At 41.6% G+C, this 71,481-nt stretch overlaps 4 protein-coding genes across 6 annotated transcripts in view; 3 read left to right on the forward strand and 1 right to left on the reverse strand.

Moving 5' to 3' along the window:
* Positions 1 to 5,218: 5,218 nt before the first annotated feature.
* On the forward strand, positions 5,219 to 10,105 carry LOC142382851 (uncharacterized). Its single transcript, XM_075468974.1, has 9 exons — positions 5,219 to 5,265; positions 6,431 to 6,472; positions 6,548 to 6,697; positions 6,817 to 6,937; positions 7,049 to 7,261; positions 7,478 to 7,561; positions 7,795 to 7,936; positions 8,775 to 8,937; positions 9,068 to 10,105. Coding segments are annotated over exons 2-9 (1,110 nt in total). The 5' UTR covers positions 5,219 to 5,265; positions 6,431 to 6,470; the 3' UTR covers positions 9,303 to 10,105.
* Positions 10,106 to 10,997: 892 nt separating this feature from the next.
* cspg4ba (chondroitin sulfate proteoglycan 4ba) lies at positions 10,998 to 34,722 on the forward strand. 2 transcript variants are annotated; one of them, XM_075467531.1, is made up of 10 exons: positions 10,998 to 11,255; positions 14,978 to 15,141; positions 17,312 to 20,884; positions 21,263 to 21,736; positions 22,735 to 22,911; positions 27,332 to 27,530; positions 28,048 to 28,179; positions 29,983 to 30,155; positions 30,622 to 30,805; positions 30,906 to 34,722. In XM_075467531.1, exons 1-10 carry the CDS (start codon positions 11,159 to 11,161, stop codon positions 32,960 to 32,962), a joined length of 7,230 nt encoding a protein of 2,409 aa, XP_075323646.1. In that variant the 5' UTR covers positions 10,998 to 11,158; the 3' UTR covers positions 32,963 to 34,722. The 2 variants fall into 2 exon arrangements, with proteins under 2 accessions (XP_075323646.1, XP_075323647.1); XM_075467532.1 differs by lacking the exon at positions 22,735 to 22,911.
* A 14,975-nt stretch (positions 34,723 to 49,697) lies between these two features.
* Positions 49,698 to 64,053, reverse strand: snx18a (sorting nexin 18a). The gene is made up of 2 exons (XM_075467533.1): positions 62,160 to 64,053; positions 49,698 to 51,155 (listed from the first exon to the last, which is right to left on the reverse strand). Exons 1-2 carry the CDS (start codon positions 63,682 to 63,684, stop codon positions 50,902 to 50,904), a joined length of 1,779 nt encoding a protein of 592 aa, XP_075323648.1. The 5' UTR covers positions 63,685 to 64,053; the 3' UTR covers positions 49,698 to 50,901.
* A 2,944-nt stretch (positions 64,054 to 66,997) lies between these two features.
* LOC142382072 (ADP-ribosylation factor-like protein 15) overlaps positions 66,998 to 71,481 on the forward strand; it is a 104,416-nt gene continuing 99,932 nt past the window's right edge. Inside the window, exons 1-2 of one of the 2 annotated variants that reach the window (XM_075467536.1) lie at positions 66,998 to 67,117; positions 67,773 to 67,805. In XM_075467536.1, the coding sequence (XP_075323651.1) occupies positions 67,782 to 67,805 (24 nt within the window). In that variant the 5' untranslated portion in view covers positions 66,998 to 67,117; positions 67,773 to 67,781. Of the gene's footprint in view, positions 67,118 to 67,772; positions 67,806 to 70,277; positions 70,664 to 71,481 lie in introns of those variants that run through there. The other variant, XM_075467537.1, reaches the window with a different exon arrangement.

A 71,481-nucleotide genomic window follows, 5' to 3' on the forward strand; every position in this document is an offset into this window, starting at 1 on the left:
GTCGAGCATCTTCACAGACTTGTTAACATTCAGCCACTGCATCTGACAAGAATGGCTGCTCTGTTTCTCTCCAGTCAATCAGAGAACCCCCTGAAAAACCACTTTGCTTCCTTTGCAACAACACCTCCGTCTTCGTTGCTCTTCTGGCGTCTGTGTGACTCCCTATGTGATTCCGGGCACTTGGATACCTAGAAACTAGGCCTTGTGGTCATTGCCAGTTTCCATGGCTCTCCCTCTGTCAAAGGGATCTTCTTTCTAGGCCCCGTGTATTTGTGAAGTCCCTGTGAAAAGATGGCTTGTCCAGAGGTCCCAAGCAGAGCGAGAGCAGAATTCCTCTGTTACTGTGGAGTTGGGCTTGCGCAGTGCAGCGGACAGAAAGGAAAGTGGGGTAGAAAACACAGAAACAGCATGTTTGGGTGCTAGCTTGGTGCCGAGCATCAGTTTGGAGATCAGGGGACTAGGTCACAGGAGGAAGTAAACAGGCTTGTGTATAAACAATTACACCAGAAAACATGTTCAAACTGCAAAGATACAGACACTATAAGACATCTTTACAAGCTTAAACTAAAAAAAAAAAAAAATTTATTTATAAAGGATTATGCAGAATAATTTAGAAAATACCTCATTTACATGATCCAAAATGTAATTTCTGTCATTTTCACCCTTCAGGAATGCAAATTTAGATGCAGTGCCATATATGTTCAGTATTACTTACACATCAAAAGATTCAAAAGCGCATCACCCATCAATAATTGCATTATTTCTAAGTAATGACTGACCAGAAGATTGTCTGTCTTTATAAAGATAAAAAGAAATGTTTTTTTATAAAAAGATCAAAGCCAACTAATAATCAGTGGAAAAATGTGATGTCATTATATATATACTTTTTAAAGAAATGTGGCAGACAGAGCATGAGTCATGCAAGCTTAGGTTTGAGAACAACATAGGAAAAGGATTATCAAATAAAATCTGAGTTTCTGTGAGAGCTGAGTAGAATGTGAAGAACGCTGTGTGCAATCTAACGTCAAACTGTTTACTTCAAGACCTGTAATGGCTCTTTAGCACCAAACTTAAAGATAAAGCTTTGCTTTAGAGTTTAAAAGAATAAATTCATATCAAAGTTAATGGGAGAGTAGCTTAGGAGAGAAATATTCCTACAAAAAAGAAAGTGTATTATATATAAAAAGACCTGGCCAAATGTGTCACCTGACTGGAATCCAGTCAAACACCTGTGTGGTATTGTAGAGAGAGGTAACATAACATAACATATCATGACCTCCTCCAGTTAAGAATAACTCAAATTTGTCTGCAGAATGACACAATGTATTAGAAATGTGTGCAATGCAGGAGTCTGAGATTAAGTACCGTTAAGGTGTACTGACTTTAGTTGTACTAATATATTGAATTTAAATTTTGGATTGGGAGTTACACAGTTATTGTATTCTAAGTCATTTTTTTCATTATTTATGAGATTTTGAAGAGGCGTGTACCCACCTCAGTTACCTTGTGTTATTTGTTTTGGGCAGTTTACATATAACTCATATGTTCCTACTAAGAAACATCACACACATAACTTGCATACTCGAGTTTTCAATACTGTAATCAGATTAAGTAAATCCTCCAGGTGTGTCTTATGAGTAAGCATAAATCTGAAAATATTCATATGAAGAATTTAAAAAAACATCCACATCTTTTCACATGCCAGTTGTTGGTGGTTAACAATTTTTGCAATGACTTCTCCTGAACCGACTGTGAAAGTATTTGGCTGTTTATGTTATATATTCTTGATTCAGAGTTTTGAAAAGCCTACTAAAGCTCAATTGTCCAGAGGCCAAAGCGGTACGACCAGCCTTTCCAGCAAGCTTCGAGCCTATACTCCTCAGCCTTAGTCTCTTGGGTTCTCTGTAATATGCTCCTCACAGCCTTTGATTTTTCAAGAGTAATAACACCTCACTGATTTCCAGTCTCCTCCACTGTATTGATGCTGGATCTCAGTCGAAAGCAAAAAGCACGTTTTAGTTACTACGCAGGAAAAGTCTGTCATAAAAAAGGCATTTTCTCTCTGAGTTCTGAGTCATGCCGCTGTGATGACATGATGTCAGGTTTTGTGGTTGAGGGACATGTAGTGGCATGGTTCACTTGTGGGGGAAAAAATGACATGATTGTGACATCTTGTAACTCATTTTCAGCATTTACACAGTCTCCCTCAATTTAGGTGAACAGTTACTGACACCAGCTCTTTCGCAATCTACATAGTTAAGTTGTTTCATTAGAAAACATAATAACTAAAAGAAATGCATTTGTGTGTTTGCGGATGTCAAATGGTATTACTTTAATACCACAATGGCATAAAATCATTCCCTAAGGATAATACAGTCATGTAAAAAAAAAGAATATAAACCCCCTTTCAGCTCTAAAATGTCATGTATCAGGACATAATAAAAATCATCTGATCCATAAAAACAACCTTAGATAAATAACACATGACATGTTGCACAGTTACTTAACACGACAAAAAATATTCCGACCCTGACCCGAGGGCTCTCCTTATAGAGCCTAACAAAGAAGCATTGTGAGTGTAAACAACCAAGTAAAACTAAGTAATTAGGAAGGTAAGTAATAGCCAGTTGCTGCTAATCAAATGCACTCGGGTAACTGATCATCAGCAAGTACGACCACCTTTAATCATTTTGGCAGTTTGCTGGTCTGCAGTGTGTGTTAACACTCTGTCAAGAGATCATCAGCAATGATCTTGGAGAAGCTGTTGTTGCGCTCAGTCAATCTGGAAAGGATTGTGAAACCATTTCCAAAATATTTGGAATAAGTAAGAAAATGAGAGAATACATTGAAAGATTATTCACAAGTGTAAAACTTTCACTACAGGTTGAAATAATTCCAGAATCCTCCCATAATGTTGTGATAAATTGATCAAATCATACTGAAAATGATAGAAGATACTGAATCATGGGGTGTACTTAGTTTTTACACGTTGCCTCTGCATTTTGACTTAGTTTTTGCTCAAGGGATAATGACACTGTGTCATATGTCTTTTGTATTTGCCTCATTTTAAGACCTGGTAACGACCAGATGATTTTTAATTATGTCCTCATACATTAAAACCCAAGCACTGAAAGTGAGAGTACTTTCTTTCTTGACCGTATAATGTTCTGCAGGAACAGGAAAATGCTGTGAATTTTTACCACAGAGTTCGAAATGGGCTGACTGCTCATACTGCCAGCTGAATGCCTGACTTTCACGCTCAGTGGCCCCATTTCCACTGTGGCTTTTAAAGAAAAAAAAAAAACACCTGGGACTCCCCACAGCGTGGCAGATGGAGGAACAACCACACACCCACACGCGGCTAAAGGCTCCGCTCCACTGCGCCAAACATAACAATAACCCTCAGGATGGTCAGCAACCCATACGCTGCTCTGCTTTCCATGAGTGCGCAGTGCTGAATCCAAGGTTTCCATGGTCAGGGCCGAAGAAACCCATGTCTGCCTCCTTCGTTTACAGAGCTTTGTTTTGCTAGGTGGGCTTTGATAAAGCAAAGAGGTGTCAGAATTGAAAAAAAAGTCATATAGTTGTGCAGCTCAACCTGAATTACACTGCTCAAATTTGGCATGTTTAAGACCATTTGTTGTAGAAATACTGTGCTGCATTGACATCACATTGCTGCTGATTATCTTTAAGAGCACAAGGTAATATCTGAACTAAATCATCACCTTTTAGGCTCCCATTGTTTTAGTTTTCAGTCAGATAGGTGTGAAATTAAGTGAATAAATACACTAAATATCAATGCAATATCTCATGGTAAAATTAAAGGGATCAAAGGGATTTAAGATCACTCTTTTCTATCTTTAAAACAAGCATTGATTGTCGTCGTCTGCGTCTTAAACTGAGTCAACATGTTTTAGCATACGTCAGTATTCCACAGTGATAGTAAGTTATTATTTGTCATTTAACTGAATTCCAGCCAACAAGACACTGCAACTATGGAAACTACCGTTGTAGAGACAGATGATGGAATCCTTCCTCCACCTGCTGGACACGTGCTGGCTGTGCTACTTTCCTGTGCAGTTGCAGTCAGGTTTGGGAAAGTTTCTCAGTTTTCATGAATACCCTTTTCGTATTGCAATCATGAGAGGAATCACTGAAATTATTGAAGGACTACTTGCAGTGACATTTTTTTTTGTTGCTTTTTTAAGATACAGAGATCATATTTTGGTGCTGTGGCGATGTGGCATTATTTAGTATTTTTGAGAGAGTGAGCTTCTACAGCGGGTATTTTTTCTATTATATTTGATGTGAAAACATCTATCAAATGCTTATACATCTAATATATATATATATATATATATATATATATATATATATATATATATATATATATGTATAAAAAACAACACAAGCCTTCTAAAACTGTGACCTCTGCACTGGGATTTAACAAAAAAATATTCCACTGCAACATGGAAAATCTCCAAATAATTTACTCTGTTCTTGGTTGACCAAAACCCTATGGGAGCACATAACTGACCACATGCAGCTGTGTGTGGAGGAAGATGTTGGAAGTTGACTGATTTTGTCTTGGTTGCCTCTGGTAAAGTTATCATTATCTTTACTTTACTCTCTATGAAACTGAACAATAAAACAAACAAACAAACTTCTGATGTTTTTGCTTATCTTTGATAGCTTTCAAGTGCAGAACTGACATCCTAACTAAGCAATCTCTACAGAGGAAGACTGTGAATTTAAGATGGAAGTTCCAGGGGAAAGGAAACAAGTGTGCATAAAATATTTATTCATTTATTTATTTATCCATGAAATCTGTTGGTCTGATTATCTATTTTGTATTTTTATTTTTTTTTACAGGTGGAATTTGAAGGATTTCACAAACTCTGAATGACATTTATTCAAACAATTATGTTGTATGTATTTACAGGGATGTTAACGATACTGCAAAATAAAAATCGACTTTTATTGCATATCCGCCATACGAACATTTCTCTTATGTGGGAAACTCGCCGAGTAGCCAAATAATTGAATCAAAGTGATGCGTTATCATGTAAGGTGTTAATTGTGTTGTATTTGCTATCCACTGGCTTTCTAGTTAAAAGTACCCGATCCCTGTCAACCAATGACCAATCTGCCTGGCTCCCAACCACCAATCACAACAGAGCCTCTCCCACTTCCTGTTAGTAAAGCGGAAGTTGATGCTGGAGAGGGGCGTCTAGTCGACGTCAGGAAGAGACTTTTGGCTAACAGGTAGAGTACTCACGGGCCTCAGGACATCAGTTGAACTGGCACAGTGTTTTGAATAAAGAGTTTTATTGTCCTGGGTTATCGGGTTCAACAAGGGCTGTGATACATAATATTACTTTGTTATGTTTCAGTTTTCTCCTGGTGTTTTTGTCATCGTTTCCAGAAGCTAATAAGCTAACTTAAGCTGAACGTCACTCAACGGAGCAAAATTTAGCGTAAACTTGAAGCCGCTCCTTTGTTTGTCTGCTTCACTTAAACTGAGAGGTGTACTGCCAGGTTGACGATACACTGTTGCTGTTATACAGACTTTCTAGCATTTCCCTGGCCGAAACTGTCATGACCATAGACATAATTTTATCTCTATAGAGACGCACAATCCTAGAGGGTTACGATCATATACGATCATATATGATCGTAACCCTCTAGGATTGTGCGATGTGTGTGTTGTAGCATTGCCAGACCACTAGATGGCGCATTGACACGCCTGTAAAGAAAACCAGTTGCCCTCCGTTATGTGTTATTTTCATGAATCCATTCTAAACTAAAAACTCAATATTTATGAGCCGTGTTTTGCTTTATATAAGGATCATGTTTTCAAATATGTCCAGGTGTCTGATAAACACCTGATAAACAACAAGACCCAAGAGAAGGGCTTCATTAATTAGTGTTTTACAAATCTTTTTATTATTTAACTCACACAGTTGGCACCTTATGAACTCACGAGTTAAAAGGCAACAGTGGGCTAAAGACAATTGACAGTCTGCTGTTCCTCAAATTTAAACTGTCAAAAGCGTACATAACATCTGTCAAAATCTTCACCGAATAAGCCAATTAAGCCAGAGGGTGAATGACCGTTTCTTTCACTTGTCTTTGTGATGGACTGGCAACCTGTCCAAGGCATAGCCTGCCTCTCGCCCCGTGGTATCTGGGATAACCCTGAACAGCACAGAGGGGGTATGCAAAAGTGAGCGAGCAGCTGAAATCTTGCCAGTGGTCACAATTTAAACCATTTACAAAAGGTATCTTAGACTTTGATGTATAAAGGTGCAGCTGGAACTACAGTATGCATCTCACTCGGGAGGGATTATCGTCATAGCTTTTATGTGTCTGACAACAAGTGATGCATTTTCCTGTTGCTCACGTTGTTCTTAATCTTTTATGTTTGCAGGTGAGGCTGACGGAACAAAAACAAACAAAAAAAGATAATAATGTAAGAACTTTTTAAATAAGAGAATTTGAAGAATGAGCAACAAGAATATCCTAATAAATATTTTGCCTTTTTAAGGTCTTGGATAAAATACCACATGTTGCTGCCTGTGGCACTGGGCGTCCTGTTTGTGGGCCTACCATACTCTATCTGTATAGTTACCCAGTGGGTTTATGGCTGGCCCAACAAGCCTGGGTACAAAAAGTACACCGAAGCTCTAAAGCCAAGGTATTTTTGTGTGATAGTTTTGCCCAGTATTTGTTTGGGTTATGCATTTATTCATTTTTCTACGCATTGAAAATTGTACTTTTTTTAATCATCTTTGTCATGTTTGGCCTCTCAATCAGGCGGATTTATTGTCTGACCAAAGCTCTGCTGGATAATGTCAAATACCTGCAGTATTGGACCCTGTACCTTCAGCTGAAGTCCTGGTATAAGAATGATAAAAACTGGAAGCAGTGCAAACAGGTGTGTGTGAAGGATGTGTTGCTGAGCAAATTGCAGATTTACATTTTCAGTGACGTCAGAATGCTCAGAAATGTATCGATAATCGAGGCTTTGATTGTCTACCCTTTGAAGGGCATTGTTTTTGGCCGCAGAGGCAATAAGCTGGACTTGTACCGCCCTCCAAACGTGAACAAATCTGAAGATGTGCCAGCACCTCTGGTGGTTTTCATCTATGGTGGCGCGTGGGGTTCTGGAGAAAGATCCATTTACTGTTTACTGGCCAAGCAGATGGCTGAAGAGCTGAATGCCGCCGTCATTTGTCCAGATTACAGCACATATCCAAAGGCAAGAGCTTCACAGCAACATAGTAATCCAAATACATTTTAGACTGATATGTGCGGCACATTGTTTAGTTTGTGCTACTTTGACGTGAGCCGTTCTTCTTGTGACCGTGAGCTTCTTTTCATTTTACAGAGGTTAACCTGCAGGACAGAGAAGAAGTGTGATTCTAAATGTTAAACTGGTCCCTAAACTGAACGATGGGCTTTTTCTTTTTGTCAGGGGAATGTTTTAGGGATGGTCCAAGATATTGCGGACTGCTTGGTTTGGGCCCAAGAGAATGGACATAAGTTCGACTTTGACAAAGTAAGACATATTTTTCACTCTTGGAAAATGAAGAATCACCCAGTGATTACTAAAAATTGTCCATTTTACTAAGCAGCACTGAGCCTTTAATAAGGTTCTGATTCTTTAAACGTCTATATAAAAAAAAAACTATTTTGTTTAATAATAGCAGGACTTTGTATTGGGGCAAGTTGTTCATGCCAGATTCTTTGAAATGTCACAGGTGCTATTCTTTATTTCTTTTTCTTTTATAGGACAATATTGTGTTAACTGGCCACTCGGCAGGTGCACATTTGTGTGCGCTGACCTTATTATTTCTCATTGATACAAGAGAGGAGTTGTTCATCGAGACAAAGAAGCAACAGGATGTTGCACTTTCCATAAAAGGCGTTATCGGTAAGTATTTTCAATTAGTGTTTACCATAACGAATACTCGACTTTCAGGAGGTCGAAGTATGTGTGCAGCAAAGTTGAGCATTTTTCTCTGAATGGTTGTCAGTGTTGCTAGCTGCTCGCAGTGCACTTCTTTTGAGCTCTGGCAATTTGTCAAATAATACAAAGAGTGAAGATAATTTCCTTTTTCTCACTTTGTGATCTGGTCTGACTCATAAAAAAAGACACCGTGTGTGGAGAAAAACCTTCATATATATCAAATCACCGGGATTTCTCCTTTTATAATGGCAGCAGACATGAGGGATTCGTTTAGAAGTATTATCTTAATATAAACGCAGACATTGCGGCAGTACCGATCACAGTGATGAAAGAAGAGATGGAAGACGGGCAACATGAAATAAATGGCAAGATGACAGATTGAAGTGCGTCGCTGCTGCAGTGAACAAGGCTGGGCAGACAAAGTGAAGTGTTGCTGGTATTAAAAAGAGAAGGGGAAAGGAAGAAAAGCCATTAACAAAACCTCATGTGACGCAATGAATTCCTCACACTCTTGTAATGAAGCTTGTGCAAAAGTTACGATGGGCTTTGAGACGTGCGTCCTAAACTACAACACACTTTTCCAACTAAAATATCTTTTCGAGTCTAGACTTTGATGACTTTAAAGATCAGATTATTTCCACCTCACAGTAAGAATATAGAAATACCTGCTTGAATGTGGTTTTCTGCTGAAGTCTTCATACTTTCTTCATTGTTACTCTGTTTCATAAATGAGGCCCAGGTGTTTTTTTCGGTGGTCTGTCCTCTTCCTGAAGTTAGGTCAGTTGTTTTATTCCCTGAAAAGGTCTGAGTGGCGTCTACAACATCGCGGACCATTACGAGCACGAGCAGAAGCGAGCGGTTGAATACGTCTCCACCATGCACAAAGCCATGAATGGAGTGGAAAACTTTCCATACTACTCCCCGACGCACATACTAAAGCAGGTCACCCAGGACAAGCTCAGTAGGTAGGTGAGAAGCAAAGACGAGAAGTACACTGAGATCTGCTGCAGCTGGTGTTTAAATTGAAATACAGTTACGAGCCAAAAAACGCCTTTTTGTTCTTGTCCTTTTCTTTTCATTCGCTGCTTCTTCCAGAATGCCTCCGTTTGCTTTGCTCCACGGGACCAGTGACTTTATTGTTCCGGTTGAATCCTCGACAAAGTTCTCTGAGCTCCTCACCTCGTCGTCTGTAAAGGCGACGCTCTACCTGCTTCCTGGAGTCAACCACGTTGAGATTGTGACGGACCTCATGCTGTCAAACAGACACTTTTACCATCCCCTCTTCAGTTGTATCAAACAGGAGTTCGGGAAACTTCTGGGTGCCTCCTGACATCGTGTCGGTTTTTCATTCAACAGTACTTTCTGACATATCCTCTTTTTTTTTCAGCGTCTGCTCTAATGCCTAAAGCTGAATCCTATTTAACCTTGAAATGAACTGTGAATTCATAAATCCGACATAGCGCACTGTTTCCAACAGATTTGTGACTGAATGAATCGAGGATCTACAAATCAGTATTTATAATGAAAAAGGCTTTTCTGAATCGTCTGCAGTCTAGATATGATCATCCTTAAAATGTCTTAGAGGGATGGTAAATGCAAATGATAAATATTTGGACTTCTGTGTTGCGTTTCTTATTCACCCATTCCCACCCAGTGGCAGCAGCCTGCCATTGTGACCAACTCGGGGGTTCACCGCTGGCACTGCGGACTGAACCGTGAACCCTAAGATTAGTGGGACACATGTTTCACCATGTAGGCCAAAGCTGCCTATTATGTAGTCAAGATTGCAGTAAAGTTGATTAGATAGACAAAATGTGAAATCAACCTTTTATTAAGCAGCACATGTGTTCACTGTGAAATGGGACTCCAAAACTATCTATCTGAATGTAGGATAGCAGTTTCTTTTGTTGTAATGAACATCGTTACATTTCTTTGTTTCATCACGTCAAACATTTCTTGAGTTACTGTAACATCATCCTGAAATTATTTCTGAATGCCCGAGTGGAGACATGCTGTATTAAACCTGTGTAAAGTAACTTTATTTAGCTGTGTAGTCCAGTCATTCTCTCAGTTCTGTCAGACAGCCAAGCAGCAACGACGGACACAAAAGCAATTAAAGGAAAATATCTCCTATTTCAAACCTGTACAAAACTTTTTTAAAAGGCATAATACACAACATTGCATCTTCAAATACTTAGACTAAGAGTATAACTACGTTTTACAACTTTCCTGAAAAAGATTTGTCTTGGATAGAGTCTGCAGTAGGATTATGAAACATTTGGCCCCTGGGCACAGACATGTAAAAGACCTCCCACATTAAAGTTACTTACAGACTGAAAGAGACACAACCCCAAACCATGCGAATAGAATTATTTTAGTATCCTACAGTGAATGCTGCTGATGTTTCGGCATCATTTTGTGGTAATTCTGTATCTGTATGGTTTCTGTTTGTCTAATTTCAGTAGATTTGCATTCGTTATTTTATGAACCTTTTATTTTTAGTTGTTTTGCTGCTCACTTAGTTTCACGTTTTTTGTTTCACATCTCTTTTGCAACGCTCATTTGTTACATCCCTTTGTGATAGTTTGTTTTGTGTCTCGTGATTTATTTGTGGTTTTTCACATATGGGCTGAAAAGGTTCTCTTTTTGGTTGTTTTGTATCTTGTCATTTTAATTCCACAATTCATTGATTGTTGGTCTCATTTATGGGATAAGAGCAGGGGCCCAAATGGCCCCTTTGGACTGTGCCTGGCTGACAGGTGTCGGTTAAGACAGAGTTGAAAGTCCTCTTATCCTATATTTCATGAGGCCTATGGGTGTAATATAGAAGGACATTTTATCGAGCCAATGTAATTAAACTGAGTAGATGCAGTTGCAGTTTCTAATTAAATACTTTATTTGTACATGGTGTATTGAACAACCCGAACAATCCTGCTGTATCCCCCACAACTCTGCAGCAGCTTTTATTCTGAAACTTTGCATTTCAGCGCACGCTCTCGCACGCACGAGGCGGAGTTTGGCCACGGTCCGCCGCAGAGCTTCATGCGTTCACATTCCTTTTCTCACCATTTGGGCTGTTTGCTGAGCCGCTGAACGTCACCGAAGCGTGAAGAAGTAAAGAATTGCTCTGTAAAAATGTAACTGAGTAGTCCGCTAAATGTAACCTTTCCCACCGACACGAGAAAGATGGAGTCTGTTGTGAAGAACACCGAGAAGAAGAAGAAGAAGTTGTGGCTCCGCGCTCTGCTTTGGTGGTCGCTCCTGGTCGACCTGGCGTCGGGAGGTAACGATTCCCACTTTTCTGGACCTTTGTTTTGGTCAATGAAAACTAAGCTTAGATTAGTTTATTTATTGGAGCATTTGTGTCGGCGTGCATATATTTGGTTTATGCCCTTAAAAGGATGAACTTTGACGAGTTTTTTCCTCACTTAATAGGTTCATTTGAGATTGCCAGTTAAACTGTCACGAATGATTGGAACAAACGAAAAGGAAACCCAAACGTGATCATGTACCCTACTTTTAGTCTTATTTTTATTGTTTTGAGTGCAGGCTGCACAACTGTTTCTGTAACATCTTGACTGGGTCACCAACAACGGCCTCATGATCACTTTACAGAAGGCTATTAAACGATTTCTGCGCGCGCTGTTGAGGGTTGTGGGTCTTTAAATGCTGACCTGAACAGGATTGAAGGAAATGTGCGTGGGGGACACGCAGGTGGATGTCACGACTCCTTCCAGCAGCGGCTGACAGCTGTTTTATCCTGCAAAACATCACGATTCTGTATGATTTTGCGTGCTTACAAAGATGATAACCTCGGTATTCATCTCGTATTAGTGCTGCAGAGCATGCAGGCATGAGCACAGTGTTCTCACCTTAAGCAGCAGCAGCAGAAATGAGGCTGTAATGCCCACCCAGCTGGAAGAGATGTCTGACATTAGTTCAGTTAAATGACTTAACAGAAAAATGGACAGTTGTTGTCTTGAGAGGTCTAGTAGGGAATCTTTTTATTCTTTTCTCACAAATGAACATTAGTTACATTTTGATAGGTCTTCCTGATCTCGTCTGCTTGATTTGAGCCTGACCAGTGTCACCTAAAGCATCGCCCCTGAGGATGATAGGGAATTATGTGAATTAGCTTTACTTCGAGGCCTTTCGGATTGGGTCAGTCCTCTGGATTCCCTTCATGTTATGAAACAAGCGTTTGCTTTAAAGCATCCACATCTCAGGCTTGTGACAGTGTGTCAGCAGCAGATAGGCAAGAGAAGAAAAAACAACAGGCACTTCAGTCAAGTTGTATCTCTGGTTCGTAGTATGAACTGAACTTACAGGCAGTGACAAGGACTGGTCTCGCTCCTCAAATTAACTGTAAGCCGGTGTTCACTAAAAAGCTCGCAGGCTTTGTTGTTAAAGGAAATAACTTGCTCCTGTTGACATGCAGATTACAGGACAAGGTTGAAAACACCTCCTATTTTTCTGCTTTTGAAGAAAGGATATTCAGGTGGGTATTGTTTTCGGACTGATCTGCCGTGCTCTTTCATTTACATACTCCCAAAATGCTCATGTTCAACCCACAGTGGTGTCAAAAAGCTGAAGCAACAGCTTTCCTCTCCATATATTTGCATTTTTTTTCTGTCTCCAAAGTCAAGTAATCGAAAAGGAAGCTTTGAGGGAAAGAACCATCCCTTTATACCGGAACGCTTTTGGTCATATGAGTTGAACGTCATTGTGATCATGACGCAAAAATACAATTAAGCACGCATGTCCGCCTTTGTGAATTTCAGGCAACAAAAAAAAAAAAAAGCATTTCATTCCTCTTAACCATTTTATTTATTTTTTTTTTCCAAAACGGCCAATCTTCGATGCATACAACAAACCGGTCAAATGAGTGAGCGTGGTGTACAACTGAGGAAGGACACTCACCCGGCGTTACTAATGTTGGATTTTGCATGCCTGTGGGCCGGTCAGTTGTGTTTATACCCAGATATGTTTAACGGTCACAACATCTGGATGAGAATTCCAGCTGAACATAGTGAAAATCCCGCATTGTTGCAAGTTTTTGTCCTTGTTAGGGGCGGTGGGACCCAGAGTTGCCTCGCAGCAGGAAGGCTGTAGCTTTTGAACGTGCTGCTCAGCTGGGATCTTTTTCCGTGTCAAGTTCACATTTTCTGCTTTCTCTGGCTTACTCGCAGTCAAAAGACTAAATTAACTATTTCTGATGAATGTTGGGATTCTGGTGTGGTTGTCTCTGTGTTGTCCTTGGCGGTCTGTCCCAGGGGCACCCTGACACTGGCAGCCCCCTCCCCCCCAAAAGACTCAACAGGAGAAAGGTGAACTTAGAATATTGATATGTAACCTTGAAATATAAAGGATAAAAGTCACATATGAAATATATGTTTGCTATTCAGAATGATCTAGCCCAAAAGGTGTATTTATTAACCATATTTGGGACTTATTTAAGCTTGTATTTATACATATTTTAGTATACAACTTGGCACTAGGAAGTTAGAAGTATTTGCTCTAATTTCTGCAGTAAAGCTGGATTAGATGAGGTTTTGGAAGGAAACGACATAAGACATTTATTTCTGTTAAATGACTGCGTCAAACATACAAACATACTTTTTAATGGCTGTGAGATTAAAGCACATTTCAAGAAGGCGACTGACGGATTAGTGGCCGCGAGGGTTGTCAATTGTCATAATATTTCAAGTGTGAATTTAAAAAAAAGAAAAAGATTTGTCGGACCAGTGCTTTTTTACATCCGTTGTAACAGATAGATGTAGAGATTGAGGTGATGTCAATGTCTGACAGGGATGTTTTAGGCAAATATCTTAATGTTACCTGTTGAAATATCTTTTATTTAAAGATCACTTCCCCACAAATTAGTGCATTTAACCCCTTTAAGAGTTAAAGCAGCACATGAACTCACATTAACTTCATCTAGCCTCCCCTGTGAGTCACTCTGACCATTAGAAGCTTGCCCCCTGGCTTATGAACTACAAAAAAATAAAAAATAAATGTGGAAGGGGCGCGTTTCCTCATAGAGGCAAAGATGTTTGTTGACCTTTTGATGATGTGTGGGGCTCTGGAGCTCGTTAAAAACTGGTGGTGAGAACGCTTCGGAGCACGTTTGTGCAGATTACAGGGTGATGTGAAATGGCGGGGAGGTGAGGTAGAAGAAACAGCTGGGTTCGTCCGCCACTGTGTTTCTGGAACACGAAGCCACAGACAATGTGGGGACGTCAGAGCCTTTCATGTTCAGGTTGACGGTTCCTGTCAGGGCGGGGCGGGCCCAAACATGTCTTTCTTCCTCCGAGCCACCTCCACATCCACTGCCTAACTTTGTGTACTGCTATTATGGAATTAAAGGGAGATGCCTTTAAATGCCACATCATTGTTACAACTTTGGACAGTCCAAGAGCAACTTTCTCTTAGAGCGGAGAACAGAGTGGAGGCTTGAACCTGCAACTCTGTCGTACCATACTGGCTCGAGTTTTGTTTCATCCCGAAGGTGCTTATTGTTCTATAGGTAAAGCTCTAATAACCGTACTCTTGTTAAACTTGAATAGATGTGAATCATTATGGTTGAAAATGTAAACACAACCGGCCCACCTGGAAGGCTCCTCTGAGCAGATCCAAAGACTCTTAGAAGCAATCTTTTACATCGTGTGAGGTATAATTTTTGTTTGTTATGAAGCTTCCTGGGTATCTGTGTGCTCCCCACTCACATTTATTACTGTTTTACTTGTAGAGAGCAACCGGATGATGATAATTAGCCTGGTTTTCATATCTAAATGTCACATGTCGGCTATATTAAGACCACAATGCTTGACTTGACTTGCTCTGTGTTTGCTGTTTTTACTGCTTCTCAACTTAGCGTTCCAATTCTCTCTTGAATGTGAAGTAGGCTGAAAAAAAAGTCAGTGAAGAGCTCATTTGAAGACCCTTTTCACTCTAGTCCATTGCTATTTACTTTAAATCTCTCCCTCTTTAATGTCTCTCATACAGCTTCCTTCTATGGTGATGGCTTTGTGCAGCTCAAGGCAGCAGAGTCGTCCGACCATAATGTGCTCCGCATCCGCTTCCGAACCTCCAGCTCCAACAGCCTGCTTTTTCTCGCCGCTGGCCAGCCCAACTTCCTCCTATTAGAGCTCTCTGCTGGTCGCCTGCAGGTGGGTGCATCCATATCTGCTCTGCGTTAGCATATGTGTTCATGCATATACGAGGGCAGAAATGCATGCACGCATGCACACACTCTAAACACATGTCTTTGTGCTGAACTACATGCACATGCACAGCAGTGCAAGCTGTGGCTCAGACTCTGTTGACAGTGTCAGTCTGTCAACACAAGCAGACACGTGTGGCGTGAGTGTTAACTCAACGCTAGTCTCTACTCGTTATGTCCACTAAAGGATCATGGTCAGATTTTGAAATTTTTTTTGTTTTCTCAAATGAGGATTTGATCAACAAGAGATTATTCATTCCAATGAAATGATTAGTATTAGATCTGTTTTCTACCCTCAGATTTAATGATAAACTGCATTTACTTTGGGCAGCATTATAAAATGTAGGATATAAGATGAAGTCTTAGCAAGCCTTGCTTGGTAGGATTGAAGGGTAAAAATATTCGCAGCTTGGATTCTGCCTCATGAAAGTAGCCCAGGAGGTCCTGATTTATACTTGATGCTTGAGAAAATCCTACGCTGATATTTATGGTAGATTTTCACTGCTGGGTAAAAATGTATCACACTGACAAATGTGTTGAATTGTTGCACTTCAGTGAACACAAGACGTGATCTGTGCTTCCCTGCTCTTTAAAGTGACTCTGGTCACAGTTTTTTTTTTTTTTTTTTTTTTTCTAACTATGGGTCTCATTCGGCGTGAGTCAGACATTAGCTTTGCTCCCTGAAAATCCATGCATGTTCAGCTCAGCAGCAAGCCTTGACAAGCACGCCATCTAAATACAGCATTAGCCTGAGCTATGCTCTGTGGACGTAGCCAAAGGCAAAGAGATAACAGTGCTCTTCCTGCTCTAAATCGCAGACAAAGCTCATTATTATGACAACAGGTGACATCATAAGCAGTCTGAATCTTGTGTTTCTTTTCCCAGGTGCACATTATCTTTATCTTTATAATTATAATTTTTTTTCCCATTTAGTGTAATTTATTTCTTTATACAAACAATTATATGTTTGACACAAAGAAAATAGTTCATGTCATTTTGCCTTTCCCATATAGAGCATTTTGTATGATAAAAGGATGGTGTTTTTAATGACTTTTCTTTATGATTTGGAGCCTATACTTTGTAAAAAACTAACAACACCCCCCCCCCCAAAAAAAATCCACTACAATTAATATGTCAGACTCTTCGCAGAAAGACAGCCGAGTTCTCTGAACACAAGCTCATCAGCTCATCAGCGCAGAAACAACACACTGAAATCTTGTATTCAGCAAACATTTTTAGAGCGTGTTGATTGCATTAAATTCTCAATTTGTTTAGATTTTCTAAATGCAATTAAGGCTTTCAGTGAAGACATTGATGTTGTACTTGTTTCTGTTGAATTAAGGTTCAAACAAATGAAAAAATTACAGATGGACACATTGATGGATAGATGAAGTACCTTTATAAAGTATAAGTATGCAAACCTGTTTACAGTGATGGCACAAACGGGATGATGTTTAGGTGAAACAAAAATGAACTAAGTGGAGATGTGTTGGAGAAAAGGGGGAGGGGCTTCAAAGTCCTGAAGTCAGTAGGCTCCAAATCTTTGGGGATCATTCAGTTATTCATGTGGTAAAATAAGTTTGGACCCATGTGGTAGCCCAACTGCCCTGCTCTCTCATTCAAAGAACTACATCTCTTAGGACTTTACAACAGCTCTGCTCCCATGCAGTTCTTATTTCATTAATTTGAAGCAAACGTTTTGAATGCTGGTGCATAAATATGGAGGACTGACATGTCCTAATCCCAAATAGATACACAAATATTTGACTGGCTAAATAAATAAGGTTATATCATGATAAATGCTACTAGAATCAAATAACACAACTTAATAGATTGTGAAATAAAGACATTTTTCTGCTTTAATTTTAAACTGCATTTAGTTGAGCTTGTGTTATTGTTGCTATTTACTCGCTACTACTCAGTTTTCTGTTGTATTTGTTTTTCTAAAGAAACTTTAATGTCAACAGAAGCTCGGCTGCTGTTAACTGCCATATTTAATGTGGTAAATTTGAAAACATTGATAAACTTAGATATTTGCTTAGATAGTTTGTGTATTAGCCTCATCTTTGTGGCACAAAGTACAGTTTATGATACGTGTGTTTTATTGCTTCTCCTAGGTGAAAATGGACCTGGGCTCAGGGGAGCAGGTGTTAGAATCAGAACAAGGCGTCCAGCTCAACGATCTGGCCTGGCACTCTGTGGAAGTCCGCCATGAGCAGCTCAGTTTCACCCTCACTGTTGACAAAAGCTCACACACGAGTGTAAAGATGCCAGGTCCTCATCGCAAACTCAACATCATGGATGGTGTGTACGTCGGGGGCTCGGGGGGTTTGGACAGACTTTATCTGCCTAGAGATCTGAGTGGCTTCCGAGGCTGCATGGAGGAGGTGTTCTTCAATCAACACGACTTGCTGTCATCACTGAGGCCATACAATGGACTCAAAAGCGTCCATGAAGTCTCTTTAGGTTGCAGTCCACAGTTCTTTGCCACCGAGGAAGACCCAATGAGCTTCTTCAGCTCCAAGGCTTATATTTCTCTTCCAACTTGGAAAGCTCAACAAACTGCTATGTTTGAGTGTTTTGTCCACACTTCAGCTAAAGAGGGAATTATCCTGTACAATTCAGCCAGAGAGGGGGATTTTGTGGCCCTGGAGATCCAGGAAGGTTTGCCAGTTGCTATTGTTGGAAAGAGTGGAACCAAAATCGAACTGCGTTCTCTCGCGTTCATCAGTGACAGGAAATGGCATTCAATCAAGTTGCTTTTCAGTTCCAAAAGCCTTGAGCTAACTGTCGATGGAGAGATGGTGGAAAGCAGCATTAGCTCTCATTCGAAGGGCCTTCAGCTTAAAGGCTACATTTTTGTAGGGGGTATCGATGATGGCACCAGATCAGAAGTCAGAAAGGTGGGTCTCGTCTCCGTGTCGGGAAAGCGTGTCAGAGGAGGTTCCTTCAAAGGATGTTTAAAGAACATTCAAGTGAACAAAGTCAAAATGGGTCTCTCTAATGCTGTAGTCACAAAAGACATCTCAGTTGGTTGTGAGCCGGAGAAACCACCAGAGCCATCAACCCCTCTGAGTCCTACAATTAACCCAGGATCCCTTTTTCAGTGGGTAACCCCAACGCCACACCTCCACATGTCCACTCTCGCAACTGGCTTGGACCGAAGGTTTGGCTCAAATTTTGTGCATTTCAAAAACCTGGTTGTCCAGGAGGGTGGCCGAGCATCTCTTGAGGCCAGACACATCAAAGTTTTTTTGGATTTCAAAACGCTCGGCATTCGACAGTCTCAAATTATGTTCCGAATTCAAGAGCAACCAGTAAGAGGTCAGATAAGGCTCGACGTCGACCAGGACCAAGAGGAGAACACCTTCAGCATGCTGGATCTTTGGCATGGGAGAGTGATGTATGTCCACGGAGGCTCTGAGGAACCAGATGACTTCTTCATGTTTTCAATTTTTTCTAGCAGTCGAAAGCAAGTTCCTGATTATCTGAAAGGCAGCAAGGTGTACCGCTACAACATAACTGTGACACCCACCAATGATGCACCTGAACTGAGTCTTCCTGAAGGAAACCTCTTCGTTCTGTTGGAGAACTCTAAGAAACACCTCACTTCAGATGTTCTGAAAACCACAGACATAGACAGCAACTACAGCGACCTTGTCTTCTCTGTGCTTGGGAATCTGAATGCCGATGCAGGGTATTTGGAAACAGAGAGCAACCCTGGCAAGGCAGTGAACACATTCTCATATGGAGATTTGGATGAAATGAGGGTGTACTATGTTCACACAGGGGTGAGAAACTCAAGGATAGTTCTCAGAGTTAGCGATGGGGAGAAGGTCAGCAACACTGTAGTTTTAAGGGTAATGGCTGTAGCGCTAGAGTATAAGATCGCTAACAATACCGGGCTTGCGATTGTTCAAGGAGAGAAGGCTATAATTGGTTCAAGGCATTTGGCTGTGCAAACTAATGCTATTAAACAAGTTGTAGACGTTCGATATGACATTATTGAGCCCCCACAGTTTGGGGAACTCCAGAGACTCCACTCAAGTGGTGAATGGAGGCACACTGAGTCATTTTCACAGAGGCTTGTAGAAAAAGAGCGCCTTCGGTATATTAGCACCTTCCAAGACATCCAAACGACCAATGTCACAGATTACTTCAAGTGCAAAGTCACCGTGGCTGCAAGGGCAACCACTGAAATCATTTTCCCAATCACAGTTAAATGGGTGAAGTACCACCTGGTGAGGAATGTCATAATAGATCTCGATAAAGTTAGAAAAGTAACTTTGAGCTCAGAGCATCTTCTTGCCACGGCTGAAGGAGTGGCCCTCTCAGAGGATGACCTTTATTTTCGGGTTCTCACTATACCGAAGAAAGGGAAGCTCCTGCTGGACCACACTGCCCTGACGAAGAACTCAACCTTCAGTCAGAGAGATCTTACAGATCGAAAAGTTCATTATGAGCTGGTTGACAGACCTTATGAGGATACAACCGACAGGTTCAAGTTTCAGCTGACTTCCAAACATGCTCAGTCGGAACATTTTGATTTCCGGTTTTCCATCAAAGCTGACATCAATAGTGTGTTTATGAGAAACGAAGGGCTCTCCCTTCAGGAGGGTGAGAGTAAACTTATCACAAAAAATGAGTTGTTTGCAGAGACTCTGAGTACAAAAGACATGTTCTACACAGTCATAAACAGCCCAAAACATGGAAAGCTAGCCCGCATTAGTCAGTCTAATTCCAGTGCTAGCTATGACAACATCTTAACCTTTAGTAATCAGGATATACTGGAGGAACGGTTAATGTACATCCACGACGACAGTGAAACCACTCAAGATGATTTTACTTTCATAGCCTCGACCAGCCAAGGGTTCAAATCTTCCATCGAAGAAGATAAAATTGGCACCAAAGAGGGAACGTTCAACATATCTATTCAGCTACTGAATGACCAAAAGCCCATTCGACTCATAGACAAAGTTTTCCATGTAGTAAGGAATGGACAGAAATTGCTCACAATAGAAGATTTGCAATATCATGATGCCGACTCGGACTTTGATGATGACCAGCTTCTTTACTCTCGACATGGAATCCTAATGGGAGACCTTGTGCTGGTCAATGACACCTCTCATCGGCTGTTTCAGTTTCAGCAGAGAGACTTGGCGGAAAAACGTGTGTTGTTCATTCACAAAGGTGTCAACACTGGCAGGTTTGTGCTCTTCGTCTCAGATGGAAAACACTTCGTATCGAGCCTTTTAGACATCAGTGCGCACGACCCTTTCTTGAAGGTTGCCAACAACACTGGCCTGTTGGTTCAGAAGGGACGATCGGTGACCTTTTCCACCAGCAATTTCAGTGTTGAATCAAATTTGGACATCAGAGATGGCCAGGAAGTCATTTTCAAATTGAATGGGGCTCCCAAGTATGGGGGTCTTTATCGTGATGAGGCACAGGTGGAGTCATTCACACTCTCTGACTTAAAGGATGGACTAATCTTCTATAGGCACAGTGACGGTAATCATCTGGCAGACTATTTCAACTTAACAGTGAAAGCGAAAGGTCTTCAACTGGCAGAGAAAGTCAACGTGAAGGTTTACCTGGAGAGTCATCAGAGGCCACCCATTGTGCAGCACAAAGACGCTTTACTGGTGGAGGAGGGAAAACCAGTAAAGATCGATGAAACTAAACTAGAGGTGAGCGTTTCACGGAAGTGGAATTTCCAAGTCACAAGCTATAAACGGTGCATTTCTTTTGTTAAGTGAATTAGGGAAATCATCATGAAAGTATTGATATATGTTGTCATTCAGTTCATTTTCTGTTTTTTTTTTTTTTTTTTCTGTTGAAGGCTTTGCCTCTTGGGATAAGTATTGATTATTAAAATAGTTAAGATGGAAAGCACATTTAATATTTGCTATCATGACTGATTTAGAGTAGAAACTGAATGCTGCCTGGTGTTTGTTTTTACAGTGATTTTGAGTTACAATGTGAATCCAAAGTAAAGAAATAAACCTTTGTGACACATGTGACATTTCAAATCTAACCACTGGATGTTTTTGTTCTGATTGCGACAGGTCACCCATGAGGACAACCTGCCATCTGAGATCGTGTTTGCCGTCAAGGTCGCCCCATCTCATGGCTTTCTCCGGCAATTTGTCGAAGCAGAGGAGCGCTACATCGGAACCAAACAGTCCCCTGTCAAGACATTTACCCAAGGTGACATTAACAGCGGGAACATCCAGTACATGCAGGTGGAGCCGAATGAGGTCAATGACATCTTCACTCTCGATGCCACCAACGGGGTCACGGACGTTAGCGACATTAGGATGTCAGTCGACATCATCCCCCTACTCATCCCTCTTCAGGTTTCTAATTTCTCTCTGAACGAGGGCGCCTCCAAAGCACTGACACAGGATGTGCTCAGAGTCACAAACCGACACTTTTCTGGTATCAACTTCTTTTATAGTTTGACTGAACCTCCGCAGCACGGTCATATCGAGCACTCTCGACATCCCGGTGTGCCCATTACCACATTCACCAGGAGGCAGGTGAGATATTCGCACAGACACTTAAAGTGTTAGTTCGCCATTTTGCACATTAAGCCCTGTTTGGGGGTATTCTGGGATGAGTTAGAGATGTTCTGATCACAATTTGGACATTTGGTGCTGAACGGAGCGTTTAGGTATCCACTGCTGCAGCCCCCCCACCTTTGCATCGAGTCAATGACCACTCAAGCAAACAATCATAAAACGGCATTAAACTTTCGTTTGCAGAGACATGAAACTCACCGTGTGGTCTGTGGTGGACAGCGATACGTTGGCTCGAAAATCATCGCGAAATACGCTTCCAGAGAAGTTATATTACCATTATTGTCCGTATGTCTTGCTGCTGCTATTCAACGGTGTCCGGAAAAATAGGTCCACCAAATGCTAAAACAACTGTTAGAAGGCACATTTTGCTGCGATTTTCAGGTCAATTTATCGCTGTCCACCACTGACCACACGGTGAGTTCCATGTCTTTTCAAGCGAAAGTTTAATGCCGTTTTATGATTGTTTGCTTGAGTGGTCATTGACTCAATGCAAAGGTGGGGGGGCTGCAGCAGTGGATACCTAAATGCTCCGTTCAGCACCAAATGTCCAAATTGTGATCAGAACATCTATAATTCACCCCAGACTACCTAAAAACAGGGCTTAATGTGCAAAATGGCGAACTAATCCTTTAAAGTTACCAAAGCAGCAGACGGATGCGGTGGTTATTTTCATCATTTAGCAATTTCATCATGCACGTTGAGTTTTCTGCTTATCCGTGGGCATGTTTACAATATTTGTAACCTAACACTCTTAATTAGATTAGCACATTAAAGGAGAAGAAAAAGAGCATTGTCCTTGCTTGACCTGCTTCATGCGTCATCTTGCCCCAACTGGAATATTTAAAAAACTTTATATGTCACGTCAAGTGTCACTATATATTAAATCTCTGTGGAATGTTTTCAGTGACCCTTTAGCAGTTCCAGTCTTCCTGATCTTGTGTGTAATCTTTAACCAGGTGGAGCATGAATTCATTTACTACGTCCACGACAGCAGTGAATCCCTAGCCGACAATTTCACTGTGGTGGCCAATGACACAGGCCTAAGGAAGCAGAGTGCCGCCCAGACGGTGTACATCGAGGTTACAGCTGTCAATGATGAGTCTCCTGTCATTACCGCCAACCGGGTCCTCAGGGTGAGTCTGCAATGCAGCTCTATATTTGAACTCCGGAGACTTTTTTTAACCAGGAGAATCTGGCACTCAGGCCGACTGAGGGCAGTGTTGCAGGTTGCCATGACTGGCCTCCTGGCTGAGTGAGGGAGACTATGTTTGCTATGTGGAAGGTCCAGGGGGACCAGCAGCACAGAGCAGACACTGACATATGTTTGGAGGTGCCCAGGCCTTTTTCTTAGAGTGTGTTACGTTGCTGGGTGTCAGAGCCTCGAAAAAACATGATCTAATATTTTAATTCTGTGCAGTTGACCGGAAAGTACTTTGAAAGATTTCACGTGAATTTAAGACTTTAAATCAGAAGCAGATTAACTCGCAGGCATACCAGAGATAATATGGCAGGGACATATTTACTGAAAGTGACTTTAATCCATTCCAGTGCATCTGAGTGTTCAGGGGGATGATGCCATGGTCTGGAAATAGCAAATTGTGACCACATACTAAAGTCTCAGTTCAGTCAGGTTTTACTCTACTTGAAATCTCTCTTTAGCAGTTGTGGAGAGCATGATAGAAGCACATTTATTGAGCATCTCCAAATAATTTCTAATCATCAAAGTGTTTATCAGTCTGTTGTGTGATGTTAATCCTTTTTTTTTCCTCAATCCTCACTTGCTAGTACTTGTTAGTAGGTTTCAGTTGAGGTGTGAGATGTAGGGTAATTCCACACTGATGCTTACTCCCTGGGGTCAACTTATTATTGCTGAGATCTTTACATGCCAATGTTGGACAGGCTGCTTAGAAGAATAATTTTAGAGTATATCCATCTCTCCAGGTACAACTATACCACCTATCTTGACTTCTTTGTGCAGACTAAGTCGGTTGGTCATTGAAAACTCTCTTTTTATAGCAATCACCATTACATTATAGAAATGTGCAGAAGTGAAAGAAGCTGCACACATGCAGGACAGTGCTCCCATGTGCTGCTCAGTGACAAAAGCACGGCTCTCTTCATTTTTGTGGCTAGAGATGGGTGAAGTCGAGATGCAAAGACGGCTTAAAGTGTAGCTTTCTTTTGTCTGTGTAGCTTTGGCCCAAATCTCTTTGAGTTTCTGCAACTTAAAAAATGAACCGCACCGAGGAAAATTAGAGGTCAGTCCATAAGCATTTGTAAACAGAGGCTTTGACAGCACGTGTTCTTTAGGAAGCTATTTTGCGTTGTTTCTGTTGAGGTATAGGTCTATATGTTTTTATTCTAACAATGATAATATTGCCATTACATCGTGCTGTACTATGCGTTTGGTGGAAGAAGAGGATTTTAAAAAGAAACGGTTCATCAGTGGCCACAAGGTGGCTCTCTGCCACTGCTCATCTCTAAACCTGATGATGGAATTCAGCTTTTCTTTTGTCAAATTTGTTGCAAAGTTAAGACAAATAATTTTTTTCTTCTTATTATATTCTAAAAAGAAAGGTAATTTTTCTCTTTTTCAGTTATGCACTGTGGATTATCTATGTAAGTTCTCAAAGCTAGACGACTCGGCATCAATTTCAGGAAAGGCAAAAGTAAAACATGAATAAGTTTGCCCCCAAAAAAACGCAAACTGTGTCAATGCAACAGACAAATTTAGCATCAACAGGTGATCTTGTTGTTCTCTAATCTGAAGCCCCACTGGAGATGTGGGTGACCAAAGAAAAAAAATATAGAATCATCCATCCATTCGTTTTCTACACCCGTTTAATCTAATTCAGGGTTGTGGGGGGCCTGGGGGCGTATTCCAGCTGCCATCGGGGCGAAAGGCAGCGTACACTTCAGATGAATCGCCAGTCCATCACAGGGCAAAGCGGAGACAAATAAACTTCTTATAAACCAATAACCTTGAGTCAGCTGATGCTGTTGTGTAGACTTTCTTATCAAGTAAGTACAGCTTTTATCTGCTAAAAGAATTTTGAGCTCAACTTCTTTATGGCAAAAGAAGGAAAGACACAGCCAACGTGTGATTTATAAAGAATTTAAAGTTTTTGGGTTTTTTTTCTGCAGGTAAAGATAATTAAGATAAAGATAACTGAAACACCTCAACAGTTACCGTTAAAGTAGTTAAGGTTTGGCAGTTAAGATTCATGTGAATGTACGAAAATGGATTAAAAGTTTTAGTGTCGTGCTGCTCTTTGTTAAAATTTAACATCCACAGTAGTTTTCCCGCTACCTTTGAGGAACACGTCTTGGCTTTAACACGCTTTTTATGCAAATTGATTTCGCATGTCTTTGCTTTAAGTCTTGTGAGTCATGCTGTTCATCAGTCCTGCTGTGGCTTCCTATTAAATGGGCATTATTGAAGTTGTAGACATCTCCCACCAGAAAGAAAACGGAAGGTGTCCTGCTGTGGGGATGGTGTGACAAGTATGCTAACTTGTGATTTCCAAGAAGTCGTCCCTCAGGCCTTTCGTTCCAGTAAGGAACATTTAAAACAAAGTGTCTTTTTTTTTTTTACACCCACTTCCTCGCACCTTCTCAACCTCATTGTCGTTTCGCACGTTAACCAAACCTTCAGAGCAATGCCTGCAAAGGAAAGTTGGCACAAAAAAAAATGCTATGAAACTTTATTAAACTTTCAGAGTACTAGGCAGCTGATTAGAGGAGCCCATGCTTGCTTATCATTTAGATGAGGCTGAAGGAGTCTGAAACCCTGCCTACGTTTTCCTGACAAATCATCGAGAGTTAATTTGCTTAAGTTAAGTATTTTGTCAGTGTTTACAATGAGTTAACTTTATTGGTTCTAAATAAAACTTTATTGACAAGATTAGCAACTCGGGGTCAGCAAACAGTTTTTATTCTGGTTTGTTTAGTAGAGACACGCACCTAAGCAGGAATAACTTTATTAACTGCCAGAAGTATTTGTTTATTTATTATTTAGTTCTCTGAGGAGATTATAACCCTTTGCCGAGGGCAGAAGGCCCGTAAAAGAGTGGACCAGGGTCCTGGGAGCCCCTAAGGCAGCGACGTCTCTGCAGACAGTTTGTGCTGCAAAATTCAAAACACTGATCCTGTGTCATATGACTTTACTTTGTAAGCAATTACTCCCTTGAAAACGTCTAAACATTCGCTGGCAGCAACAGTGCCGGCCGGGGTCTGGTCGTTTCTCAGCATAATCAAGCTAACGGTGTTATCACCTTCAGCCTCTGTTCAACACTGAGTTAGCTGTGGCTTGTGTCTTGTAATATCTGATAAACTGTCCTTTACAGTCTGCTTTATCGATCAAAGTCTCGGGACTTCCAGCTGCAGTTTTATCCGCTGGATGCATGCGCACCAGCACCGTTTCTAAGCAACAAATCCATTTATTTCAAGAGAAGAATAGGAATTAACATTAAAGTGAATTCCTTTTAGGTGCTTCGGTTTTAAGATCCTGATGCCTTGTCAGCTTGCACACCGACACAAGTGAAAAGAGCACAGCCGTTGTTCTATGCTAAATAACACCTGAGCCTCCCTTTTAATTACATCAGCTGCTACAATGTGAAAATGGCATATTCGATACGTCATATTTTTGCGGCTGTATGCTCTGCATGTTTTTTTCATCGATGCATTAATTACCGTGAGATGACAACCTGTCCAACCTGACAATTTTGTTATGCAAGAGCTCCTCTGGTCTTGAGTTTAGAGGCTCATTCTTTGTTGTCAAGTGTCTGCATGGTTCAGTGGTTTTGTGCTCTGTGTGCCAATGAGCTTCACTGTTACTTTATGTTGGCTTGAGGCTTTTCAGTGTACATGGAAGCCTCACCGACACTCTGAAGTACTTTTAGCTTCGTTTACAGTCTGCACGGCTATATTTAGTGCTGAGGTGTCCTTGATTTAAGCAGTGTTCAAGCGACCTTTTTTTTCCTTAGGTTGTTGTTGTCCTACTGTGTACCTGTGCTGTGAGTTAAGGAGCGATTTAATAGTTGCTCTGCTTCAGTGATATGATGTACAGGGGAAAAGCAGGAGAGGAAAAAGGGGGTAACAAAAATGTGTGAAATGGTCTTAAAGCTGAACACTGACAGCATCCGGGCTTCCCTCTATGAGATGATGAGTGACAGGTTATATCAGCTGTATTTCTTTTGTGTTAAAGTCCTACAGAGAGTAGGTTAGCATTAATTACCTCCTGCCAAGTGTATTTAATTCATTAAAAAGTCAATTTGGTCAAATATTATTGTTTCTTCCACATCTTCCAGATGTTTTTATTTGAAAACCGTCCTCCAAAAAATGGAAATTAGCTTTGATTTATCTAGCCTGTTGCACCCGTTTATGACTAAATATAGCAGTATTACGTTTCATATATCAGAAGAAAAGTCGAGCATGGACGCACCTTTAGCGCCAACATCAAGAGCCCTGTCAAACAAATCTTCCCACGCAGCTGGTGATCTGTATCGTCATTTAGATTACAGATGGCGCCTCTTGTGTCTGTTGCCTGTCCAGGTTTGGGTGTCCTCAGTTACAGAAATCAGGCAGCAAGATCTGAGAGCACAGGACCTGGATTCACACCCGGATGAGCTCCACTTCATGGTGACCCCACCCAGCAACGGTCACCTGGCCCTGAAGAGTGCCCCCATGAAGGCGGTGCTCAACTTCACCCAGGCCCACATAGACAAGGGTCAGCTGCTGTTTGTTCACAAAGGTAATGCTGCTTCACAAGGGACAAACTGCTTGAATAGCTGAATTGAAAACCTACTTCGCAGTCATGGAACAGATGTATTACGGTAAAATATGCGTCAGCATTTGAGGGTGGCCCAGATGGTGTTTCTGCTTACTGTTATGATTCCTATCTTCTCTTTTTCTTTGTCTTTTGCCACCAGAAAAGGTTGTGATAATAGTGAGAAAGAGACTCCACCCAGTATGTTGAAGAATGTCTTTTTCTTTTTTTGTACTCGGGCATACGGTGCACACACCGACAGTAATGCGTTTTAAGGGAGTGTTCCCTTAAAGAGTCACAATAAAGAGGTTGAATTTCTTCAGGAATGCTGGTCAGGTTCCTTTTAATAAGTGTTTTATTAAAAAAAAACAGAGACAGCTTATTTTCGAAGTGAAAACTTGACCTCGCAGAACTAAAATGCAGCTGTTACATGGCGGCCCTTACCTTCAGAGACGTTTTTGATTGTTCTTCAGTTTAACCGATTGATACATCTGGTTTCCAGGTGCCATGGCCGGTGGATTCAACTTCCAAGTCAACGATGGTGTGAATTTCACCCCCAGACAGATCTTCAGCATTACCGCAAAAGCTTTAGTTCTCAGTCTGGAGAAAAACCATCCACTCAAGGTGTTTCCAGGTACATTTTGTTCTCTGGCAAGATCAACAGATCAACACTGTGCTCTTCTGTGGCTGGATTTGTCCTCCTCACACAGCTTTGGCACAGGCCCCAAATATCTAATTCTGGTTTTAGATTAAGTTTCGTGATTTCCTAGAACATTTGAGCACTGCATCTTTAGTAAATGCAATTAGAGGCTGTGTTAGGTTTTAGATTTGGTGGTTAATGATTTGATCAGTTCGGTGTTTGTGGGTCTTACTCTGAGTAAACTGTAGTGTATGACAGCATGGCTTACCTTGGTGTTTTTAATATTTATTCAGCAACAGTGGCACTCTGTGGCACAGAGGGATAAGCCGTATCAGACCTTGGTTACACAAATATCTGTAAGCAGAATCAGTTTATTGTTAGTTTTCATCTTTGATTTGTTGACAATAAGACCAAATCTAGACTTTTATCAGACTTGCACTCACTCATTTGTCTGCCTAACTTAGCTTGAAGTTACAGTTTTTTGTGTGAACAAACATATTTTTGCCTGCTCACGCAGATTCTTTATTTTACTATTATTACCCATAACCAGAGTACGCCTTCCTCTCTGTAAGAGCCCAGTTAAAAAGGAAGTGGAACGATATTTTTGAAGTTACAGCAGACTCCTAAACTACTACTACACCACCCAGGATTCCTTTTCTTAAAAAAAATCCAGTGCCTTTTCCAACACCCAAGTCTTTAAATCAGCTCGGTCTTAATGTTTTTATATTTGTAACTTTGAACATTCAGGAGCTAAAAATAGGCCGACTGGGTGTCGTCCATGTCTGCACATTTCAAGGTTTCCTGTGATTTTCAGTCGTCTGCTGTTTCAATTAGAAGTAATATTGTAAGGGGCCGCAAACATCCAGCTGGCACGCTCTGCTGAGCTTCCCTGCCACAGGGTGAGTGGGCACTTGAAAAACTGTGCCGCTGTTTGTCTCAGGCGGCCCTGTTTGTGCTTTGTGCCAGGCAGAGCAGAGGGAGAGGGTGGGATGGGAGCTACAGTGACAATGAGACATTTTGATGGGGTGAGAAGGGGGGGGGGGCATGAAAGACTCTTACAGAGTGGAAGGAAGACGAATGTGTTTCCTTCTCCTCATAAACACCTAAAGTTGTCCAGGGGGTTTTCTTTAAAAGATTTCTAAGTGGGTGGATATGCCTCATTAAGCTTTCAGTGTTTACCTGAAATACACTTGGTCATTGTTGTGTGCTTGTACTGTGACATGGCTGCAGGATGGTGGGTATACTGCTTACAAGTGATGAGTGAATTAGGCCTAAGGTCCTCTCTTTCTTTCATTGCCTTCCATCATTTCTCAGTTGTCTTTTGCCTCGCAACATTCACAGCGGCAGCAGGACTGGAAGTCTATGCAGCTCATCTCTGCAAAAAGGAAAAATGGTCTCAGTTGTAACTCATCATCATTTGATGTTTCTTTCTTACATTTTTCCCATGTGGAAGATTTGTTCCTGCAAGGAGCTTTTAATGTCTCGCCTGGAGTTTATGTAACACCCAGCGCTGCAGTTGGACAGAGCTGTTAAAAGGTCTCTGATGTCTGCGTCGCAGATTTAATTTGACACATCAAAAGGTTCTCGTCAGTCTTTACCAGACCTTGTTTTGTATAGTTTGGAGTCAAAACAATGCGAAACACTTCCAGAGGGAGGAACTCTCAAGATCAGATGCGGCTTTATAAAAGCTTTGACAGCGTGGCATCAGTTACATGGTGTACGTGTAAACCAAAATGAAAATGTTTGGTTGAGTATTCAATCATTTATGTCTTTCTTCCATTTCTTATTTTTCTCCAGGCTCCTCGAGACCAATCACAAATGAGCAATTACAAGCAATGACCAATGATATCAGCAACACCTCAAAACGCATCATCACATTCGGTGTGATGCGGCATCCCAAACTGGGGCGTCTGGTGAGGCGGCAGCCTGATAATTCAACGGTGGACATCTCCACTTTCACGCAAGACATGGTGAGTAAAGAGCTGGGGGTCACATCAACATTTGTCTCTCATTTTAGATAAGTGCATCACTGAAACGAGGTTCAAGGGATGTGAAGTAGACCAAAAATAGATCAATATTAGAGTTCCTCCATTCATGCGGAGAGTTGCAAGATTTCCACTGTATTGAATGAATAATACATGTCCTGCGTCTTTGTTGAAGATATTGACTTCCAGAGCTGAATGGACCATGTAGCACTTTTAGGTGATCAATTATTTCTGATGGATTTTTATGACAGTCAAAGCTATGGTGCTTGAACTGTATTTACTGCTTAGCAGAGCAGCTTTAGATTATTGATTACGTCTTGTGCTTCCTAAAGTAACGTCGTTCAGACTGATGTGGAATTTCTTTTAGGATTTCTGTCGACGCAACTTTGTTGATGTAAATGTAATTGGGATTGTGGCTCGCCTGAGAAATTGGAGTGTTTCTGTCCCACAGGTGGACAGAAAAGAGGTTGTGTACATTCAGAGCCCCATTGAGTCGGTGGGCTGGGAAGCCATGGACTCCCTGACCTTCACCGTAGCATCTCCCCCTGCCTCTTTGGACAGTCAGATCTTCAGGATAGACATCTCCTATGAGAATACAGGAGCCGAACACAACACAGTCCTCCTCGCAAACGCAGGTATAAACAATATCCTGCTGCTGTGGAAACAGCCTTGTGAGGCTATAAAGATAAATAAAGATGTATGTTGCAACCAAACTTGTTGTTTGCTTGCAAATAGGTGTTGAGGTGACCGAAGGGGAGAGTGTCGTCATTGACGAGTCCAAGCTGGATGCCTCGAACCTGATGTCCAAGCTGCCGACGCCCCAGCGGAGCTCCCACGAGGTCTGGTTTCAGGTGACATCTCTGCCTCAGCATGGCGTCATCGTGGTGGGTGAGAGAAACCTGACCAAGGAGAAACCCAACTTCTCCCAGTTCATTGTTAACAAATATGGTATCACCTACAAACATGACCACTCGGAGACAACCAGCGATTCTTTTGTGTTCAGTGCATGGCTAAATCCTAAAGGCACAACTGCACAACCCCCCCGAGATGAGGGGGAAGTTGTCGTGGAACATTTTAACATCACAGTCATACCCGTGAATGACCAGCCACCTCTGCTGAAAACCAAAGCCCCCAGTCTGAAGGTGGTACAAGGAGACAGTGTAGCCCTCGGGCCTGAGCATCTCAAGGTTCAAGACTTAGACGATCCTCCTGAGGACATTAAATTCTCTGTCATTAGTAAGCCAAGCAATGGTTACCTCGCTCTTGAAGGAAGTCTGAATGAGTCTGTAACGGCCTTCACTCAAGCTCAAATCAACAACAGAAGGGTCTATTTTATCCATGATGGAAGCTCTGCCTCAGGGGTGTTTTACTTCAGCGTCACCGATGGCCACCATAAACCAATATATAAACTCTTTAACCTAGACGTGACGGAAATCAGCATTTCTCTGGTAAATTATACTGGATTGTCACTGCAGCAAGGCAAGACCTCAGTACCTCTGACCCAGGAGAACCTTGCTGCTGAGACCAATGGGAAAAACGCCACCATTTACTACCAGGTTACAAAGCCGCCTACGTTTGGAAAAATTCTGAAGGGCAACCAAGAGGTTACACAGTTCAAACAGGAGGATTTGCGGGCTGGAAGTTTGTCCTACCATATGATCTCCCTTTCCTCCTCAGAGGACAGCTTTGATTTCACCGCTTTCACATCAGAAGCTAATCTGACCAACCAAGTGCTTAACATAACTGTCAGACCTTTGATCCTGCTTGGCGAAGGTTTGCGGATTCCCAATGGGATTACTGTGAAACTCAACTCTGGCTTTTTTGATGCCTCTGAACTGGCTAACATAAGCGGCAGTGATCCTGTCTTCGAAATCATTTCCCATCCCAAGTATGGGAAGGTCGTTCAGACAAAAGCAAAAACGTCCAGGAGAGCTGTACCCGCCGAGTCCTTCACCTTTCAGGAAGTGATGCTGGAGAAAGTAGCCTTAGAGCTACATGCCAACATGACTGGAGCGGAGGAGCTCAGTGACTCGCTGGTGTTTGAGCTGAAAGCAGCTAACATTCAACCTGCTAAAGGGGAGTTCCACTTTACAGTTGTGCCCTATGATCCGGCACTTTTTCCAACCACAAAGAGTTCTGTCCCGACCACCTCAGCGGTTCCTCAGACGTCAGTCAAGACTTCCAGGAATGGAACTACTTCTCAAGCCCATCCTACAGTTCTCCTTTCCACCCAGCAGCCAAGCAAAAACCAACAAAAATTTAAGGGGCGCAACCGCTGGGGGAACTCAAACAGAACCAGCCTTTTCAGTACAACTCTTGCCAAGCCATCTCAAACTGAGGAGTTCCCCTTTAGTAACACACCAGTGCGCGTGGAGTCCTACCCTCAAAAAACCTCCAATCCTCTCCTGGTTATCTTACCACTGCTGGCCCTTCTCTTGCTTATAATCATCTTTGTGGTCCTCGTCGTCTTTCTTCGACACCACAGGCAAAGGAAGCAGAGCACTGCAGCACCACAGGAGCCTCCCTCCCCGTGTCCTCCAAACAGTCAGTCTTACAATGTCCAAGCCCAGAGGAGCACTACAGTTCCCACAGTAACCGTCACGCCTTTAAACCCCACCTGTTCTGGCAGCCCCGTTCCTGATGGGCTGCTTGCATCAAATCGAGCCTCACCTTACAACACCGTCGACTCAGATTTATTCGTGAGTTCTTGGAGCAATGGTTCCCCTGCAGTTTCTTCCCAAATTATTAGAACCGCCACTCCCACTCTGCAGAAGAACCAGTACTGGGTATGATGTCCCAAAGACGAGCTGTTGCTGGAAAAGCTGCAGAATGTCGTTACAGGATTTTCAGATCTGAAATGCGTTGATTAGTTAAAAAAGGTACGAATGTTTATTAACTGTTGAAGAGGGCAGTTGATAAAGTAAAAAGATGGACGATGTCGCTCCTCGTGATAACACATTTTCCTTCTGCTGCTGCTGCATATTTCTGGCCTCTTTTTGCCCTTTTACTTCTGTTACACACAGCACTCTGTGGTTCAGCTTCATCACGGTCTTGCTTGTGAGCTTCACTTCCAGACTTCTGCAGGCAGCAGTTGCACAAAACCACAGAATCTTGTAACATCGCAAGTGCAGTAGTTCCTGCTGTGGAGTGACTGACTGACTGAGCGAAACATTTGCTAAGATGAAGAGCGGCCATTTTTGTCAAGAGCTGGTGGAGCCTAATACTGAGCTAACAGGTCACCGTATGGCCACAGACTCTCTAATGTGGTATAAATATCACTAAAGGAAATAACACTGCATGTCAACACTTTGTGCTTGTTTCAAAGTTCGTCCTCTTCTCGTGGGCAAAATTACAAATGCAATTTTAAGGACAGACAAAGAGGAAAATAACTATCCGTAAAAGTTTTCAGTACATTAACGAACATTTGTAGAGCTATGTTTCCTTTCAGCTGCACAGTCTGCTGAAATGCTGGTTGACAATCCTAAACCAACCACTGCTGTACGCTTAGTTTGTTGGACAGACTCCACTTGCTTGAGCACGTACAAAGCAGTCGTCCTCGCATAAATTCTAGATGTTTGTGATCAGTCGCCCACACTGAACGGTCCTCGTGCATGTTGAAGTTTCAGAGTCGAAGATGATGCAAATACAGCGGAGAAACTGTGAATAATCAAGACTGACACTGGCACAAAGATTTATTAGTAAAACATTTCAATTGATTGTGCAGATTTTATATTGTTTGTATGTATTATACTGTATATTAAAGTATATTTAGCTTTGTAAACTCAGGTATTCTATTCACTCTAACTTCATGTTGCCTTTATTAAAGGTCCGCATGTCCTGTCAGTAATCGAGGTTTCATGTTTCATGTCTCACACATGCCTCCCAGCATGTCTTCATTGTGAAATAGCAGATTTTGTACCTCTAATTTGAACCACTGTTTTCTTTGGTTGAAATCATAGCAATTTAAACGTAAGCATGTTAACGATGGTTCCATTTTAGTCGCGCAGCGTTTTTTTTTTTGCATTTCAAGGAAGCATGTCGGCGCTTGATTTATCCTGAAATATCCTGCAGATCACTGTTTTTGACCGAGATTTGCTTCCGTAGTTGAATGAAAATTCAAGCATGAGGATCTGCAACTGGACGTGGCTTTCTAAGGTGGGGAATTATCCTGTATGTGTGTCAACAGAATAAGAGTACTCCTTTTTAGATTGGTCAAACTACTGAAAAGTCTGTCCAGGACAAACGTGGAGCAGCTTCTGTTGAAATGAGTGCCGTTATTTATGTTATTTATCAAAGATGAGCCTGTGTAACGTGTGTTCTCAAAATGACTGACTCTGTGTGCTGTAGGCTAACACTGCTGTAAATGTGCAGCACTGCTGTGACGAGATGAGGAAAAAACACTGTAAACGTCTAAGTCCTGAGACGGTTTTGTACTGAAGAGAGTCGTCTACCCAGTGTATTCCACTGTCATCTAATCGGTGTAACAATTAATATGTAACAGAAGTGTCAAATTTATTTATACCATATTTTTAATAAACCACTTTGAAATGTTCACTGTCCCTTTTTTTCTTACCAGACTTGCAGTCCTTGTTGGCATGATTTCGGCTCAAATGATCGTCTCCACCTCATCAGGTGATGTGCTGTTGCCGAAGCAACAACAAATCTCTTTTGAGATACCCACATGGGAAACATGTAATGTGATTTAGGGAAAGCACAAAGGTCTTTTTCTGCAGCTCAAGCTTCACTACTGAGTCAGTCCGCTCAGCTGATGGCGTCATGTGAAGAAAGCATTTGCTTGTTTTCACTCAAATGCTGGCGACATCACAGGTTACACGTGTGAGGACAACAGTGAGCGGCCAGTTCAGGAGTCGTCCGCGATCAGCTTAACTTAGCAGCACAATGATGTCAGCAAGCAGGACCTTCACTGAGAACAATATTTTCATTTACTAGAGTGAATTCCAATGCTTCCAATATCATAGGCAAACAAGCTCTGCGGTGATGTGAGTGGATAAATTCTGTCTGATTTGCAGCGTCTGCTGGTTTGATGAGCGTCAGTATTGCTGGCAGTCTCACTGAGCTTGAGATAAGAGTGTGTCAGCATACTCTGTGCTTGCATATTGTGCGGATATGTTTCATGTTGTTATGTGACTCTGAATCATATCATCTCAAATCTGGGACCGATAAGTGCAGCAGCACTGATGACGTAAGCCTGCAGCTCACATTTCATCAGTTTAAACTTAAACAGAACTATGACGGGTATGTAAACATGGTGGGTCCAGCTGATTTCATAAGCTATTATTACATCTTTTTTACCACATTGGTGAATTCATTACAACACTTATTTCACAGCCTTTTTCCGCAATTTCTTTTTTGACGCCGTAAAGAATGCAAATAAGAACAGAAGTGTGGCGATTTTCGAATAATTTAAAAGACATTTTCTTAAACAAATGCATTTGGATTTTATGCTGGCGGCATGTTTCAACTGGTTAGGAAACTGTCACTAAATGCTAGCCTGTGAGATTAGTCACTGTCACACATCTGTTCAGTCCCAGTTTCTGCTTTTGCACCCTGGTTTATGTCTAAGAAAATAAGCCATGAATGTTTGGCAGGATGAAGGCTTTTTCATTCTCAGGTCATAGTTTTCTACAGCAGTTGGCATCCTTTCACTTGCATTTAAATCTCAGTTTTTCCTCCGTATCAACATTTGACATGTTGTCCTTTTGCTATTTTCTAACATACAGCTTGTGCTTCGTGTACACGTCATGTCCAACATAATTCGAACCTTTTACAAACCCTGGGTGGTTTTTACTTCCATGAATAAAAGTCAATTATAGTGTCAAAAAGAGGAAACTCTTGCTGACAAAATGCTGACTTGATGTTGTGCTGAAAGTGGGAATGTCTGGTAGGAAGTGGTCACATGTTCCGCACTCAGTGCAGTCGGAGCTTAAATAATCATTACGTTAGCTGCTGGCAATGTTACACAAAGTATTGGTGACAAAAGTTCATGAGTCCATCCTTCCAATTGCAACACTAAGAGTTAAAAGTGAGCTAATATGGGTTAGAATACAGCGAATATACCACGAAACTCTGAAACAAGACCCAGAGACTTTGGTGGATTCCAGCCCTCCGGTATTAGATCTAACTGTAATCACTGTAATTCAAGGTTTGGAAATTGTGGGGCTGAGGGATAAGGAACAATAGCACCCTGTAAGACGAGGCTGAGAGAGACAATGCCGTCTTGGCTCATTTGGTTTAACAAGGTTCCACATCGACAAACCCAGCTGGCTAATTAAGTCACTTCCACCTCCAGTTGGATCTTACAAAGACAATGTTTCGGTTCTAAAAAGACTTAATTTTCTCCTTATGGTAACTGCTGTAACAATAACCCTGCCAGTGCTCTGAAAAGGCATCAAAGTGTCATTTAGTTTCTTCATAAAAGCTAATCAAGGCATGCAAAATACTGCAAAGGGTTTCAGAATCTAACATGCTGGTGCTGAAATCCACCACGGTTGCCTCTTAGGAGGAAGCCCTGTCATACAAATAATGGAGCAAAAGTAAAACCAAAAGATCTTGCTGAACTTCAGCCAAGTGGTCTTTTCCTAATCTGGAACTAAACTTGGGTCCTTGTACGTATTTCCTCCGCTGGGAAAGGATTACCGATTGATTCATTTTACGGGCTTCTTTCTGCTTTTCGGCACAGAGCAAAGCTTTATCAGGAAACTACAATGTCTTTTGGGATGGTTTTACAAATGAAAGAAAAAGCATTTTCTTGGGTTGTCATAGAGGATGTAACCATTGCTCCGTTGCAAATTTTAAGACAGTACTTTGTAAAACACACGCCCACTTTGGATCTAAACTCTAATATTTCTTATTTCAGTTTTATGACTTGTTGGCATCGCCCTGTGTTGGAGGAACAAGTCTCTTTTATTGTTTTGCTTATCATATTTGTTTATGACATTTGTCTGTCACTGCTGAGGTCTGTAGAGCTGGATGACGACAATGCAGGAGGCGGGAAAAAGAGAACGAATAAATCAAATTTACTAAATCAGAGTAAATACAGAATCCGGAAACAGAAGGCAAAGCAAAGCCCGGTAGACTCTGAACTCGAAGATACAAGAGAACGCATGAAGAAATAACAAAACATAAGGACATGATAATGACAAATGGAGCCCTGCTCCAAGTTCCAAAACACAAAATCCAAATAACTTGTAGAACAGGAGCATGGGAATGAACAGCAAGAAACCCAAAGCAATGACAATCTGGAGGAGAACATCAGAAACTGCAGAGGAAATGTATAGTGAGCTAATGACGATGACTGGGTGAGTATTACAGGAGCAGAAGATTTCAGTAATCAAGTAAACACAAAGCAGGTGAGAGGGAAGCAAACATGGGAAGAAATACAAACACTGCAGAAGGAAGAACTACATTCAGAATGACACAGGAAGTAAAGCCAATAAACACCTGATTTATTGAGTCTAAAAGACAAAGTAGTACAAAAATGAGGAACATGCAAACGACCATGATCATGAGTGAGCTTCAGCAACAATTTTGTCCTTTGGCTTACAAATTCATACTTAACATATAACCCCCACATCCCGAAAGAAGCCGGGACAATGTGCAGAATGTGAATCATTGCCAAATCATTGAATTCAGTTCAAGCTCATAAACAAAATATTTTATTCACCATGAAACGTTGAAAACATAGAGAATATTGACACATTTTACTATTTCATTAAAAATATTGTCTCATCTGGAATTTGATGGCGGCAACATGTTTCAAAGAAAGTTGGGACAGAGCCAAGTTTACCTCTGTAGCATCCCCTCTTCTTTTTACAGCAGTCCATAAACGTTTGGAAAACTGAGGAGACCAGATGCTGGACCTTTGGGAGAGGAACGTTGTCCCATTCTTCTCTAAGGTAGCTTTTCCAGCCGCTCGGCAGTCCTGTGTCTTCTTTGTTGTATTTTTTGGTTGTTTTCAACTGGTCAAAGGTCTAAATGCAGTATGCGTTTGAACATGTGTATTGCTGAAATATTCTAGGCCTTGCCTGAAAAAAACTGTAGTTTGGATGGGAGCATACGTTGCTCTAAAACCTGTACATTACCTTTCAGCATCGATGGTGCCTTTCCAGATTGGTAAGTTACCAGTTCCATAGGCACAAATGCTCCCCCATGCCATCAGAGATGTAGGCTGCTAAGCTGAGCGCCAATAACAAGCCGGAAGGTTTCCCTTTCTTTTAATCGATAGGAAGCGGCGTCCATGATTTCCTAAAAGAATTTCAAATGTTGGGTTTGTTTGACCACAGAACAGTTGCTGACTTTCCCTCAGTCCATTCTAAAAGAGCTTTGGCCCAGAGAAGATGGCAGCCTTTCTGGATCGTGTAAACATGTGGCTTCCTCTTTGCATGATGGAGACTCTGCCTCTTTAAGGTGCCCTCTTTATCCCCAATCAGGACCTGACCTGTTGCCAATTCACCAAAGTAATTGCGGTAACTGTTCCTCCGGCTGTCTCTTTTTAGTACCATCTCTTGTTGGCCCTGTCCCAACATTTTTGCCACCATCAAATTCCAGGTGATTTTGCACAAATCAGTAAAATGTCTTATCTTTAAAGTTTTATGTTTTCTGTGTTTTATTGTGAGTAAAATATGTGATTTGCAAACCAGGACCTTTTGTGTGTGTTTCTATTTCACACATTTGACCCTTTTTGCATTTCTGTATGTTCTAAATATCAGACACACGCACTTATACACAGTAGGCCTAGCAACACACAAAGGGTAACAGCAACTTTCCAAGCACCCTATTGTCAACGGGAAAAAGCATGTCATCATCAGATCAATATCATACAGTTTAAAAAAGAATATAGGCGAGATGATGCAATGTCAAAAGGGACTTAAAGGGACAAAATAAAGCACATGGATTTATTTTGAACACTCATTCCTTCAGCTCAGACTGAATTTTAGACATTCCTCTCCATAATCATTGAATCTGTGATGTGAGAGCTTCTGAGGAATGAAGGCGCACTATCAGAGGTGTGTCTGCGACGACTCAAGAGAGTTCAGACCGCCGGTAGTGCACACGAGCTGCTGTTTTATTAAAAAAAGAGGTGGTCAAAAGAGGTCTGTGTGTGGTAGTGGACAAAGAGTGAGTTTAGCTGAAAAGCAATATGTGTGTGCTTCTGCTGAAAAGGATGAGTGTGCTTTGTTACATGTTGGGCCAGTACAAGTAAGCGATTAAACTCTGAAACTAGTAACTTCCTGCATAAAGAAAACAGCAGAACGATGTTTCTTTGATCTTTTTTTTTTCTTCTTCATTTCCTTGAGGCAACAATAAGAATATTTAGTCCTTTCAACAAATAGTTGAGCTGATGAAATGAAAATCTAACGGCACATCATATCCTATATTTTAGCATTATATATCTTAACCAAGTGGTTGAGGCAGTTCACGCACGTTTTACATCCAAAAACATTAGAAAACATACAGTATACTCACTAAAAGCTATGCTGTATTAAAAGGTAGAGCAGGACATTGAAGGTTTAAGGGGGGGGGGGGGGGGTTAAAGTTTAAATGTTCAATCCCAGCAAAGACACAGACATGCTCGTCATGTACTCGCATCATAAGGAATAAAGAAAATGGATCTTGAGTTTTAAACGATATTCAAAGATGTTTCCAGCAGAAATCACAACTTCTAATCAGATTTTATAGCTGTAATAAGTGAGCAACCAATCCATCATCTAAGAAATAATCTTTCAAACACCGAAATATAAACATGAGAAAACATATAACCAAGTATGTGGTTGATGGACCAAAATTGTTCCACCACTGACAAAATCATTGTGTGTGCAGGAAAGTGGCCCACTCCCTAGATGTTCTCACTTGTTTATTGTAATTAGAGCTATAAATGAAACTCTCTGATGGGGGATGGGAGAATGCACGTTGGCCCACAACCACGAAAAAAAAAAATGCATGTTGTGTGTGTATCTTGGAGGGAAGCCAGAGAGGTGGGGGTGGGAGGGCAGTCAGCGTTTTTCAGACAACATGAATGAGGCCCCACCGGAGTGAGCTTCCTGTGTGAGGGCTATAAAAACAAAACCGGGGCTAAAGAATGCCGAGTGCTCCCACATTCCTGAACATTCTGCCAGGTACGGGACGCACAACATGTCCTCCACTCTTTCCTTGAAAAAGAAATGGGGGAAAAAAACGCTCATTCACCGGATGCACTGACGTAGATTGACAACTAAATGCACGTCTTTTTCGGGGTCAAAGTAGTGCAAGCATTTAAACTGTCCGTGACTAGAGACTGAAGGCACAGCTGCGTTTTCTGATGTCATCGTTAGATCGCACGGTGTCAAAGTGTTGCACTGGACAAATACACAAATGGAAGTTTTTGTTCTTTAGTGAATTGCATGTGGGTCAAACAACAAATGTGGGAGACGGACAACAATGTGACAAAATAAAGTTTGTGACCCTTATTGTCACAGCAGCCCCTAAAACAATAAAGGCTGAAAAAATAGTTGCAACTTAGTGAAGTAGAGAAAGATAGAGCAGGGAAAATTGTGCTCTCTAACATGTGGTTAACGTGGTTAACGTTGAGAAACGGTCTATTTGACTGCATTTCATAGCTCCAACCGGATTATTTTATGACTAAATTCTACCAAGCAGCGACGCCCAAAGTTGGATAAAAACTAAGACAAAGCAAAGTGGGAAAATAGTAGAGAAAATGATGATGACAGAAAATTAAACTAACAGTCATACTACATGACATCAACACAACAGAAAGGAAGAGACCAAGAGAAGTAAGCATCTTGCAAAGATTTCGATAATAAGCTTTTACCTGATAAGATTATGGGTACATTATTTTACCCAGAGGACGGTGAAAGACACAGGACTCGTGAAGATTTGATGCCCAGATTCCGATCATTGTTACCCATTCACACACGCATTATACAGCAGCAGATCCTTCATGTGAGATGCATTCTCACAACTAGAAATACTCTTGAGTGGTACATAGAGCACACAGGATGCAGAAAGGACAGTTGATGGTGCTCCCAGTCCAATAGAACCGAATGACCTCATTTTGTCAAGTCTTTGTGGTACGAATCAGAACAAGGAATCCTTTCACACTGGTTTTCAATGTGCTGTATGAAGCAAGTGAAACTAAACCTAAACCTGACCAAGTAGTTTTAGTTCTTAAGCCTAACTGTAGTGAACTACAATCTACAACTGGTCTTGAGCCTTTGCTGTCCCGATTCAAAGTACCTTGGTTTAGCAGCGACCCCTCCAAACTCCCTGCGGCCCATTTCGACTTGGTTGCAGACGTGCACGCGGACAACTGTGTGCTTTATCGGTACGTGCAGTTAGGTTCGGGTATGCGTAAAAGAATGAGAAGCAAAGTGCAGACAAGCAGAGAAAAGCAGGAAGCATCCGGTCATTATCAGCATGCATATTAGCACACTCATGGGAGAGGTACCTGCTTTATTCACAAATGTGTTTTCATACTATGTAGCTGTCTGGTTAAATGCCCCAGAAAGTCAGGTGTGCCTAATACGGGCATTTACATCCTGGCAAAACGCCCCTGTGGAAAATGTCTTGATAATCTTTTTCTTTTTTTTTTTTTAGCTGAATGGGTGTGACTGTGCCAGGATCTGGATTCTAGTCAAATGGTACCAAACAAACCCAAAGAAATCATCGTTTGTTGTCTTTCTCCTGCTATTTCAAACCACAGCCACCTAAGCAGGCTGTAGCGTACTATATTAATTCTAACTCAAACTAAGCCCAGGGATTTTTCTCTTCTTTCTCTCTCTTTTTTTTTTTTTTTTTTTTTTTAGATAAAGAAAATGTGATCTTAGACCAAAATAATGTTTATTAGCAGGGTGTAGCTTGTCAGAGTTTTTTCCAGTAGAAGTGGCCTCGCCCCCGGGAGTGGGCAGGGTGCTGCAGTGCTGAGGTCAGTCCATGATCTCATGGGAGCGGCTGACCGGGCCTACATGGTTGTCTAATCACACTTCCTGCATGACCAATATGGGCTTGTAATGCCACTGCATTAAAGCTAAATAAAACACAACACGTACATTTACACCCAATCTGCATGTAGCCTCGCAGGAGGAGACGCTTACTTTACTTAATGAAACAGAGTAATAAATAACAATTACTACAAATAAGTAAAAAAAAAATAATAGACATTATCAAGAAAATAGTTCACTTCACCGACTTTTATTGAGTTTGCGTTGTGCTTGTTTGACTAAATGAACAGGTGAGGAATGACACACAGTGGCTGTATTCTGAGTCCACATATTACTGAAGTGCTATTAGTTTCTTTTAGCAACGTGTCAGAGTGAGTATGTCAGATGCATGGTGTGCTAAAAACCAACCAAAGAAGACAGAGGACTGATGTTATCTTTGTTTTAAAAGGGAGGAACACGTGTAACTTCACATGGCCAACCACAGTCATTTCCTCATCTGTCAGCAGATAACCACGCCGACCACACTTTCCACATCGATGAACACAGGTCTTATGTGAAAAAAAACAATAAAGTTTTGTACACACGAGGACGCATTGTTGCATGTGACTTAACAAGTGGAATTTAGATTGCGTGTTGTTTCCTAAATTTGTGATTTTTGGTCAAATATCAGACAAGTGATGATTATTGGCTTTAAATTGAGTATTCAGTTCAAACCAATATAAATGTGAAGAAGATTAAGAAAAGAGGAAACCTTAATGAAAAATCCACAGGGGACACACTTAACACAAGTCTCAGGGGAGGCCAGGAGGGCTTCACACACGCTTCCTCACAGTGATCTGTTTTCCATGAAAGGATCGCACCGCTGGGACTGTAACGCGAAACCATTGGCCTTGTGTTGTTGTTTTTTTCTCTCCTTTGAGACAGAGAATCAGGCTAAAACAGCGCCTCGGTGCTCAGAATTCCCCTCTGCACCTGAATCTGTCAGCTGTGTCATGGCAGGTTCTCCCCTCTTCCACAGCGCAGGATCAAAGGCCAGTAAAGGCCAGGCAGTAATTGAAAACAGATCCAGCCAGAATCCCCTTCAGCAGGAATATGCTGAGTGCAGGCAAACGCCTCACATTCCAAAAGCATGAACTAGGAGGGGGAAAAAAAAATGAAACAGACATAACACTTAAACTTTTTCCTCTGCTGTACCTGCATAGACAAAGAGGAGAGACAGTCATGAAGTACAGGATTTTTTATTTTGTCCCACAATTGACCTGAATGTTAAAGAACTAAAATTCCCGTCATTGTTGGGCATTTTGATCAAAGAAATGACGACATGGAAGAGCTAGAATTAAGCCTGAGCCCACACACAAGATGTATAATTCATGCGCTTCGTTTAAATGAATGCTTGAAGTGATTTGCCTTCATTTGCTCACTATTATATGATTATATTGAGTTTATGCTCGTTGATCTTTATTGAAATGAACCAGAAATATTTCAGTTCTGTCATTTTGATCGTCGAAAACATGAGTAGTGATGAGGAAAATACGTATATTTCCTCCCTTATAAATAAAGATCTGTGTAATCTTCTATACATTTTTCCAATTCAACCCTGTTTTGGGTGTTCAACTTCCAACGTTCTCTATAGTGTGTCTAGATCCAAAGAGCAGACGGCTGACAGGTTGATATACATAGGTGGGAATAATAAACCAAAAATCTTCATCTGGAGTTTGTAGAGAGCAAAATTAGAGTTAAAAGAATTCAACACTGTTCACCAGGTGGACAGAAACAAGACCTTAAATGTTTAACATTAGGGTCCTAGACAACCACCCAAAGTCATCTGACCAGGAGCGTTGATGGAGATTAATAGACTCCTGTGAAATATCTCAGGAGTCAAAAGTGTCTCACATTATTTTCTCAAGTTGCAAAAAGGGATATTTCTGCTTTCTAACAATCCCAATCAAACTGTTTAGAAGGACCACTGTGAATTACAGGCACACCTACACCCACATTACCACAGAAGTGAAAACAATGTTGAAAAAAATGAAAAAGAAATGGAGAAAGCTGACCGACCATCGAAGATTCATTGGAAGCACAGCCGCAGCAGTAAGCCGGGGGGAGACAGATCGATCGAGGCACAGAAGCACTAATATGAGCTGTCATGGGCGCCTTGTGAGAAATGACCCCAATGACAGTGTGCTGCTTGCAAAAATCTAAAGCTGAAAAACAATTGGGCAAGTGGTCAAAACTGAAACAGAGGTCATCAGTGGAAATCAGATCCTCTGTGACAGCTCCATTATGTCAACCTATACGAACAACAAAACTTTTTCTGCTCCAAGACTGAAGTTTGTGCAGGACCACGGAGAGGCCTGATAAACATTGAGAGAAAACATTTTAAAGCTCAGATAGGGTCCGAACAAAAAAGAATATTCCAGCGTGATAACAATCCAAAGCATATGGCCAATATCAGAGAGTCTCCAGTAAAAAAAAAAAAAAGAAGAAAATTGTGACCTGGCTAACTGTTTCCTGAGCCACAGTTTCAAGCCACATGCACTGACGTCCAGTTTCATACTCTCATCTCAGCTTGAAATATATCGTCCTGCCATCTAAAACAACCCATTTCCTTTTAACAGAAATCCTGTTTGGTTTTGCACTTCCTTTTTTGATACAGGAATACTACGAAACGAAATATTTGCGGTTTGCCTCGGGGCATTTCCTGCCATTATAATGTGACATTTGGAAGGCTTTAATCTGCTGAGGCAATGAGGGGAAGTCAGGGTCAAACTCAATCTGGAGTCAAGTGTGAAATTATGTCCTGAAAGCGTAAGAGCTCTTAAGAGGGAGGTGATGATTTGTGTCTGTAAACTATTTAAAGTGACACACAGGTGCATGCAGGGTACCAAGGTCTGCACGGGGATCCTGAGACAGTGATTCAGTCACTTTTGAAATCGATGCGGTCAAATGCAGCATCAGTGCCTGCTCATAAGAAGCAGAAACACTGTTCACTCGACTACTGTTCTGCTTCTCAGCACCAACCGCTGGACAAACCCTGGCTCTTATGAAAACAGAAAAGGTACAACAAACGCTACTTCTTTGCAAGGATAAAGATAAGCAGTCTAATACTCACGTGGGGAGGAGGTACAACCAGATTTTCCTGATTTGTGTGGCCAACTGCAAAGGTACAGGATGTTTCTGTGCTACATTCGGCGCATTCCAGAGAGCCGCTGCAAGTCCAAAAGGAAGAGAGCCAAGTCTCATGGGAGCAGTGATAACATTTGAGGACATCTGATGTTTCTCATTAGCACTGAAATGCTATGACTCTCTTGTTTACACGTTGTTTTTCAGAACCAATCCGACAGAAAACCTTGTATGCTCCCTGTTTTTCACCCAGCAGCTCACAGGCTGCCCTGCAGAATCTGGAAGGTATTTCCAGTGCTTGTCTTGTGGTTGCTCGTTTCAGACACTTGACAGATGTTTGCGTCTGTGGAATGTAACCTGCTGCTGACACTGTTCTGTCATGTGAACAATCAGAGTTTCTTGTCTGATAAACGGTGGTAAGAACATTCCCCCCCCCCCCCCCCCCCCCACACACACACACTTAAAATAAGTGCGCTGCACTGAAGATGATGACCTAACTAAAGGTTATTAATCAAGTTGAGGTTAATGTGATAAGTGGAAATAATATCATGTTGATTTCAACCTTTCACAACAAGCTAACTCAAGTGACTGTCACAAGTAACATTCATAATGTTCACAATTTAGAGCAAGCAAAGCTTCAGGCCGGGAAGAGCAATATTGTGAAAATAGGAGCACCCATTTCCTCAGGCTTTGGCAGTATCCACGCAAGGACTGAGAATTCAAAAGGCTATAGATCTTATTGAGTGTGTAGAAAATGAAAAGCAAAGTCTACAATAGGAGAAATGAGAGCTGGAGGGCAATATGAGAAAATTAAAGCTCCCGCAGACAAAGCTATTAACAACAATGACAGCAGTGTCACCTCACAGGTGGCAGGCTGTCAGTAATGAAGACGGAAAACATCTCAACAAATATGGGATTTATTGTCATGAGTCAGGGGGATAAAACAGCTCGAAAATTGCACAATTCGCTTTGCATGTTGCATGTCGTCGTCGTGCGTTTTGTAACCGTTTCAAAAAGTGCAGTAAGAGTTGCAGTGACAGTTGGTAAAGATAAGTGACCACAGGCCAAACGCTTTGGTGGTGCAGCGGCTTTTCAGAAATAACAACATGCCACCGTTGTGTCATATTTCCAGAGACATTTCTCAATACTTACCTGACAAATTTGCAAAACAACAAATTGTAAATATTGCTGAATGATGTATATCACTGACTTTCCCTGTATAATGCGGTTTGAACCAAGAACAGTCTCCAGTCACTACATTATGAGCATTTAAATGCGAGTCAGTTTCATCATAATTGCTGTGCAACAGTGAGAAACCACCATGAAAAAAGCACTTTTACGTGCAATCCTTTGGCCATTTTGTCTATTTACCTGATGGATGAATGGTGGAGACATTTATGTTTCCTTTAAATTGAATTGTATCCTTCAAACATTGATGATTGCACAACTTTCCTCAGCCACGGTTAAATCTGCAGTACAGAGTCGCTTCTTTTACTCGCCATCTGAGGCGAACGAACGTGAGAAAACCGAGGCTTCAGCTCTGTCTTCAGCTGTTCGTATCCTCCGCTGATTTGGAAGGACTTACAGGGTTTACAGGGTGACAAACAGCAGCGTTGTGTGAAGACGAAATGTCCTCATGAGAAGAAAAAACATGTTAATAACTACACTGTTACTCTAGTGAAATCCAACCCACAAGTGTGCACCAATGGCTGTTCAATATGCTTTAACAAGTGTAAAAAAAACAAGGGGAACATTTTCAGCTGCTTCCACCCTCCGCTGTTATGTTTTAAACAAACACTTGGCACGCTAAAGCGAACTGTTATCGCGCCGTTGTGAGAAAACTGTGACCTGTGAGGCCAGTTATACTATATTGCAAGCATTTTTGCGCCTAACCCTCTAACCGACAACGACTAACAGCAAAGTTCCACAAGGTGGGCAATCTTTTATCAGGTCAAATGGAGCTCAAACTGTTCTGCAGCATGACAGCCCGATGTGTAACACCACCCTCCACCCTGTCCGGTTGCTGTCTAAGCATTTTTTTTCAAAATATGAGTTTTGAGATAGTTTCATAAAGTGTAAATTGTAGGGAACATTTATGGAGGCCAGAGAGTGTAGCAACTTTACAGTTTGGGGCCTAAATTGTGAAGCTACCGGGCTTTACATTGACCCATTTTGGTGTGAGACTTGCATCGGCATTGGAAGCATTGCGTACGATTCTTCTAGCGATTTACTTTTTTAAAAATTTTTTAAAAAGTGCCTTCATCTCAGCAGCAGACTATACGGTTCTGTCATAAACCTTCAGATAAGTGTAATTTTCTGTATTCTGGTTTTAAGCAGTGGCAGAAAAGCACATTTTCTCAAGTTGGGAGGTCTTGAGGAAAGTTTGAGGACAAATAACCTAACATTTACTTCACTAACATGTGCTCACATGCAAAGTGTTTCATGCTGTGACCGAGCAGTCATTGAACCTCCTGCAGTTATCATCTGTCCAGCATTACATCTGTCAAACTGGATTGTTATCATGCGAAAATATTTGACAACGTAAGCGCCATCAAGATAGTAAACAGAAGCCAGCATGTATGGGAAACATTTCCTCCTGCAATCTGACATTCTGTGCAGGACAAAAATCTAAAGTCAGATAACCTCTTTGTTAGAAACGGTGGTGGTGATGATGGCTAATGAAAAGCTCTTATTCTGACCTTTTCCTGTTCTCTACGTGTTCACTGTCATCCACCCTGACATTTTTAACATTGACCAGATGTCCCAGATGGCTGTGCTGAGCTCTGTGCTGTCAGCAGATCTGCGAGCAGAGCATGAAACACAGACACGGAGCACCAGTCCTCCAGGGACGCAGCCAAGGAAACCTGCAGAATACACTTTGCTGTCTTTGTCTTTTTAGCAATGTAAAATAGATCAGTGGCTACACTACATTAGTTGCATGACCTCTACTTATTTGACATGTGTTTGAGGCACTTTTTGATCTTCCCCCCACTTCTTTTTCTCAGAAACGCTCTGCACTGAAGCGGTCAGCAATAGGCATATTAAATGACCAATAACAAAAAGAATATGTTCACATGCTTTCATGTGTAAAAGAACGTTAATTTACCTCAAAGAGTTGATTGCAGAAGCACTTTGCTGCTTTCTGTGTGAAACCCCCAGCTTTGACTCCTCTCTCTTTCAGGCACCCCTTTTAAAAACCCCAGTTCTGCTTTATTTGAGGTGTGTCAAACGATCTAACAGGCAATTACAATGCAAATGTGTGTCATGGTGAGGTTAGTAAGAAAAGATAGAATAGCTTAGACAATAATGAAGTATGTCAGATACTTCAGGAAGAACGTGTGGTTAGATGGACAATCTGGTTTTTAAATTGGACCAAAGTCCTTCTCCAAATTTAAACGCAGGAAAGCGAAAGTGAGAGTTATTGACTGAAGTATTTCTGATGTTGCAGTGCTGTGAACTATGTGGGAAAAAAATTCAAGACATTCTACCGCTTCTAACTTTCTCAGTGGGAGACGTAAGTTTAGCCGAATTGACAGCACAGACGTAGTCTTTAAAGCCTGGTTTCCACTGTCAGTACGGTTCGGGTCACTTCGTATCAGTACGGTATGGGTCGGGTCGCTTTGGGGTCAGCTTTGCGTTCCCACTGTACAAAGGGGACCCTCAGGGGTGGGCGGAGTGCGTGCCGAAGCGTAAATAGCATCCATAATTTCGAAGCACCTCCAAGCTTCTTCAGCTTAATGCGAAGAAGCTTGGCTGGCTCGCCGTCCGGTTGAAACCACTCTCTGCCATTTTTAGCGGCAATCAGCTGGAAAACTTTTTAGTTTCGCACAGCGCCATCGAGCTCTCGCTGCTAAGCCACCTCACAAACAACGGAGAGCAGAGCCTGGAACTGGTCCTGTGTGCTAGGTACCCCAAGCACAAGGGTTACAAAAATGGTAACGGGTTCCATGGGACCGGTGCGCTTTGGTGGTAATGGAAACACTAAAATAAGCAAACCGTTCTAAACCGACCCGTACCGGACTGTATAGTGGAAACGGGGCTTCATCATCACACGGGGGCAGTTTCCATTCCTGTGGTTTTACAAAGAAAATTACAAGAGGAATGAACTCTGGAGCATGTGCATAGCCCCTATGTCCATTTAGGTCAAGCTGAGCATATACATAGAGAATGATTAGATCCCCCAGCCATATTATCTGGGTGTATTAGCCCAGATTTGAGAACTTCAGTTTCATACAATTTTGCTCGGACAAACATGCTTGCGTGCATTTTAAAAGGTTTGCTTTTGGTCCAATTGTCACATCAATTTGTGACAATCTGTGACACTTCTTCTAATGTCATTGTGTCAAATGTCCTGACGATCTTTTCTGGAACGAGAATAATTCCTTTTTGTTGTGGACTTAATATCACCTCTTCATGTTTTTGACAAAACACACAGAGTCGGCCAACATTTTTCTGTGGAGGATGAATTTATTTAGCATCTCTGCTTCTACATTAATCTCTTTATAATGCAACCGGCATCATAAAGGTTAAAAACATCAGTATAGTAGATCTGTTAAGAACTGTGCTATCAAAATGACTGCATCATTAAAACCGGTGAGGGACCTTCTGCCCTCGGCCCCTGAACGCTACACCAAAACTGAGCCTGGGAAACCAAAGTTTTGCCAGCGCAAATTCAGGTAGAACATGGAGCAGGTGTTCATTACACTTGTCCATTAAATTCTGCATGCTTAAATCGGCACTAGTGCTCGCTGTGCACGGGGTGAAGAAAGGATTTTAATTGTCAAAGCAGGTAATCCCTGATTCTGATGCTGTCACACTGTTAAAGATCAATCCCGGAGTCATTTAGAAAACAAACGGCACAATCGAGTAATATAATTTCCCATAAAAACACTGCCCTTGTTGAAAGCACAGTGATCTTTTTACCCCGAGGCTGCAAAGTTTGTAAAAACAAATAGAATATATTTCAACATAAAAAGTACATAGAGCTTTTAGTTTCTAGTAACAAAAAATGACCATAGAAACATAATCAGAAGGCACAGTGAGACAGTGGTGACAGTGGCTGCTCAGTGAGGAGACTGTAAACATTCTGTCCTGTTTGTCAGAGAAGAAAAATTCCAGGGGGAGGCTGAGTGTGTCAAGAAGGCAGTGTGTTGGCCACATGAGTATCACTGCTCCTGGAGTGGCAGTCACTTCAGCGGTCATTTAGAAAGTGAAACGCTGTAAGGCTAAAAACACTTGATGTATTGCATCAGATGTGTAAGCAGCAGTAAATGCAGGTTTCCCTCTCTGCAGGTCATAACATGATTTGATTTAATTCACCCATGCCCCAAACCAAGAGGTGAACCATCATTATTTCTGATTTTCCTGAAATGTTTTGTTTGTGTTAAAAATTGGTCTAACTTTATAAAAGTCCACTCTTCAACAAGGACATCCAGTGCCTAAAAAATATGTCCAACAAACAAAGAAATATGGATTTTTTTTTTCAATTTCATAATTACTGAGGTGTTCTTCTTCTTGAAAATCCCGCCCTGCAGCATTCATCAGTCCGTAGTACTGGCAGTTGTTTGCCAAAAATACCACTGTCTAGCCATGGGAGGTGCGTGGTCATTCATCACGAGGGATAAAACCAATAGGATGAGACAACTGATCCATTATGCATTGTCATATTTCTGCAGAGCCTCTTCTAGCTTGCCTGTGATTTTCTGGAAGAAGGCAATCTGCTGCTGGAGATAGTGCCGCATCTGTGCCTTGAAGTCTCGCACACGGATCTGGTGGAAATGCTGGATCTCAGCCAGCGTGGCAAAGGAGATGATGTTGCAGCGGTCGTTGATGCCCTCTGCCTGTGCCCGGTCCATCTTGCCCTCCTCCACATGCTTTTGGCTCTCTTTCACCTTTGTCAGGGCTCCTGTTTGGCGGTGAAAAAAGAGCAGGAATTAAGATTTACTTATACTAATTGGTCTATAGTCACATATACAGTTATAACACAAAATAAAACAACTACTTAATGGGAGTTATCACTCCATAAAAAGGCAGCCGAAAGGCAACATCCAGATACCAATCTAAAAAGAAAACATGAAAACAACTTTCAAGTGGCATCCATGTTTTTAAACTACTTTTTAAGTAGTTTAACGCTAATTCAGTATTGTAAACACAGTTCTTACTTACGTTACACAGTGTATGATATGATTTTGTGAAGAATGGAGGTTAAAGAACTACTGATCTATCAAGAGAACTGTACTCACTAGAGTAACTACAGTCAGTGCTTGGTGGACTGTGTTGAGGCTCACCATCAACACCTGCCTAATTTTTAACCTCAGTTTTATAAACCTTCACCAGGAACAGCTGTGATTGACAGGTTGTTATGTTTGTGATATGTTTTATCATTGCTAGATTCACCCCATGTTGAACCAGTGACTGATGCTGCAAGACACGCCCACCTGAGAGTAAACTGCACAATTTTAAAAAGTTGGTAACTTAGTTCCAAGCTGGAAGGTGATAAAAAAAATCTAATATCTGCTGTGTGGGTTTGGAATTTCACATCTATGTGGTTCGGCTCATTTATAACAACTCCATTCCTTTTATTGTGTACTAGTGCCGTTTATTTGAGCTAGTCTGAGATCTGCCAATCAGCATCTGCAGTGTCTCAAGCTAGAGAAGCTGTTTTTCTAATGATTTTGAAACCTATTTTCTTTTGCCGTTTTAGTCGTTCACCTTTGGCTGGGAGGGTAAATTACGATTTTTTTCTTTTACGTGGCAAACTCAAAACACATTTATTTGCAAGGGACTTGGACCAAAATGACCAAAAAGCAGAATGACTTTTGAGTATGACCAGTTTGCTCCAAACTCCCTGGGAACTGCAGCCACATCTGTATCTAAAGTTAGAGAATGTGAGGGCCCCGACTCTAAAAATATCTATGACATTACGCCACTTGAAAGCCTTCTCAAACCATTTAGGGGTATTCTGATGAGTGTTCTGATAACAACAACCAAGGCAGTAGGCAATTTTGAGAACATATAACAAACAACATTAGCAACTGCCTCCAAAATGTGAGCATGGACAGCTTATCAGCTCCCTTGAAATTACTTCCTGGGATAAGCAGCATTTGTTATTTTGAAGGGTTAAATGTCATCGCGTAATAAAACAAAAGATATAGCAACTAATCAGAGGGCAGGGAATTTCAGACGTTCACATTCAAAGCAAACAACATCTGCAGCATAACACACTGGTGAACGTCTATCTCAGAATATTTTCTCGTTATATTGAAAGACAAGAAAGCTGTAATCCAACCTCAGTCATACATGTCCAAATATGTAACTGGGTTCTGTAAGAATGAAAGTGAACGGGGCTACAGTTTTCCTTGGGATATTCAGCTTTATTTCAGGTTATTCAGCACAGATAATATATGAAATCATCTTATCCTGCAGAAAGCTTTCTTAACCAACCACGACAATGCAACCAATAAGGTTTTGTTTCATTACAGCTTTTAATTCTTAATATGAAAGTTAATCAGGCATTGTTCTCCATTCTGTTCAGCAGCAAGGCTCTTGCTTTCTACAAGTGTGGAAAGGAGTCCAACTACATTTTTTATTTTTTATTTTTTCGGTTGAATAAATACTCAGTACTCAAAAATAGTCGGTGACTGATTGTTTTACAGTAATCATGATTTCATCACCGGGATTCAGCTTTTTACAATACCTGAGCAGGTTTATAAAGTAGCTTCACCTGCTAAAACCTCCGAGCAAGAGTTTAAAACATAAAACATATATAACGCGTTCCGGCCATCAAATTCAAGATCAGCTTGGGTTTTTCATGTGTGTTTTCATGTGTTGTCCGTGTTCCATTCTGAATAAAATATTGGTTTGTAAAATTTGTATATTAAAACATCATGTTTGGTTTTTTTTGTTATTTTTTTTTACATTTTACACAGTGTCACAACTGTTTTGGAACTGGAGTTGTAGAAGAAGAAGCCTGTTCTTCCCTACTTGACCTGGAGGTCAGGGATTCATTTATTAGAAAAAAATTCAAATAATTTCTATTATACAACTGTAAACTTCAAACGTTCAGTACGAGTAATTAGCTCAATGATTCTTTCATGCTATCTAACTGAAGCATGTGTGAAAAGTAAATGGTGAGTGAGTTTAATTTGAATTACTTCTTGAATTTAGCCGTTTCTTTTTGTTGTTGTTTTTAGTTCCAGAGCAGCTATAGCAGAGAAAAGCACCGTTATAACACATCTGACAGCAAATCACATTTTAGAACTCCTGGTATTCACACTCAAACTGAGAGTATCACTGGCGCCTGCTCTGAGCTGTCATACAGCAAAGCAGTGCCACTGTCGTCACCGTGGTGGAATCTATTGGTGAAAGAGGACGGAGACGGTGGTTTATAACCTCCGCGCTTTTTTGCTATCTGCAGAATAAACCCTGAGTTGTTCCGCTGTAAATCTTAAACGTGGTTTCCAGACAGATGGTTAAGATGGAAGCAGAAGGCATGGTCACAACACCAGAGACTCACATCTGACGAAACTGCTGACGTTTTCTGGACGACTAAAGCGAGAAATGTTTTGAGCAATAAGTATTCGGTTGTAAAGCAGCAGAAACTGGCAGGATGTGATTGTATGTGAACAGGACGGCCGAAGATAGACAAACTGGTCAGGATGAAAACATGCAAGCTAATGTATGTCCTTTACATAACTTGGGGTTTTCTGTGGCTCTTTGACTTTGTTCTTGTCAAAAATAACTCTCCAACATACACAAAAAAAGAGGAAGTTGGGGTTGTAAAAACCTCTTCTGCCCTTGCTACATAGGAAACAGCGAGCATTTCTGAAAAGATACCCAATATTTAGATTGGCAATTTCTCATTTATTAGGACTTGTTGATTCTGTCTTTCAGTGTTTCTTTTTTTTTTTCTTTCACATTTAACAAATAGGAAAAACCTTTGGAGTTTAATTGATGGTGAAAATAATTACTGTTCCTATTTGATCTAGTTCAATCGTTAGTTTGCTCAATACTGTGAAACACAGATAACCACTGCTGACGTCCAACATAGGAACGTGACGTTGCTCATCGTTGCCACTGATATGTTGTAATTGTTTGAAATACACATTAAGCAAGACAACGAAAACGTCTTGCAAGGTGTGACTAGCTGATGGTCAAATGTAATCCACCTGGATTTAAGTGTTTTTAGGGGTGGAGATGAGATTTGTGCCTGTAAGGCATGAAGCAAAACTTCCTGTATTAGCATGCAAGATGTTTTATGTGTGCTGAGTCACCAGTCCTCCTGAAACTGCGACTCAGGCAGTGTGTTTTCTGAAATGTGAGACCACAGAGGACTTAGAGACCGAACCCACCACCCTTTCGGCTTCCCCTTAAAGTTCACAGGAACACCTTCTGACTGCCTTTTTCCTAATCAAGCACACTTTGTATACGCAGGCAACCTTTACAGAGTATATTTTCTCTTCAACCTTTCCCTCAGAATCTATCCAGTTTACCTTCTGGTTGTGGCTCCCTCAGTCTTGCAGATCTTTGAAATTAGCGTTGATGTAAAACAGAAATTGGCTGAAAGAGGGCAAAGGGAACAGCAGGAAAAGTTTGAAGTGCAGAAAAGATCAAACGGAAACCAACACAGATGTCCAGTGGCCTGAAGGAAAATCCCACAGGTGTTTACTATAAAGGTCTCTGGCTTCCTGTGTTTTGAAAGCGTTCGAAGAGAATAAGGAGGAATAATTGTTACCATGTTAACATTTGTTTTAAAAAGCAACTAATTCAATCATTTAACTAATCAACAAGTTGAAACCAACAAATAGATTGGTTGAGTTGATTTTTGCAAATACAGTATATATCTTTTATTATGATGGCTTCCAGTGGCTCTTTCACATGGCCCGATCCCTTTAGTTTTGCGAAGGTAAGGTGTCCCTTTTCTTTTGAGGATCAAAAGGTTGTGGTCATATATCCCTTTAACTGTGGTGTTGAGGGCCGTGTGGATGGCTGGATGGCCACTACCTGTTGATTCCCAAAAGACAAGGGGGCGCTATCCTCAGCTAAACTGCAGGGTAGAGCCAACTGTGGGGCCATGGGGAGGAATCTGGGTTCGGTCTAGAGGTAAGCGTCTCCATTCATTCACCTGATGTCCAAACCTTCCAGTGAGGCACAGAGGTATTCCAAAGGCAGCTGAGACATTATATTTCCTGGTACAATCCTGGTACAATCCAATGCTGGGAAGCGGTAGCTTTACTCTGAGCTCTGTCTGGATAAACTGATCTTCCAACAGTACCTCTAACAGTAAGCCCTGACATCCTTCTGAAGAAGCTCAATTTGACTCTATGCACTGGCTATCTTGTTCTTTTGGTCACTACCCGCAGCTAACATACATAGGAGAATTTAGAAAATATCGGAATAGCAGAAAGCCAACATCATGCATCCTTACTGAAATACATTCGGATTTACCTTTTTGTTGGTAGGATTCTGATATTCAGATTCCGTAAAGCTTAAAATCTATTTCAACACCTCAGTTAAATCAATAAATAAATAACAAAACAATGCAACAAGTATGGTAATTAAAAGATTGATTCAAGACTTCCAAAAACTAAAGATTTCATCCTTATTGACGCTTAATTGCGTCTGATGTCTTTTAGTGAAACCCTCACTTCTGCTTCTGTCCTCTTTGGCTTCCGGCTTTAATGCTACTGATCGTCTATGTCGATAGACAAGTATTTCAGTCATAAATCTAAAGGCTTTCAGGACATAAAGCTACTAATTACAGCCCAAACCACAGCATCATCGATATTAACAAATACGGCTTACAAAGCAACACACTATATAGGAAAAAGTGCCGATAATGGCCTGTACTGAAGTCTTGCCTGGGTGTTCTGAGGTGGCACTGAGCCCTTGTGGGCTCACTGGAGGCAGTCGTTTCAGCTCTTACGTAATCCCTTGTTACACAACACCGAGTTAGCGTGACCCAGTAGCCAGCAGCATTCCCCTATATCTCATCACTCCACTACCTCTATCTTCCACTTGTGTAGTGGGGGACTTTTAAATACACTGTAACAATATATCAGACAGACCTGCAGCATTTCAACAGAAGTGGGAGGATGATTCATTAGGAAAATCTAACAATCTTGTAAACTGGTACTTCCCTTTACTTGCCAGCCACAGTTTTGTCACTTCATGTGGTGATAAAAGTGTGGGGGGAAAAAAAGGGTCAACATCAAGGTAAAGTAGGCCAAGTCAACTTGAACTCAGTGTATTGGCTTTACATATGATGGAATTAGTGTTCTGTATGCAGCATGTAAGTTTGCAGTTCATATTATCAGCCTGATAAAGGCTTATGTGTGAGCATTTTTGATTAAAAAAAAACAGAAACATTAACTGCTTGCAAACTGATAGGAGTGAGTAGTGATCTAATAAAGCTACAGCAGAATCAACAGGTATTTTTATTCTAAGAAGCGCTTAAACGCCCTCGACAAATGTAGCATATCAACTCTGATTTAAAGGACAAAAAGATGATGTTCACACTTGTACTTTAAGCTGCTGGACCGCATTTTATAATTAATGTTAAGCCTAACAGACAAATTCACATTTTACTTGCCTCGTGTATCAGAAGCTGTACTGTAGCTTCTTTGGCAGCAGGTTAAACCACATTTATCTACACTGCTTTCTTTGAAAATGGGGTAAAGTGGATATTTTAAAAAAAAACACACCCACCCCTTCCTGCCTCTTTCTCCAGTGCTTGAAATACAAGATACATTCGACCCTTGTGCTGTCAATGTCTAAATACCAGTTTGAGATAAAAATAAAGGGTGTAAAGACCTTTTGAAAGCAAAGCAAATCAATAGCATGAGCTAGCATTGTCCCTGTGAAGCTGCACACTAATGGCTAATGGTGTCCCTGCAGAGGTGGAGATCAATAAGTCCCTCTGCTCACATTTCACTGGCAACCGGGACAAATACAAAACCTGCCTGGTGTCTGCAGTCCTTATGAGACTGACATAGAAAGCTCAAAATGTAATCCAGCTATCGATACGTCGGATATACAGCTGCTTTGACACGTTTCCTTTTTTCACCACAGAGAGCAGCTGTGATATGACTGCAAGACCACCTCCAGGGACATTCTGACATAGTCGGCAGGTTTTTACCATTTTTTGCCTGGAGGATTCAAAGTCATGGATATTGCTCTCCCTGTGCACTGCTATTGCACGGATAAACAGTCCTTTGGTCCAAACTAACAGCGAGTTTCTGTGCATCCACTTCGGCTGAGGAAATGTGTGCTTTGGTTCACGACAACAAAGGATGTGGCCAAATGTCTGGTCAGGTGCATAAGCGAGTGCAGACAGCAATAAGCCTCACTGTGCAAAAGGGGACTGACACTTGAGTGGACAACTCGTTTGCATGTAATCCGGCTACAGATGGGACCAAGCTACAAACTGTGATATATACAAGACTTAGAAGAAGGCAAAGAGCACAAAAACAGAAAAAACCCAGAACATTTGTCAAGTGGTGAATTAACGCTCTCTGGACCTCAAACAAATCCCATCTTACTGTCAATGTGGCATTATACATGTTTCTAACCTGTTGCAGGGTGAATTTATCTTTTTCGCTTCCATTTTTCCTATAAATGGAAAGGATTTGTGAATGTTTCCTCACTTGCAAAATTATCCAGGGGAGAGGGAATGCACAAATGTAAACAAATAAAAACTCTCTGAACTTAGAAGGACTGAACGGCCTAAGATCATTAAGAACAACATGTCATCAAAGCATTTTCTGATTCATTATGCACCAAGAGGCTCTTGCCATCTCAGTTTCCAGCCTATCATTGCGTGCGTTTCTTTTTTTCTTTACATTATGCCAGCAGCAAGGTCTTCCAAATCTCTTTTATCTGTGGAATTAGGCTGGGCTTATCGCACCAGACTGTGTAAATGGCTTTGTCACCCTATTTGGGTTGTGTGTGGCCTATGTGGCAAACTTGATTTGAGCTGACTGGGAAGTTTGTGTCCCACTGCAGCCTAAACACAGCCTGTTCTATTTCCCCCTGCTCAGTCTATTGTGGCGTGAATGCATCCAGTGTCTGTGGGGACCAAAGCAAGATGTCCACAGGCACCGTCACCGGCATAAAGCTAAACTTAACTAGTGTGGCAGCCTCAGAGTTGCAAATATAAGGATACATTTGCAAAACACAGCAGAGCCCAACTGGGAACAACACATGCAATGGGAAGGAGTAAATGCAAGCACACACTGGCCCATGTCCTGTATCCTACACAGCATATCTTCTGGTCAAATGTAAGAGCTGAAAATGATACCACAAAGGCACATATTTTGGCACATGTAGATACTCAAAAAAAGCTGTTAGTGAGGTTTAACTTGCAGGGACGGGGAGTGGTTTGGTTTAAGTTGCATGTTTTCTTTTATATGGATGTCTGAACAGATAATATCACAGTTGAACGCCACTCCATTCTCATGCATACCGGGTTTCCAAAAACATTCCTTCTGCTTAGTTGTTAAAGTTTAGTTTTGCACACAACATAACCATTCACCCATCCATCCGTTCCAGCTGCCATTGGGCGAGCGGCAGGGTACACCAGGGCCACATGCAGGTCTGGATGAAACAGACAACGACGCAAGCAAACTCACACTCACGCCTACGGACTGTTTAGAATCACCAGTCAACCTAACATGCATGTTTTTGGATGGTGGGAGGAGGTCGGAGAATGTGGAAACAACTCATACACGGGGAGCACATGCAAACTCCACACAGGAAGGCTTCAGCTGGGATTTAAACCCGAAACCTTTTGCTGTGAGGCAAGACACTGCTAGCCACCACACCACCGCGCAGCCCATAACATAATGAAATGATAAAAACCATTACCCACTGACAGAAAACGACGTGTCACACTGTCACACCACATATCAGAGTGACAAGGACAGGCCTACCAAACAGTGCGGTCACATGCACAGTAGAGTCAAGTTACGTTTTCATCTAGACTTTGCCTTTTAATTGGACCACCACCCTGGCCCCAGTATACATGGACGGGAGCAGGATCGAGTTCTTGACTGAAGTTTGTCAGACTGTTAACCGGGCGGGAAAACGTTAAGGCACTCTGCCATTTCTAACCTTCTCTGTGGGAGATCAACAAACACGTCGGTGCAGACTTGCTGTCGTCTAGTTATCTGGAGTGGTCTGTGGCGTCTGTAGTGGGTACAGCAGAAGCCCTATGTTCAAGAGGCTATAGTCCTCGCTAAAGCTGGCCCCGGTTCGAGTCCCGCATTGGACGGCCCTTTGCTGCATGTCGTTCCCCCTCTCTCTGCCCCCTGCTTCCTGTCTCTCTAAACTGTCCTATCCATTAAAGGCATAAAAGCCCAAAAAATAAATTGAAAAAAAATAAATAAAAATTACGTCTATTTATCTGAACGCTGATTTTGTCAGATGATGCTGTTATACATTTGTGATTTATTGTTTTTACAAAAAAAAAAGAAGAAAAAAAAAAAAGTTGGAACTTTGAAGTATGAACAGAGCGCCTCGAACCATTTTAGCCCAGTTGAGCGTATAAGTGAAGGAGTGATTTGATCCCCAACTGCATTATCTGGCTGTGTTAGTCCAATTTTCATCCCGTGCCGATTTCATTCTATTTCTGTTGGACAAACATATTCACATTCGCAAGCACTTTAAAATGACAGTTTTGGTTTGACTAACACAATAACAGCTTATTTTTCTAGTGTCATGGAAACAAGCCAAGTACTGCAACAGTATGAACATTTGGGCGTAATAGAGTGAAGGCTCACGTTGTGAGTACAAGTTAAAGGCGGGGTAGGGGATCTTTTTCTGGAACATTTTTTTTACATATTGCTTGAAATACTCTTCACACCCCCATTGCAACCAATTAATTAAAAGTTTTGACACAAATATGAAAAGTTTTAGTGGCCTCTAGAACGTACAATCTAGGAAAAACAGTATCCAATCATTGTGAACGGACCGTTCACAATGATTGGATTCTGATGCCGTCTATCAAACTGCAATCTGCTCCTCCCTCCCCCTCCTTCTCCCTGTGCGCGTACCCTGCTCCGTGAACGTCCAGAAGCTTGGCAGGAAGCTAAACTAGAGCCAGCTTGGCTAGCACCTAGCATTATTAAACGTATAGTTAGCATAAACTAAATACTAAATACGGCAACGATCGATGCTTGCTGTCAGAACAGCGCTCGTGCACCTTCGTGCTCGTGCGCGTTCATGTACTCTAGAGGCGTGCCTTCGGGGGAAAAGTGAAGAAAAGGGTTGGGACTTTTTACCTGTGTATTTTCAAAATGCAGCTTCGCTGGACTCAAAATCCAGGATCTCCTACCCTACCTTTAACAAGTTGTAAGCGGAATCAAGCTGTGGTTAAATGTTTGACACATTATAAATAAATCTCTCAGTTTGAACATTTTAAAACCATGCCACTGTTCTCTCACACAAAGACTACTGCCCGATCACCCGAACAAACATATTACGCAGTGAACACTTCCTACCTCACGTTTTCAGAGTTTTCTTATAGAAGCCTGCTTATGCAAAATATTTAGACTCTATGGCTCTAGTTTGCCGCTATCACAAAATTTTAGTGGACCATTAACTATCATAATATTCACAATTAACACCACAACCTTTTCTGCTCATTTTTCTATGAGCATTAGCTCTAGGTGATCTGTTTCAGCCCAAAAGTGCACACAGTTAGGCTGTGGTGATCGGGACTGAAGACGTTAAAGTCAACAAATGCTTATTAATATCCTGTCTGCCAAAGATTAGAACGCAGTATCTTGAGATAAACAGCTGGTATCACTAAACCACTGCAGAGAAATGGAGCGGAAATGGTGTGTATTCTTTATTCCTTTGAATCTTTACCCAGATGTTACAGCTGTTGAAATTATTTATCCAGCTGTTCGTATATTGCCGAATAGAAGTGACTTTAATGATCATGGAAAATGGTCGCAGGCAAATCAAATCATTCCGATCAGGCGATTATGTATTAATTGTGACTGGCCTACCCTTCGATCGCTTTTCTCATTAAATCAAATTAAAAGTGTTCTACCAGACCTATTGCTGCAAAGGACTGCAAACCATTTCAATAGCAACATGCTTCTGAGCAGCAAGCAAATACCTCGATCACAACACGCAGAACTAAAAAACCCACATCTCTCAATTCACCCACTAAGACTAGAACACAGTAGTTACTGGATAATCAAATATGGTGTCAAAATTTAGGGCCGCCACCTTGCCAGAGAGAGCAGATTAAGATTGACCTGCAGGGCTGACACACCAAATGTACATGCTGGACTTGTTTTCTATGTCTGTAGGAGGATGGACCAGATTAGTTTAACAATCTTGTTTGTCGGTGCAAAGACTAGAAAACACAACGGTGGCCATTTATGATGGATTATCCTCCCAGTCTTGTTTTGTGAAGAAGTAAGGCAGGACATTCTCTGTGTCAATACACCAACAAAAATGAAAACCCAAAGGGATGGGCGCCTCCCCATTCAGTCAAACAGTGGTAGCAAGCAGTTTCCAAAGGCAAACACACCTATGTGTTTAACAAATTGACATAAGCCTCATTGTAAGCTGGCTGCTGCACTATGTTTATATGAGATTTGTCCCCAAGCGTTGGTCTGGGATTTCAACTTGTATTTTTTCAGCCTATTACCTGAGGAGTTCAGTTTAGTTTTGGAGGTTTATGCTGACTCTGTATAGCCTAATTAATTCACAATTGCCCTGCCTTGCGTTTAATAATTCAGTAATAGTCCAAAAGAAATGCAAGTAGCAGAATATAATAGATTGGGCCCCTATCTGGGATTCCTGACATTTGGAAAACGTGTATTTGACATAAGAAAGCCTCCTCAAAGAAACTGACAAATCAGCTACAGGAAATATCTGAGTGTTGTTAGTTTACCTTTCTGGACATGGATGATGTCTGGGTAGTTTGCCAGGTGACCTTGGTAAAGAGCTAACAAATCCATGATTGGGTCAAGATCTTTGCTGGGCTGCTCAGAGAAAAACTCTCCAATCGCTTCGTATGCGTCTCCCGTGAAGCAGATAGCCTGGTTGAGTCCTACAGAGTATGCCTGCTGGTCCATCTCAAAGGCTTGGCTCAGGACCTTAAAAGACATCCCCACCTTTTGATACTCCTTCTTAAAGCCGCCGATCTGCTTGCGCGCAAACTCGTTGACGGTGGCGTTGAGCTGCAAGGCGCCGTCGTCCATTCTCTTGGTGAAAGTCTTGAACCCGTCTATTTTGCTCTCGACCTCCTGGAAGTCGAGCGGAGCGGGTGGGGGGCTGATGGTGAGGAAAAAGTTGGCTCCGACCATGTCGTCCTTCTCCGCCTTTCTTTTGCCCAGCTTCCAGGCCTTCTCGTCCGCGCTGTTGCAGGTGAGGAAGTGCTGGAACACGTCGCACCGGGCCAGGACGGGGTGGCTGGTCATATGGTTCATCCACCATATGAGGCCTTTCCTCCTCTTGGAGATGAAGTCTTCCTCAAAGCGCCCCGTGGCCTGCTTCTCTGGGATGTGTGGCACTGAGATGACGGGGAACTTCTCCACCAGGCGAGCATACAGCCAGTCGAAGTGCTTATACCTCCTGTTCACCGGGTTCTGCGTGTGGGTGGGGGTCAGCTTGTAGGACATGTAGCTTTTCATGCCCTTGAACTTGGTTTGTTTAGTGGGGTCGTCGATTGCGCAGGCGAATGGGTAAGGGTTCTCCTGCCACTCCGGGCCATGCTGGCCCATCACCACGCAGATCTTATCCCCATCTTTAACAAACCCCGACGCCTCCCCGAGCACAAACGCCTCTCCTCCGGACTTCACGAAGGTGGAGAACCTGTTCAGGTTTCTGCTGACTGTGGCCGAGCTCTTGGCTTGCTGCGCGTTCCCTCGAGCCATTGAGGATGTTGAAACTCTGTATGTGGAGGGCCCGTTGCCTTCAAAGTCGCGGTACCTTCCTCCCACAGTCCCCGGTTCGTCTGCCACTGTGGAGCTGTCATCCCAGTCATCATCCCAGTCATCATCGCTGCCCTGGCTGGGCTGCTGGTAAGTGTTCTGCTGCTGCTGCTGCTGCTGCTGCAGCGGGACTGAGAACGCATTCAAACCCGGAGGAGGTGGTTTAGAAGGATTTTCAACTTTGGGATTATAAGAAGCGTCAAAACCTCCCGATGGGATGTTGGCGTACCGCGAGTCCTTGTAAGAGTCGCCAGATGTGCTGCTGCTGCTGTTGTTGTTGTTGAGCGTGGAGGCGGCGTCGCTCTTCAGGATCTCCACATACGAAGCGGGGAACAGTCCTCTTTCTCCTCTGCTGTTCGTCCCTTCGAACCAGCCCTCGATGTCCTGTTCGCTGTACAAAGTTAGGATTTCATTCTCCTTCACCGACACCTCCCCCGGGTTCTCGGAGCTGAAGTCGTACAGCGCTCTGGCTCTGAGCGCCATGATTCCCAAACAGCTGGATGGGAGAGCCGGACAAGCGGGCTCACTTATGGCTGGCTGGCCGGAGCAGGAGAGAAGCGCGACGGGCAAGCTCAGTCAGCTCACCCCAAAAAACGACTACTGAAACTCAGCGTGGAAACTTCTTACAGCCCTGACAAGATCCTGGCTGCAGCCCTCTCTGCTCCGTCCCGGCGTAGCACAAAAACAGAGAGGAAGCTGCGGCGGCTTAGGTCCAGAGGTTACAGCCCGTGGACATGGACTGACGGTGTTTTTTTCTGCTACTCTGTGAGCCTGAGCTCTTCTTCTCCAGCCTCACTCTGCTCTCCCAGGTCGGACACTTCTGCCTTTGAGCGCTGCGCAGCAACAGTACGTCGAGCAGGCTGAGTAATCGAGCGAGGAGCGACGACGTGCTGCGATCCACCCAGACAGCATTAATCAAGCGACCGATATTCTCCAGGCCTTTTGGGTGCTTCATACCCCCAATAAACATTTCAGAGCAAACACACAAGCCCTGCCAGGGAGAAGAATGGCTTTTTTATGAGCTGTGGCCATGGCAGTGCCTCATTACAGGCCGCTAAAGCTAACAATGCCAATGACTTGATGTACTTTTCACTTGATTTAATGCACACGTCACAATTTTTTTTTACTTAAGATAAAGATTAAACATAAAGAGATGTAAATGTAAATGTATTTTATTTATATAGCCCTTTACAAACAATCATTACGATGTACCAAAGTGCTTTACAGTAGGTAATAAATAAAGAGAAGAATAAGTCAAAACAAATAAAAACAATAAAAGAACAGTGAAAGCAGTAAAATACAACAAAATCAAATAAGATAAAATTCGTATAGGCTTACGTGTAATGCTTGGATGGCTTTAGTTAACTGGCTATGATGTAGTTTGAAATATTTCCCTGTGGAATTTTACTGTGCCATCAATCTCAAATCAGCAAGCTGGTCAAACTTGTGAAGCAAGTTTTTTTTTTAATCATTTTTCCGATAAGACTGAAACTGACATACTGGATTTCAGATGATCTTGGGTTGCTGCCAACCATTTCTCGTCATCCATCACTAGGAAGGAATGCCATCTACAAAATGCTGACATCATACTGACAGAGACTCAACTTTCATTTGATACTTTCAGTTTGGAAGTGACCGACTGACTTGCTTACTGTCTGTCTATTTTCTCGAGCTATTGCATCAGTTATTTATAACCACCCATCTAAATAGTACACAAATAAACCCATGCGCGTAATTTGCACGGGGGTTACGGGGGTCATGACCCCCTCAAAAATCAGATCCAGCTAATATAACCCCCCCAATATCATCAAATCAAATCATCAAAAAATATCATAAAATTCTGAATGAATAACATTTATTTGTTTTCTTTATTCATTCATTTCATTTCAAGATAGTATCATGTTTTAAATAATCTGTAATGTAAGTGTTTGTGGCAGATTTTGATGTTTGATGACTGATATTGGGGGCTCCCATTTAAAGCACTGTGGCTCAATGTCAGCCATTTTCACAGTCATGATGGATGACAGAGTTCCATTCAGAAACAAAGTGTTCCTGGTCTTGGTTTTATTGAGCCCCACCATGGAAAAAACCCTCTCTGCATCAGCATTTCAGTGTGGCAGAACTAATACCAGTTTGGCAAATGTAGATAGTCTTGGGAATCTGTTCATACCAGTCACATTTGAAAAGAATTAACCACGGAAGCCTAATTACACTCCTACATATTTTTCATTTTTCATTAAGTTGCTCATGTCAAAGAGTGTGTGCTGAATATTTAGGTACTACTCCAACGAACACTTTAAGCGGCAGGTATTGGTCTTTTACAAGGAGTAGGAAAACTATAGTAACTAACAAAAGATTAAAATAAATGAAGATATGACCTGCTGAAGATCCTGACGGTTCTCTTCCACCTCCAGCTCGTCTACAACTTCTGCACGCATTCAGAGCATAAAGGTTATGTCCGCTGTGCATTCATGGGACGCGTGCTTGCAGCTGAAAGCTATTTCAGACCTCACCCGGCAACAAGAAATTCTGTTTTGTGATTGGCTGAGAAATTCTATTTTGTGATTTTCCGATGGGTTGCTAAATCAAGACAGCTTCTGAGCTGTACGAGCGCACCTGCCATTGACTCGTTTATAGTATAGGCCATTATAATTTCTGTGCGACGAAGTTGATCATTTCTCAGCGTGAGAAATGGCATGTGTGGCGTGTGAGCGTGTGAACTTGTTGAAATGCGTGTGTCTCACGCTCATTGCGTGAGACTTGAGAGCCCTGAGTTGTTTTGTTTTAAAAAGTAATTAAGTGGTTGTAAAACCGCTTTTTCAATGATCTTACTTAAAAATGGGAGATTTGAGATAGGCTTGTAGTTGTTCATTTGTGTCTTGTCAAGATTGTCCTTTTTCAGCAGAGGTTTGATTACAGCTTTTTTTTAGTGGCTCTGGAAACACACCCGACATTAAAGACAAGTTCACCATCAGTAACAGGTCTGACTCCTTTAATAATATTATTATTAATTTATAGCAATCTTAATGTGATAGTGAGTGGGCAATATGTGAAATCAGTTCAGAATAAAGGTGCAAGCTGCTCTCCAGTGTGCCACCCTGTATTGTGTGATGTATCGAGAGTTGCATTGTGCATAATACATTTGCTGCATGTAGGTGCCAATACAGTGATGAAATTGATTAATCTTTAAGTTCTTGTCATCTGCCAATGTTGGCTAGTGCTTAAACACTGAATTTAACTACTGTGTCGTTATGGCATAAATAGTGAACTGCTGCATTTACGTTAAGTAGCCTAAATCAGTAAAAGTATCAGAATGTATTTCTAACACAGGAATGGCAAATTAGCGAGCAAGAAAATGATTAAATAAATAAATAAATATGCTGCGAGTTTAACCCCCCCAATGGTAGACCCAAAGTTACGCCCTTGAATAAACCTGTTAATGAGGTGTGCCGGTAGCCGCTGCCAGGGTCGCAGGAAGTGGGGTGCTCCGGTTGCTGCAGCACTCCCCACTGGACAACAGACGCAACTACACCACTTGTGTATTAGCCTAAATTCAGGCATAGTTTTTCTCCCCCTAATTATTATTCTAAAATAAAAACACAAAATATGAATGTTTTCTACTTTTTCCATACTTATAAGTAGTTTTAAATGTCTTTTAAAAATTTGGTTTGAAATGAATGATAAACTTTTAGACCTCAACCAGACATATGTACGCTGTCGCCCCCTGTGGTCGCAGAATATGATGGGTCGCAGAATTTGGTGTAACACCGGAAAGAACAGTGGCGTAGAACAGTGTGACGGGAGAGACGTTTGTTTATTTAGCTTGCGGTGTCAAGCCAGCAGCAATGCGCCCTTATGAGGGAGTTCATCAGTGCCACACCAGAGTGCAAGGCAACCTTTGGAGTTATTCCATCTGGTAAGCAATGCTTTTAATTAAGTTCGCTTTGGTTAAATTGTTCTCAACTAGTTGTGTGGTTTTGCTGCTTGATTAGCCTAATTATTTTTCTAGTTTCCTTCAGGCTACTATTTCAGAATAGCAGACTAATGCATGCCTAATTGGTACTGTGTATTTCTTTTTTCATTGTTACTTTGCTGTAGTTCATTGAATGAGTGCAAGTCTGAGGAGAATCAGCGCGGCTGCTTCACTGCCCATGCACAAAAGACAAAGTGCCAGGGCAGCGCGATTTGCTCTTGAGCGCGTCCTCGTCTCTTATGCGATAAGTCTCCACATCAGGTGCGCGTTTCCCTTCCGCAAGAAGAACTTGATCATTTCAACGTGAGATTTAAAATAAAAAAATGGTAAAATCTAGCCTCCTTGTTTAGGCTACATAAAAACATGCGAGAGCAAGTCAGATAGCCTATGGATTCGCTATTCCTCACCCTAAAATTGATTAGAATGCAGGGAATTGCATCTAAAAAAAATGAATCCCCCCCAGCACCCCCTGGTGAAAATGTGTTCCTGCGTCCCTGGCCGCTGTGTTTCACTGTAGTAACAACTTTATCACTAATGTTTAATCTGTCAGCAGACACAAGAGTGGCTCAACATGTGCTAAATCAATCTCTGCTTGCAGGTGCGACGGATGTTATTTTGCTATGCCCACCGAGTAAGTATATTCAATCTGAATGCAGTTTATCTTAGGTCAGTTTTTGCCTCAAGAAGAAGCTCTTTAATAAGACAGGGAATGTCTCCTAGTAATCTAAATATTTAAAAGCTTTTTTTCAGTGGGAGGGCACACACTTTCAGTGTGACCGCAAAACCCCATATCCTCTCAGTTTGATCTGAGGCCCAAACAGCTAAAAATGAGCTAGGAGCAATCTGTAATGTTCTTTGAAAGGTGCTAATTAAAAGTGCTTAAATAAGAGATTACAGAATGAAGGTGAGTCTTCGATGGAATATAAAGTATATTTTTGCATTGATGCACTGAGTTTCATTTGATCCTTTATATGGCGTAAAATGCACGTTCCAGCTGATGGTTTTAATGAGCAGCTTTTGACCTACAAAATCTGCAGTGAAAACGTGCCTTTTGGAAGTGGAAGTACTAATTAACCCGTTCCTGACTGCTTTCTATTAATCTTTCAAGGTTCACAGCCATATTTTCATTTATCTATTTATTTTGAGGAAGCATCAACTTCCTTATATTACTTGATTATCTTTAAATGTAACCACAGGATATAGATCAACATATTTGTGCGTATTTTAACAACAGAAGAATGCACACTTAACAGCAAGTTAACGCCTGTGATGAGGTTCAGTGGGTTAGTCTGGTAGATACTGCCACCTAGTGGCTATGTTCTTTTTCAGTAGAAGCTTGCGAAATTCTTAAAACTCTGTACAAATAACATTGACAACATCATTAAAATGTAGACTAAAGGCATGGTTTGATTTGGAATATTGGTGAATACTTGTGAAAGACAGTTTCTTGGAAGTATAAAAGATTTAAACTGTGCATTTGTCCATAATCTTCCCAAATTTGTATATAAATTAAGCACTCTTGTTGCTCTCAAAGTGAAACGCGGCCACATATGTATTAACATTATTATGTGAACCATGAGAATGAGGGTGGTTGCAGCTCAGGTAGTTGAGCAGGTTGGCCCCAAATCAGAAGGTCCATGGTCAAAGGTGCCAACTTTCTGTATCCTCAAGTTTTCCCAAGCAAAACATCAAAGCACCCCAAATAACTCCTGACATGTATGAGTGTGTGTGTGTGTGTAAAATGTTTGTAAAAAGCCTCCCCCAAATGAATTGGTTCAGTCACGGTTACTCAGCCACCATGTTTCTTCAGGCCAGCAGAGGTCCCTGCTCTCACATTTCACTACATCAGCTGTCCCAACGACAAGTCAACTACCATGAGTGAATGTCCATGTTTAAAATACTGTGAACTCAAATGCAATAATGTAATTTCCTTAATTCTGCACCTCTCAGCTCTCTCTGCAGGACACCCAGTTCACATTCTGCTTGACTAATTTCAGGGAGATTGCCTGATGAAATATTAAAGAGGAGTGCAGTTTCCAGGGAACAGTCAGCTCTACAGAGTTTTCTGTTGAATGTGGTGTATGCCACACTAGCATAGTGTTAATTAGGCTGGCACACATCAGCACAAACGCGTACTTATTCTTCACTTTATCCAATTCACCTTCCTGCGGCTGGACCAGCTTTGCTTTTCACTTTGATCAGTGATTGCACTTACTTTATCTTCTGGTTGAATTAATCATGAACTGCATAATATATATCACACCATACAGCTCTGAAACTTGATAGTTCTGTGGGAAAAAAATGCAGCTGCATGAATGTGTAGGCTTCAAATCCAACTCTTTGGGGTTGGTTGGCTTGCTTTAATTGAATATCAAAAATTTGTAATTCAGTGGCAAATAATTTAAATTGTTCAATATCTTGACGCACAACTGTATTACTTTTCGATACTAAACAAAGAATTTATTGTATTGTTGTTGTATGTGAATACCCCGACATAAGTAAGTAAAAAAACGTTATGGTTTTTAAGATACATCCTCGCAAGTTTGAAAAACTTCAAAGCTCCGCTACATTTAAAGTAGAAACTTCTGTAGTCCAGAACATTTTTTGACAGCTATATGACTTTGCAAGCTGTGATTATACACACAATGAAGATGGATATAAGACATATGATGGATCGTTGCTGTTAAAGCGAGGCAAAATCAAGATGTTGCTTACACAATGTCTTTTGACAATTACCAAATATATTATAGAGCACTAACATGACTTGAATAAGGCCAATCACGCTTATGGACGGTCTTACTTTTGATCTATTAGGGCTAAATTGGCAATGACATGACGTTGATGGCTGTCAGGAAGTCCTCTTTCGCAATAATAATAATAACAATAATAATCACGATGAAAAAAAATGTTCACACAAAAAAACAACTACACTATAAAACTCAGCAGTCAGATGATTGGTAATACTGAAGCGTAAAAAAAAAATACAGAAAACCGTTTCAACGACGGTTCCCTCTCTTAATGAAAAATGAAAATAGCCACCATGTGTTTGGTCATGTGACCACGCTGCGTGCGCAAAAAACGACGTGCGTGACGTAACGTGGAAGCCTTCGTTAGTTTCCTCAACCAAACACTCAACTGATATTGTGTGATAAAACTGGAAGTCAGCCGGCGGAAGACGAGCAGTTTATCCAGAGAAAGAACACACGAACACTGCGGTGCTCCTCGCTGTAAACAAACTTCGTCGCCGCCCTACTGAAACTTGGCTCACAAGCGAATAAGTCGGCGAAAATTCTTGCTTTTAAAGCCCAAGAAGGAGCCTGGTTTTTCTTTTTTCTTTTTTTAAATCTTGCTGTGGTTGTCTGGAGGCGGGGAATACAAAGCGACGTGTTCTAAAACCCATCAATTTTGGACTCATTGAAGCAAAACGGAATTACTACAAAGCTAGGTCGTGCTGCTGTGACTGGTCAGCGATAGTACATGGATTATCTGGTGAGTAAACGAATCGAAGTGCAGCGGTTTTGCATCTGCCAGTCAAACCCTGGTTTCAAGGTTCGTATTCCAGTCTCGATATTAATGTCAGGTGTGTGACTACTATTCACAACTTGGGTTAGGTGTGCTGTCTTCTTGGGTGTAGTACCCCTTGTTTCATGCTAATGTGACAGGCGAAGCCTGAAGCTCTTCCCCACCAGTGTTGTTTTGACGTTGTGTGAGTAGGTCTAACTGGTTGACCCAGACCCCAAACTGTTAAACCAAAGTAAGTTGTCACATATCTACACCCTTGTAGTACCACAACAAGGCTGTTTTCCCCCCATCAAAATGCACTGCTGTCTCTTATTGGGTTATGTGGAATCAAGATGTCATGGCACTGGTTTGAAATATAAAATTCCTCTGTTATTATTTAAGACACATGAACAAATGATTGATTTCAGATCAGGCCAGTGTACCAGCTTCAGGGCACGAGATCACGCTTTTTTTTTGGGCCTTTGCCTACATTAGAGATTTGTAGGGGTGCTGCTAAAACGGAGCAACAATAGAGAGGAAGCTGTAGCTGAAGGCTTTTTCAAAGCCAGAGGAAAAAGTGTACACAGACGTTGTGCTGTCATCTCACAAGGGGGACAGAGTGACATTGTGAAGTGCAAAGGAACTTGCCCACCCAGTGTTATCAGCTTGTTTATACAATGGCCTCCCAAGATGTGAGACCTAAGGAAAACTTTGAACTTTGCCTTCACTGGGACCTATCTTGAGTCAGAATTACAAAGTCCTGTCCGGTAACTGCTGTACGGATGTGGCCGTGTGTGGATTGTTGC

This window comes from Odontesthes bonariensis, chromosome 6 (assembly GCF_027942865.1).
Source record: "Odontesthes bonariensis isolate fOdoBon6 chromosome 6, fOdoBon6.hap1, whole genome shotgun sequence".
NCBI lineage: Eukaryota > Metazoa > Chordata > Actinopteri > Atheriniformes > Atherinopsidae > Odontesthes > Odontesthes bonariensis.

Excerpts from the sequence above, each read along its gene's own strand:
- LOC142382851 (XM_075468974.1), top strand. Across the intron at positions 7,262-7,477 it reads ATTACAGCACATATCCAAAG|GGGAATGTTTTAGGGATGGT; the intron begins GCAAGAGCTTCA and ends TCTTTTTGTCAG. Across the intron at positions 8,938-9,067 it reads ACCCAGGACAAGCTCAGTAG|AATGCCTCCGTTTGCTTTGC; the intron begins GTAGGTGAGAAG and ends TGCTTCTTCCAG.
- cspg4ba (XM_075467531.1), top strand. The coding sequence starts at position 11,159 with ATGGAGTCTGTTGTGAAGAACACCGAGAAGAAGAAGAAGAAGTTGTGG. Across the intron at positions 11,256-14,977 it reads GGTCGACCTGGCGTCGGGAG|CTTCCTTCTATGGTGATGGC; the intron begins GTAACGATTCCC and ends TCTCTCATACAG. Across the intron at positions 20,885-21,262 it reads TCGATGAAACTAAACTAGAG|GTCACCCATGAGGACAACCT; the intron begins GTGAGCGTTTCA and ends TGATTGCGACAG.
- snx18a (XM_075467533.1), bottom strand. The coding sequence starts at position 63,684 with ATGGCGCTCAGAGCCAGAGCGCTGTACGACTTCAGCTCCGAGAACCCG. Across the intron at positions 51,156-62,159 it reads CATCATCCATGTCCAGAAAG|GAGCCCTGACAAAGGTGAAA; the intron begins GTAAACTAACAA and ends ACCGCCAAACAG.